The 72,089-nt window shown below is 40.2% G+C and overlaps 2 protein-coding genes across 2 annotated transcripts; both read right to left on the minus strand.

Moving 5' to 3' along the window:
- Window positions 1-19,962: 19,962 nt before the first annotated feature.
- Window positions 19,963-26,409, minus strand: LOC122756569 (glutamyl aminopeptidase-like). Its single transcript, XM_044006664.1, has 5 exons — window positions 26,294-26,409; window positions 24,475-24,658; window positions 24,225-24,421; window positions 23,851-24,165; window positions 19,963-20,203 (listed from the first exon to the last, which is right to left on the minus strand). The coding sequence occupies exons 1-5, from the start codon at window positions 26,407-26,409 to the stop codon at window positions 19,963-19,965; spliced, it is 1,053 nt and encodes a 350-aa protein (XP_043862599.1).
- A 33,705-nt stretch (window positions 26,410-60,114) lies between these two features.
- Window positions 60,115-60,420, minus strand: LOC122756570 (the record flags this gene model as incomplete). The annotated part of the gene is made up of 1 exon (XM_044006665.1): window positions 60,115-60,420. A coding segment is annotated over one exon (306 nt), but the record flags the coding sequence as incomplete, so codon positions are not given.
- Window positions 60,421-72,089: the final 11,669 nt, after the last annotated feature.

Consider the following 72,089-nt stretch of genomic DNA (forward strand, 5'->3'; position numbering starts at 1 on the left):
GCATGGATCAAGAATGGCCAGAGTAAGGTTAAATTTATCAGACGAAGAACGGAAGACATTAGGAAATTAAAAAATACTGAATGGAATCATGTGAAGTCAGAGGATAATCCAGCAGATTTAGCATCTAGGGGAATTGATTCAAAACAATTGACACACTGTGATCTTTGGTGGAAAGGTCCAAGATGGCTAGCTAACCCAAAAGAACTTTGGCCTCAGCAGCAATCTGTTGAAGAAACTGTACTGGTAAACACAATAATTAATGACGAAACAAATGATCCAATTGGTATAATGGATGAAGATGATAGAGAGCAATTAGAAGAAAATATGAAGAATTTGTTAGATAACCAGAACAACCTTGATAAACTAATTCAAAAACAAACATCTGTGGTTGATTCAACTTCTAATCTATTAAGGAGAACAACAGAAGATGTTAACTCAAATTTTAGAAGTATGCAAATAGGAATTGGAACATGACAGAAGTTCTTAAAGAAATTATTATGTTTATAAGGAATCAATAAAATTCTTTATGGTTACGAAAGCTACACCATTGATGAGAAGGCGAAAGAATCAAGCAGGTATTAGAAGCCTGTTGATTGATATTAATCACGGTAGCTAAATACAAATATTCTCAGGCCAATCAGCTTAAAAGAAATTCCCAAAATTCAGCAGAGTCTTTCGGAGAACCTAGTAATTCCAGGAAAACGGTCAGGTACGGAACTTAAGGAGGTATATACTGTTAACAGCCAGGGGTTTATTCATCGACGATAAATGTTAGCAGGCATCCATCCAAATTGTTCAGGCTTATTCCGGTGCCAATTCGAAATGAAAGTCGGATAATAATGTGCATACAACGTCCGAATATTTAATTTATAATTTGAGATATTTCCTATCACATAATGACGGAAGCCAGCTTAAATCAATGTCAGAAATGGCAACTAAATAAGAGAATATGCAAGAAGTTGGCCCTGAATCTTGCCAATGATAATGCATGTGAGATTCAGCCTCAAAAGCCAAATAAAGCGGCGAACTGGATCTTTAAAACAGTAGTCGACTCTAAAAGTTACTGGGTAGAGTTAGAAAAGAAAAGTAGTTGGTTGTTTAAGGTTCCTGTGAATTCAAAAGTCCGTCTGCAATGTACGCCGGACACCGAGCCGCGACCAGCACGCCGAGTACACCACGCAGTGCGTCCCCGGAACACGAGGGAATCCCAGGGAGCGTCGCGCGCCAATACTCCCTGGTCGACGCGAACGCGGGTTCCGTAGTGGTAGACAAGGTGATAATATGGGGCCTATCTTCGATGGCCCTCCGACCCACTCACATTCGTTGAACACGTAGAAGAGCGGCAGACACATACCGGATTGACCGGAAGAGCTTCTCGCACGCTTTGGGGTGTTACTGACTGGCCGATCCGCACCAGCGGATTAAAGGAAAGTCTAGACGAAGACCGCCGGGAATTTCTAGATTCTTTCTGTCACCCCGATACTACCAACGTCTGAAGACGAAATCCGGACGCACTATCAGAGGAAACACGAGTCATTCAAGGAATACCTAGTCGATCTCCGACTAAAGATGAGACGCGCGGGACTTTCAGAGGAACAAGAGCTAGAACGCATATATGAATATGCTGCGGAATATCAGATGTTACAAGACGACAGGATTCTGGACTTTGGCGAGCTGACTCAATTCGGGTAAATTTCGAAGTTGTGCTCAGCCGAGGAGGTCAAGCCATCGAGGCTACTCTACTGGCGAGCGGAGACAGAGAGTTCTTCGAGCAACCATATCCAACGAATCGGGAACTCACGGACATGCAACGTCCACCGCGGTACAGTCGCCACGACCTCGGACTACTACTACCGACGTCGCCAAGCCAGGAACCCCAGTCAGGCGGGCCATAGACGCACCATCCTTCTGCCGAACTGTGGACAGGCCGGCACTTCGCGCAGAGTGTCGAGATCCCAGGACATATTTTTGCTGAGCCCCGACGCAGGGAAACGGACAAGGGCCTCGAGTATCCGGAAATTACCCGAGGACCCCAACGAACGCCCAAGGAAACTGACGACCGCGATCCAACAGGATCACAACCGTATCTGCGCCCAGGTCACGGTCGAGGGACGACCCTTTACCGCTACCCTGGATACGGGGGCCTCGCATAGTTTCATCAGCGATCACATGGCGAAACGACTAGATAACGGGAACAATCTTCGAGCCATCCGATCCCGGGTCAAGCTGGCGGATGGGACAGGCCGAGAAGTAACGCGGAGTAACTGTCCAGCTGGGCGAAGCTCAGGTCAGCATCTCCGCTCTCATCATGACAGACATGACCGATCTCCTGCCTGGCATGGATTTCCTGTGTTACGGAGCCGGGACCCTCCAATGCGGCGGGCTTCATACTCCAGCACCACTATCCTATCCAGGGCCGAACAGACGGAAAGAGGACGCACAAGCGTACCCCGAACCCCACGGACAAGAAGCCGGGGCGCAGAATCTGGTCGCCGACGCGTTGTCACGCCAACGTGGCCATGGTACGCCAGGCACAGGTGCAGGACGACTCTGTAAGTGAATTAACAAGAAGCTGCGGAAAATCACCAGGAACCGACGAAGTATCCAGACTTTCGGGAAGAAAACGGACACTTGTACCGACGCACAGGTGCCATGACCCCCACGGCTGGACACCTGGGCGTACGGAAAACGTGTACGCGGCCAGGATTGTTCCGAGAGGTAGCGCTCTACGTACGACGGTGCCGCAACTGCCAAAGGTATAAGGTAAGCCAAGAGAAGCCAGCCGGGAGAATGTTTACCCGACAGGTAGACGAGCCCGCGTATTCCAGGCTTTCTGCAAGTCTATGGGAATGGAATTATAGCACACCGCGCCCTACACGCCTCGACAGAATCCCACGGAACGGGACAACCGAACGTGAAGACATGATAGCGCAGTATCTGGGGAAACGCCCCAGAACACGTGGGATCAGCTGTTACCAGAGATCCTCGCTCGCGGTCAACAGTAGTGTATCGGACACAACCGGGTTAGCCCGCCTTCCTTGTTTAAGGACGAGAGCCACGCTTGCCCAACGCGATCTACGCCGGGACGAGGTACAGCCCTGGTGCCCCCTGAGGAGAAGTGTCTGCAGCTCCACAACATTTTTCAAGTCTCCCGCGAATACGCCGAACAAGGTCGACACTATCATCTCAGGCGACGGGAATGCAGACCAGCACTGGGCTGAAGGATTCGCGCGAAGCTAGCCGCAAAATACGACGGACCATATCGGGTTATAAAATTCCTCTCGCCGAACATAGTCACACTGCAGGACGGCGGGGTCGCCGACGTCGCACCACGGGCATTCATCACTGAAGCCCAACCATCAGGACGCGACGAAACCCAACCGGTGGACAGGAAGAGGACGTCACAAGTGAGGACAAGGCTCCAGGCGCTGGATCCTGGTCGAAGGTACCAGAGTGCCAAGGAGGCCACTTGATGCTGGGCGCGCTCAGCAAACGTCCCACCCCCCCTCGGGGAAATGAACACTAACCTGGTTCCCCTTCAAGCCATGGACCGCCACATCGGACTCCTCCGACAATCATCGCGTCAGCAAGGAGCTCACGGAACCATGGGCGCCCGCGTCGCCACCGTTCGTCTCAACACTTGCCCTTTCATATAATATTTCTAGCCCACAGCGGCAGAGCCGAAACGACGCAACCAGCCGAACCACGATCGGCCGGCTAGCCACTCGTGTCGGCCGAAGGCGACAACGCTTGTGCGGGCAGAGCGATCGGCGGCAGAGACGAGCTACTGGACGAAACGCTGCTTGCCGATCGAGTAGTTGAATTTTGATCGCCGAGCTGAACTCAACATTTTTGGCGACACCAGTTTCCACGAGGAACAGGACGAAGGACACCTCAGATCGGCAGCCATCATGGTTAGGCTAGCCGGCCCGGAGGAGTAAAAAAGGGGGTGAGCCGGCTCTGGCCGACCCCCTGGTGGGGAAACCAGCGGGTGGTGTGTAGGGAAACTAGTCGCGAATGAATTCTAGGAGTTAAACTAAAATAAAGGACAGAGTGTGAATATAGGAGACCAAAATCGGACAATTTCAATCCTGCCTTTCCCCAACTCTCCTTTCCCCCCTCGAGCCCCGTTCGGGAGCGGCACCGCGCATCGCAGCCGTTTTCCGGACGAGACTTCCTTTTCCTCTTCGAGCCCCGTTCGGGAGCGGCCCGCGCATCGCAGTCGTTTTCCGTACGATAAAAACAAAACGAATTATAATCCAAAAACTCCCGAAACTAACAACAGCGCAGATGTGTAGTAACAGCACTGAACATAAAACATTAATCATCTCTAAAGTAGTTATTTATTGCAATGACCTTATATACATATATCGACACCATTCTACAAGAGTTAAAACCACAAAACCCTAACCCAACTCTAACTCTGATAGCAACAACATCACCTTAGTTGAAACTGGGTTGATTATTATAACATTTGAGTCACACAAACTCCGATGCAAAAAACGCCTCTGCTACGGTCATCCAGCAAGTTTAGAAACTTGCGCAAATTTTTCAGAAATAAAACACGCGAACGACGGAGAAACATGCACAAATAAAAAAACTGCTTAAGTTGCAGAAACAATCCAGAACCTAACTATCAGTACAGCCCAATTGACTGCAAATGCCCTACTTTCATTAAAAATAAGGAATTATAAGCCATTAAAACCATAGAAAAAGTGAACCATAAAACGACACGGTTTCAAACAAAGAGACACCTATGCCAAAACACTTAAGAACAGCACGACCCGAACATAACCGAACATTCACACAATAAACTCACAATCACAACCCAATCGCAACGTCAAAATAGCACACCACATCAATAGCACAAAACACTTCTTCTAAGACACCAACAACTGGACAGCCAAAACACTCTAATATCAAACCAACCTCTCCAACACCATCACCACCACGGCTACGACAAACTAGAAGACATGGACACTGACCCCACACCTACCAGAAAACGATCTACGTCATACTCATCACAACGCAAAGAAGACCTAAAAATAAAAATCTCCCCAAAAATAAGTCTAATAACCTATCTACAAGCCTCAAAGCATCAAAAATAAAGGCCAATGCTCTGAACAAAATCAAGAACACTAACAACAGCGACAGCGAATCCATATAGAACCTTAAGCTCTACGCAAAACTTAAACCTAAATCATTTTCTCACAAATATCTCAAACTATAATCCAATGGAATTTGAAAGGATATGACAACAACTACAGCCAACTCCCTTTTCTCATAAAAAAATTCGCTCCTCACATAATTTCGCTCCAAGAAACTCACATACAATACATTAATAACATTCCTACCCCAATAAACTACAAACTATTAACAAATATAGCCACCAACGGATTTAGGGGCGTAGCACTACTAGAGCACAAGTCAATTCAGTACACTGTCCTCAACATCATAAGTGATATAGAAGCAATAGCCATAAATATACAATTTAAACTAAAATTCAACATATTTTTCACCTACATTTCTCCGACCAAAAACATTACTAACCATTACTAACCTACAAAATAACGGGAAATTTTAATAACGGGAGATTTTAATGGATGGCACCCACCCCCAACAGAAAATAAACGCAACTTATTCTTTAAACAACAAATCCCCACACACTTTGCAACACACAATACTTCGACCTCACACTCTGCTCTCCAATCCTAGCCCCACACGCCAAATGGAAAATACTAAAAGACCTTCATGGTAGAACCATTTCCTTATTATCACGACCCTTTTCCCAACAACCAATATCACCCATATCCGTACTACTATTCCTTATAGCTTTCAATAAACTATCTAACATCATATCCCTACACAAAGAAATTAAATAAAATGCATACGCCGACTTTTTCCTTATAATACATTTCAATAAAAACACAAATATAAACTTCAGCTTAGACAACCTACGAGTATTAAACGATATAGAAAATTCGAAATGCCAAATGCAAACACCTCCACATATGTAAAGAGCACCACTGTACTTGCAAGATTAGCTGCAAAAACATCAAAACATCTTCTACACTAACACACAACAAATAACCTTAAACCTCATAATTTCATATTCACTGACGGCTCAAAAATTAACTGCACAATAACATTCGCCATTATAACGGAAACAAACATGAAATACTGCATACTGCCTCCATATTCATCCGTCCTCACCTTCGATACAATTGCCATTCTAGAAGCAATCGAAATTATTAAAAACCGAAGAGGCAAATTTATTATCTGTTCCGACTCCCTATCAGCAATAGACTTAATTCAAAATACAAATAATAACAACTTTTACCCGAACAGAATACGATCACTAATAACGCAACATGCTCCTAAAACTAAAATAATGTGGATTCCTGGCCATTCAGGTATTAAAGGAAATGAACTAGCTGATCAAGCTGCAAAAATAAGCCACTTATCCTCACCCCAAACATAAATAACACAGACATAAAAACATCTTAAACCTGAACTTGCGACAAAAAAGAATGAAAACATAATAAACTGCAGTCAATGGTACCAATCAATTAATACGAATCACACACCTGCAATTACCTTAAACAATCCCGACAAATTTGGACCATTGGGCTCGACCAAGTAAAAATAATACGAGTTCGACTAGGACACACAAACATAACCAACCAACACTACCTAAATCCAAATTCAATACCAATTTGCCCGTTTTGCCAAGGTGATATCTCAATAAGGCATATATTAAACTCATGCCCATCCCTCCTACAAACCTAGACCTTCTTAGCAAACCCAACCCAGATAACTTACAAAACTCTAGGATAAATGTACATAACAAACACAGCAATTATTTAGCCAATTAGCCATTAACTAAATTAAGATAAAAACACATTGTAAACCAACATAGCCATAGGCCCTGCAACCAGTGCTATACCATTTATGTTATTTTATTTTTGTTAACTACTCTATATATTATAATAAATAAATAAAATATTTGAAGGTCAGGATAGAAGGAATGTGAAACTGAAATCTAAGGGGAACAGACCCCGTGCAAGAAGCAAAGATCACAAAAATCCCGAACAAGCGCCACCGACTTATAGCATTTTTAATTATTTGAATATTTAAAAAGTTTACATATGTAACTATAAAGTAACCATTTCCTACATTGCACCCGCATGTAGACTGCTTGTTAAGCAGATCAGGATAATAGAGTTTATGCAGCAGTGATAAGTGTCCGATTGGGATAAATTGCTTTGTAGGTTTAGCAGTTTAGTTTTAATTAATATTTAAGAGAAAAAAATGATATAGGGCAAATAATATTCTGCAACCATTCTTCTTTCCCATTCGCGCTTTAAGGCTGTTTTTCTCTCTGTACATGAAGCGCTTCAATGCGGGATGCAACAGAGAGTATGTTAACATTAATATAAACACAGCTACCCAATATATATAACTTTAACCACCTACTACTTCTGGCGTTTCTTAGCTCTAATTTGTTCAACTATTAATGCGTTTCTTATAAAAGTTTGAGACCCAATTTTTGAAAAAATTTACAAATAAAAGAAAAACAGAAAAAACACATATATAAATTATGTTTTAGGTGTAGCCCTAGGTTATCCCGCGCCGCAGTCCAAGGGGAAAGGGGTTGAGTAGTTCAGCGGCGATGCAATCGGCTGCTCTGCTAGGGCTGTATGTGCTGGAGATCTTCTCCTCCGGGGATGACGTAATCGTCACGTAGTCGTCTCCTCAGCTAGGTAGGGGTGGTTCGCTGGCCTTTGCTCAGCGCCGTTCCTGATTGTGATCAGTTTACGATGAGAGAACTTTCTCCGTTATTACCTGCCCTAAGGCTAGATAACCAATTCAACAAATGCAGCTTTAGCTGGAGTAGGATTTATGAGCCACTGCTCTTTATTGTTATACAAATCAAACTGAAACTTATTCTATTTTACAAAAGCTATTCGCGGTCGGCAAGCCGACCGCTCGTCCAGCAAAGTGCTGACACTAGCAAAACAGCATATCTCCCCATACCGGGAAGACCAATGAGACCAGACACGGCCCCTACAGAGTTTATGCTGAATTTGCATATAAAATATAGGGTAACAGCCCCGAACTTATATCGACTTAAATCTACTCAATAACAGTGTTAACTACTCCCCCCTCAGGAATATGCCGTCCTCGGTCATCTGAAACTTGGCAACGACTTGTTGTATTTCAATCGCATCTCGTCTCCTCCTCAGCACCAGAGTGAGCAGGATAGAGCAGCTAATGAAGACGCTGATTCCCACGCCGACCGCAAACCAAATGTCTGTAGTTCCAGCCGATACCACCTCCTCCTTAAGGCCTTGGATAACCTCCAAGTTTTCGTTGTTGATCCTTTGGAGAAGCGGCTTAGCCTGGGATCGTGGCCGATGATGTTTAGCAATGGGGATGCAGCCATGCCCGGTACTTTCCTTATGGCTTCACGTCGGTTGGCATATTTGGTGCCGTTGATGAAAGCCACTCGCTCGAACATAATTAGATGTGAGCCGTTGGTATCTATTTCGGGGCCATCGTCGGTGCTGACTTTAGCTATGCACTCGTTGGTTATTATTACGCCGTCATCTACCAATGTGATTAGGCTAAGATGGCTGGGCTGCGTTTTGCATAATGCAGTGATCCCCGCATGCAGACCTCGAGCGCAGGTATCATGGGTAGCCAGCTTGCAGTACGAAGCGTTAGTTGCAAAATGGTGTGTTGGTGGGATACCGGGAAAATGGTGACCTTTTTACAAGTGGCTTTAATGATGGGGTATGTAATTATCACATGGATAACACTGTCGGACTGAAGGACTTTAATGTTAGATGCCTCTATTAGGCTTATTACGGGGATTTCTGTAGGGTGATCAATTAATACAGACTTCAAATCGTTATGGTTAAGAATGGCCGGGTTAATGATATTGGCTTTAGCCAGTGTGACGGTAAGCATTACATTTTGGATTTCGGTAAATAATATTCTGTTTCTTGCCAAGAGTACCTCGTACAAGTGAGGAGTGTCAACCATATTATCTTTTTTCCCTAGAATGATTTTATTAACTGCTTCTGTTAGTTCGTTAATTTTTTCCTGGGTCTGTGTATTAATGACCACCTGTCTATTGTTTGATTCTATTAATCGAGATTCGGACATTTTTAACATTTCAAAATCGGCGGCATCTGGGGTGCCCGCTATTACTTTCAGGGCTGTGCCTAGAAAGTTTAGGCTTCTGGCAATCCTATGATGTACTTTCAATACGGACAGTAAACTTCTGAGATGGTCGGTATCGACGTCTAGTAATTTTCGCATATGCGACTCTGGGAATAGCTCGGACAACCTACTAGTCTCTTCTATCATCATTTCGAATTCGCACAGGTTAGTAGAATGCCTAAGCCAGTTTCTCTTCTCCCACACCAGTGCAACACCATCTGTTATGGGGATGTAATTAGCATGAGAGTAATTGGTAATCCTAGCGTTAACTATAGTTAACGTAATTAATATGATTCCTGCGATCCTGTAAGAAAGCGGAAGGTTGAATCGAATGTGCATCTAATAAAAGGATAAGTACGCTTAAATACAAGGTGCATGAATAAAGGTATAAAAATTGTGGAAGATGTAAATTCGAGAGGGATTTTTATCTAAGGTTGTCCTAATGGACCACCCTCCCTCTAATGAGGACAGACGTTCCCATGTCTGCTTCTACACGCTCTTCTGTGTAGAGTGCGGTTAGCTTATTCCCTAGCCTTTTGTTGTTTTTAAGGTAAACCTTTTCACCTACCTCAAAAATTCGGTTTTGCCTAGTAGGGTTACACCTATCTAGGTTAGCCTGTTGCGCTTTTATGATACTGGTTTTTATTGCCAGTCTGTGAGCGTCGTTGGCAGAATGCAAGGCGTCCTTAGGCTGCAAATTTGTGACTGAGTGTAACGTTTTGTTATACTCTACCGTGGCTCTCATGATGAGCTCGACGGTGTCGTCAACTTTTTTGTCAATTTTAATGCACCTAGCTATTTCCGTTAGGGTGCTGTGGAATCGCTCCACTTGCCCGTTGGAGCTGCTATGTAAAGGGGGTGCATTAACAATGTCAATGTCATCCCTCTAATGAGGACAGACGTTCCCATGTCTGCTTCTACACGCTCTTCTGTGTAGAGTGCGGTTAGCTTATTCCCTAGCCTTTTGTTGTTTTTAAGGTAAACCTTTTCACCTACCTCAAAAATTCGGTTTTGCCTAGTAGGGTTACACCTATCTAGGTTAGCCTGTTGCGCTTTTATGATACTGGTTTTTATTGCCAGTCTCTGAGCGTCGTTGGCAGAATGCAAGGCGTCTTTAGGCTGCAAATTTGTGACTGAGTGTAACGTTTTGTTATACTCTACCGTGGCTCTCATGATGAGCTCGACGGTGTCGTCAACTTTTTGTCAATTTTAATGCACCTAGCTATTTCCGTTAGGGTGCTGTGGAATCGCTCCACTTGCCCGTTGGAGCTGCTATGTAAAGGGGGTGCATTAACGATGTCAATGTCATATTGGTTTTTCAATAACGAAGTTATGGTCTCCGAATTGAAAGATGCCTCGTTATCGCAGTATATTGTTTTGGTATTTGGGAAAAAATGTACCAATTGTAGTATGGGGCTGCGTACGTCGATAATGGCCCTAGAGGCTAATGGCTGTACTATGGCGAACTTTGAGAACCTATCCACACAGGTTAAAAATAATTTTTTATCCGTGGAATAGATGTCCATATGTAGCATTTCACCCGCATATGAGGGAATTGGGGTGACACCCAATTCTTGCTTCTTGGGGTGCCTGTTGTACTTAGCCTTGGTGCATGTTCTACAATTTATAACCACCTCATTGGCAAGTTTTGACATATTTGGAAAATAGTAGTCCTGAAGGACTTGCTTAACATTTTCCTGGGCAGCCCTGTGGGCGCGGTTGTGCTCGCATGTAATAATTTCCTTCTGCTCGTTAGCATCAGTAATGTCATTTACGAAGTTTTTGCAATGTCAAAACTTGGTTGCTGGGAATTCCGTAACCAAGGCATGCTGGATGCATGCTAGTGTGGGGAGGTTGCAGTAAATAGCGTTAACAACACTTACGTTTACAACCTCTTTAATCGATAGAAGCAGTGAGTCTTTTTTATCAAAGTTGATAATGTGTCGGTTTTTGTTACCGAAAACAATAAAATGTCGTCGTGAGGGCTGGGCTGCTTCTTTCAGGATTATTTGATTCCTGTAGCAGTTCAAGGGTTTATCGGTAGTTTCGATCGTGTAGGTCAGTGACAGTTCACTGTGCACTGTGGATGCGTCAGAGTGGGGTTCACTTTCCAAAGCATTAACTTTCTGACGGGACAAAGCGTCGGCCACAAAATTTTCCTTTCCAGGTTTATAGAACACTTTGGCGTTGTGTTCTTCGATGAATGCTTTCCATCGTTTTATTTTAGCGTTTGTATTCCGCTCGGACACGGTGAATGTGAGAGGCTGATGGTCCGTAAAAATTCGGATCTCTCTAGTGCCATATAGGTAATTTTGCAATTTCTCAATAGCCCATACAATTGGTAGTAGCTCCCTTTCGTTTGTTGCGTAATTAACCTCGCAGTATTTTAATGTGCGAGATATCATTGTTATTGGTCTGCCCTTTTGGGATAGTACCGCACCGATACCGTTTGCTGAGGCATCGGTAGTCAAATCGAAAGGGATTTTAAAGTCTGGGTATGTAAGTATAACATCTTCAGATGACAGAATGTCTCGAAGGCGCTCGAACGCTCTGCGTTGGGTATCGTTAAATTCAATAGCGACCTTTTTTGACATGTGTTTACTGACAGTGCCATTCTCTCCCTTGAGTATGGAGGTAAGTGGTCTAGCTATAGAAGCGAAGTCTTTGACGAAACTTCTGTAGTAGCTGGCCAACCCAAGAAAAGACCTGAGGCTGAACAAAGTTTTTGGTTCGGTGTACTCTTGTATGGTTTTAACCTTTTCCGGATCTGTTTTTGCTCCGTTTGCTGTGACGATAAAACCTAAAAATTCAACACTTTCTTTGAAGAATTTGGTTTTTTCTGAGGCCACTCTCATGTTGGCTTGACACAGGCATTTAAGAACTGTGGCAATGTGTATGACGTGGTCTGCCTCATTTTCGGAGAAGATTATCACATCGTCTACATAGACGTAACAGATTTTCCCGATTTGTTCGCGGAGCACGTCGTCATTCGCCCTTTGGAAGATGCTTCCTGCATTCTTTAGTCCAAAGGGTAGACGGCAAAATTCATACTTTCCTCCATTTATGGAGAAGGCAGTTTTTTCGCGGTTTTTTTCAGCCAGATAAATCTGGTGGTACCCCGATTTTAAGTCTAGGGTAGTAAAAAATTTTGCCTTTCCTAAGTTCGCTAGAATCATAGGAATACTTGGCATAGGGTACCGGTCGGCAATGGTTCGTTCATTCAGTTTCCTGAAATCGATCACCAGCCGTTTTTTTTTGTTGCCGTCGGCATCGGTCCCTTTTTTGTCAACAACCCATGTTGGGCTGTTGAATGGCGACCTAGAAGGCCGAATAATGCCATCCTTTAACAGCTGTTTGATTTCTGTGTTAACAAAATCCGCTGCTCCCATGGGATAAGGATATAGCTTGGAGTATACGGGTTCGTTAGTCTCCGTACGAATTGTAGCAATGATCGAGGTGTTAAATGGAAGCGCCTCGTTAGAGTGCGAAAACACTTGTTTCCTCTTAAGGATCATTTTTTTAAATTCAGTTTTCACTGAATCTGTGACTTCAATGTCATCAATGTTTGTGAAGTTCACAGTTTCACAGTTGTGGAACTGTAGCTTTTCAGATACGTTTCCGTACCTTATTGCGCCGTTGCGTAGGTCTAATACCGCTCCGGCCTGCGTTGGCAAGTCGAAACCTATTATGGCATCAAATGTACCAATGGTATCAAGCAAAAAGAATGGGGCCGTTAGGCGAAATATGTGCATTAGGCACTTTTTTTTCACTTTACTGGAGCCATGAATGGAACTCACAGTGAATGGGGAGTCGACAAGTGTTGTGTTTTTCAGCTCCTTTAGGGGCTTTACATAACATTTTGCCGCTCCAGTATCTATGAGTATTCTTAAAACTCTCCCCGCCAGCCTTCTTTCAATGAAAGGCAAGCGGGACCTTCCTCTAAAAAATTAATGAGGTCATTGGACTCCAATGGGTCACTGTCGTCTTCGATTGCATTAAGAGCGGCTGCAGCCGCGTTTTCATAATCCTCATCTTCCCCCGCGTTAGCGTCTTGTTCAATCTTGAAAACCCTCTGGGGCCTTTGACCAGACATTCTCTCAGAAGAGTTTTGTCTTTTAGGGGCATGTTTATCGCTTCCCTTTCTAAAGTTAGTGGAATGCCTAAACTTTGAAGACGATGGATCTATGTCCATTGGCTCTGGGGATTGAATCTGTTTGGGTAGATCGGATACCCAGTTCTCTTGTTTGCGCCATGAATCGGTATTTTGATTCTTGTTTGGCTTTTTGAAAAAATTAGGGTTTTTTTCTGGGCCGCGGTCGGCACCAAAATTTTTGGCTTGTTTTTCAGGCGCGCGGTGTTGGCTCTTGTGGAAGTCAGTATTTTGAGTTCTCTGCTCCAACGCCTTGGCGTATGTGGCCGCGAACATACTTCGTTCGATACTGGCCTCTGCTTCTCTTGCTAATGCCAGTGCTGCTGGCAGGTCTTTGGGCTGTGCTGGAAATACAACAGCCCTAAGGGATTTTTTTAGACCCGATATAAATACGTGTAGGGCATCAGCCCTTACCTCTGTATTAAGCAAGGTGGCTCTTTCATCGTCATATGTCATGACAATTTTGTTAGTGACGAGGGTCAATTTTCGTTCGACCTCATCGTAGTACTGCATTAGGGTTTGGTCACCCTGACGGACCGACTCAAGACCCTGTCGTAAAAGTCGCAAGGATGTCTTGTCTGCATAGGAGCAGTCTAGTCTAGCCAAAATGGCGTTAAAATTAAGCACTGTGTTATATGAAACTAGCAGCGCGCACGCTGGCCCTTTAATTTTGTTTCTAATTATAGTAACAGCTTGGAAGTGTCCGCTACTGTCTGGATAATCTTTGAACAATTCAAAAGCATCGGTGGCCGATTGCCTCCATGCCACGTATTCATCCTGTATACCAGTAAAATCTGGAATTGACTTCACAATGTGTAAAGGTGTATCACACGGTGTTGCTCCCGGTTTTACAGCTACCCTCTGGTAGGTTTCTACCTCCGGCGCTTCTACACGCAAATTTTTTAGCTGTTGATTAACGGCATTTAATTGCTCTGTAAATTCGGCTTTAAGCCTCTGTTCTTGATTATACAACGCGGCCTGAACTAACGCTTCAACTTGGGACGCGTTCATGGTGTATGTGTTTTTCTCTGCCTGTGCTAGTTGCAATCTGCGGGTCTCTCGGACAAGCTCTTCTTCACTATCACTTTCTAATTCGCGTTTATTTTCCCCATATGGGCCTGGAAAACTCATCAAGCCCTTAACTGGTTAACACTGAACACAAGTTGTAGAGAGGCCAAATATTCTAATTCGACAGAAATTAATTTGGATATGGTATATTTATATTAATAACCGGGTGCTTGGTGTCTGAAAATGTGCATTTAGAGACGGCTGATATAAATTTGCCTTTATTTGTGAGTCACATTTACAGTCACACTTTATTTGAATTTTATACGTTAAAACTTCGTAAATAAATTTTATTGAAAATATTTATTTTGAGACGGCGGATATTAATTTGCCTTTATCTTTAAATCATATTTAAAATCGCACTTTATCAAATAAAAAAATTGTTATATTAAAATTTTTGGTAAATAATTTGTAAGGATTTTTGTTTATTTTTTCCCTGTGTACTTGAAGCTGTATTAAATATGATCAGCCCACTTACATTTTTGGGGGTCGTGAATTCTTATTCAGTTGGGTGCCAATTATGTTTTAGGTGTAGCCCTAGGTTATCCCGCGCCGCAGTCCAAGGGGAAAGGGGTTGAGTAGTTCAGCGGCGATGCAATCGGCTGCTCTGCTAGGGCTGTATGTGCTGGAGATCTTCTCCTCCGGGGATGACGTAATCGTCAACGTAGTCGTCTCCTCAGCTAGGTAGGGGTGGTTCGCTGGCCTTTGCTCAGCGCCGTTCCTGATTCAGTTTACGATGGGAGAACTTTCTCCGTTATTACCTGCCCTTAAGGCTAGATAACCAATTCAACAAATGCAGCTTTAGCTGGAGTAGGATTTATGAGCCACTGCTCTTTATTGTTATACAAATCAAACTGAAAACTTATTCTATTTTACAAAAGCTATTCGCGGTCGGCAAGCCGACCGCTCGTCCAGCAAAGTGCTGACACTAGCAAAAACAGCATATCTCCCCATACCGGGAAGACCAATGAGAACCAGACACGGCCCCTACAGAGTTTATGCTGAATTTGCATATAAAATATAGGGTAACAGCCCCGAACTTATATCGACTTAAATCTACTCATTAACAGTGTTAACTAATATAAAACCCAGACCCTCCCTCACCCGAACTCAAGTCCGCCAAAATTGAAATGCCCTCCAAGTAGAAAAATAATTATTGTTTAAAAAAAAAAAAAGATTTTTAGAAATTATACAATTATACAGAAATTAAATCAACTTTACATTTAGGGCCCCACAATCAAAAATCGTTTATCTTTAGTTGAAAATAGTACGTTTAGTATTAAAACTTATTGTAATCCGTTCTTTAAAATCTATGAACCTGTTCCGATGCGTCGTCAGGGGTTTATGTTGTGTAAAGTGTTGCATATTAGTAGGGGTCACCATTTATGTCAACTGGTCTTTGGTGGGCATGGTAGGGTGAGCGTCGACAGCTGCTGTCGTAAGAAGTGCTATGTCCTTGTTTGTTCTTAGTTCGATAGTCCCATAGCCCCTTTTTTTTGTCGAGATCCATCATAGCCCGCGATTTAAATAAGTGATTAATACGTGCCGTACGAGTATCCGCGATTTTAATTATTCCCTCCGTTAATCTTCCGAAAAATGGTAGCTGGAACCATTTTATGTGATGCCCGATTTTGTCTTGGTGACAGATAGATCCGGCAAGGCCAGATCTAAAATAAAAAATTTTTTTCAAATCGTCACTAACAGATGTTCGAACCCAAGATCTCCACAAGTTCATTAAATAAAATAGGTGTTTAAAGCAAAAATTGCGATCTAAAAATCCAAATGTTTTATAAAATCATGCTGCTGGAAAAGTATTTGCCATTTGGTTCTTTCGCCACTACTGAATCCGAACACTTTTTGTTGTATTATTATTATTATATTAAATTGCACTATTGACTGCTGGAAGAAGTTTTAGTTTTAACGCCGCGTCATAATTAATTCATTTAATGCTGTAAAAATTTATTTTGTTGTTATACCCGTTACTCGTAGAGTAAAAGGGTATACTAGATTTGTTGAAAAGTATGTAACAGGCAGATGATAAAGGAATCTGCTGGCCTGAAGTGCAACAATAACAACAACAGTTTTTATCGCCTACAGAATAAAGGTTTGAAGACTGACAATTGTTACTTTGCCTCTTCTCTTCGCTGTTTGACCTCGCCGAAGCTTATTTTGATCGGCTTAAGGTGATTGCCAGTGAAGTTATTGTGGATAAAATTGGTTTACTCAATTTGATTGATTTAGATTTTCGCTTGCATCTGATTGACCAAATTAAAACTGCATATGGACGGCATCAAGATTCGCTAGAAGCTCTCGATTTTAATGAAATCGGCAGCCAACGCCGAGATGAATTTGATGAAATGGCTTTACATCTTGAGTTCTGTTTGAGTTTTCAACAGCGTAGAGATGAACAAGCTAACAGCCTAAATGGCGTCACAACAAATTTACAGTTTACGTCATGGCTAAACGTTCCTGTGTTCCAGAGCTTAAGTTGCCTTCGTTCGCTTTTTATAAAATTATGGACAAAGACCCCGAGTTATCCAACGTTGAAGAGCTACGGCCAACTATCCAGTGACTTTAGATTTACTTAATAAACGGTATTTTAATAGCCGTCTTGTTTTCCAAGGAAATACTTAGCATCAAGAACGTAGATTCGTCGTCGGTGCAAAAACTACGGAAGTTTTCGGAAAAGGCCAACTCACACACGCGCTTTGGATGCTGCTGCAAAGATTGGATGTTGGTACACAAACTGGCTGGGAGTACACTACGTCTATGGAAAAAATACCCTAAGCAAAGAAATTCTATGGATTTTTGGCATGTGCATTTGTCATTAGATTGCAAGTCCTCAAATTTAGGATAGTACTAACAAGAGCGAAAACTAGGGCAGCATTTTTCGTGCAGGTATTTCTTGCTGCATCATTGTGTTTTGTAAGAGGATAGTACAACGACTAAGCTTCGCGTTCTGTTTGAAGGATCGGCTGTTGGAAGATCGGATGGATCTCTTAATACGGCGCTCCTAGCAGGACCTGTCATACAACCTAAGCTATTCGTCATTTTAATGAATTTTCGTTCATATGCAAAATGTATCGGTGTGTCCGTATAATAGCTCTAGATAATTATTAGCAATGCATCTTATGGACTTTCCTAAGGAGGAATTAAGTGTGTTTAAGTTGGACACATTCAATTATAGAACCAAGACAACTTCCTTCTCGTTAGTGAGGACAATGCACCAGCTTGCTCAAGAAGAAGGCTTTACTTATCCCATTGGATCGGCTGCTTTGCCAGAGGGTTTTGTGAGGCGTTGAAGTTCCGCACAAATGCGGATGGTGATCGCATAAGGAGGCCCTACGTAAAGCCGTTGCCAGTTACGCAACAAGGCAAAGCGTAGTAACGGCAGTGCGAAGCCCGGAGAAAGAGAGTTTGGAGACTCTGGGTTGGAGAAAGAGAGTTTGGAGACTCTAGAGAGAGTGTGTAGAGAGAGTGTAGACTCCGGACTTACTGAAAAGAGAGTTTGGAGAGTCAGCAGGTTCAATGGCAAATAACGGTACAAATCGAACTTTGGACCGGGCCAACGGTAAAATCGTGGACTTTGGATCCGGAGACTGGAGACCAAAGGGATGAACCATTAGAAGCGGCCTATATAAACAGGCCGAACGCTGGAAGCGGGACAGACAGTCGAGAAGAACAAGTGTACGAGTCAACAACGTTAGAACAAAGTCAGCAGAGGATCTACAGCCGTGGTAGTCAACAAGAAGCAAGATCGCTACGACAAGACGTTCGGGACGAGAAGGTCTCCGCATTGAGACGCAGGTAGCTAAGGGGCAGTACGACGAAGCACGAGTAGCCCAGAAGCGCCCAACAGGCGAAGCCAAACTAAGGAGGGCACAGGATAAGCGGCAGGGATTGTGGTGTAGACCCGGAGAACTCTGTAGGAGACCGCGAACTTGAACCAGGCGATCGCCTAGGTGTGTCCGTGCGATCCAAACAGGCGTGATACCGGCGCCACCAGTCCGAACCAGACGTGGGGTTGACGTGTTGCTGTTCCACAGGCGTTTGCCTTGGGGATCACAGCCGTTAGCTGCCGTGAGTCTGCGTAAGACAACAACTCTCAGCCCAAGCGACGAGCGCCCAACAACGAAGGTCCGCGCCACTCAGGATGACAGGAACGGCGAGACAGCGGAACGAGGCCTGTGGACAATCCATCCAGCACAAAGGCCGGATAATCAGATTTCTTTGTAAGTCCAAACACAAATAAAGATCCAAGAACGAAACTGCAAGTGTTATTACCTGTAACCGGGTGATCACGTTATTCTATAAATTTGGTGGGACAAACGCACAAACTCTACTGAGCTAGCCGCACGTATTCCGTAGCGAGCAGACAAAACAAAACAGTTCGTTACAGTTTTTACGTAGATGATTTAATTTCAGTTGGCAACCCAATTTCTGTGGTTATAAACAAAATGCAACAGACTTCAAAGATTTTGTCCTTTCCCAGCAATTTTTGAATGGTAACCGTTTAACCTTCCCCAGATTAGGTCCCAAAGGGTAGAAATTCATGGATTCTGTAATCCCAACATGGAAGCGTACGTAGCTTCCGTTTACATTGTTTCTATGTCCGTGGAGGCCACTAGTCATCTACTGTGCTCGAATTCTATAGTAGCTCCCTTTAAAACATTAACGGTGCCGAAACTCGAGTTTTCAGGAGCTTTTGTTGACTGAACTTATGAATTCCGTAGGGCAGATTGCAAGCATCGTTTAAAAATATTTCTGCTAGAGTGAATCATCAGTGGCCTTGTCTTGGATCAGGGACGAACCTTTTAACTTTGATATTCGTCGCCTACCTGCTGATATTTTTTCCAGAGGTGCAACTCCTAATAAAGTAATGCAATCTAAGCTTTGGTTTTATGGTCCGCCATTCCTTTCACAAGTTTCAAAATACTGGCGGGCATCTTATGTTATTACACGACCACTAATTGAGCTCCGAAAGAGCGTGCTACTAAGTAATTCCATATCTGGATACTACAATCAATTTATTAATGCAAGCTTTCGGAGCTTCCATGAACGACAGTTGCACGAGCTGGTAAATTTACGTTTGCAGTTCTGGCCTATTGGTGGTTTAAAAATTGCCTCAAGAGTTGTGTGCAAATGCGTTAAATGCTTTAGGACTAAGCCGCAGCTTATTGAACATGTCATTGGCAGCCTTCCGAAGGAACTATTTGATTGATCTCGGGCTTTTACAGGTACTGGAGCTGCGTACTCTCGTCTGTCAAATTTCTTCAATCGTTAATTACGCAATCGTTTAAGAAAACGCAGACTATCTTGATTGTTTTGGCTCCCACACATTTTATTATTTGCGGACCTGCTGAGACGCTTGGGGGGCCCGACTTGTCTGCTCTGAACTAGAATCGTTTAAACAGATGATAGAAAGTAACACACCTCAGCAGATGTTTTGTGCTCGATGGCGTAAGGAATATCTAACCCTATTTCAACAGTGCTCCAAATGACGCTCAACAAGTCAACCTCTAGATGATTTGGTGCTGGTCAAGGACAAGAATCTTCTTCCAGTTGCATTGGCCACTGGCTCGAGTAGTCGGTCCTGCACTAGGAAAGGATGACGTACCTCGGGTGGCTGAGTTAAGGCCACAATTCTTCATCATTTGTAGAGCGGTCAGGAAGTTGTGTATGTGGCCAATAGATGATTCTGTTGAAAGTGAGTTTTCCAACGGTAAGAGCATGTCGACAGCAGCCATCTCCTTATGATTTCTTAACAGTAAAATCGATATTTAATACAAAACAAGAGAAAACGCTATAGTCGAGTTCCCCGACTATCTGATACCCGTTAGTCAAAGTGCGAAGGAGAGCGATAGAGTGGGCATGGCAAAAAGTTTGTTTGGCAAATCGATAGAAATTCACAAGGCTAATAATAAAATGAAAAATATCTAAATATTTCCCAAAAGTGTGGCGTGGCAGTTTTGGACGGTTTGTAGGCGTTAGATTGGGCGTGGCAACATAAATCGACAAACTTGATCTGCGTCTATATCCCTGGAGTCTGTATGCTTTATCTTAACTTTGTAGCTTTTGTAGTTCCTGAGATCTCAGCGTTCATACGGACGGAAAGACAGACGAACAGACGGACATGGCCAGATCGACTCGGCTATTGATCCTGATCAAGAATATATATACCTTATATGGTCGGAAACGCTTACTTCTGCCTATTACATACTTTTCAACGAATCTAGTTTACCCTTTTACTCTACGAGTAACGGGTATATTAATGTTATTTCTACGCCTATTATAATGTAATGTAATGTAAAAAGCTGGCAGCGCAAATACCTATCGAAAACAAAATCCTCCTAAACCGCCCAAAATCCGCACCAAAAAGTCACTTTTTGCGGATGCATTGCCAATTGGTGAAGCTCGTGTGGATTGGTCTCGTCCCAAATACGGCAATTTTGCTTGTAGACATAGCCATTCATCCAAAAATGCGCCTCGTCGCTGAAGATGAACGCGGAACGTTGCTTGACCTGAAGATCCACTTTCATAAAAGAATTTTATGATTTGCACGTGCTTCTCGACACTGTAACCTGCCATGGTGGTTTGGGTGGATGGAATGAGCATAACACACTGATATAACATTTGACATCTGTCACTCAAACCACAATGAATTTCAAGGTTCGAGCGTCCCTATTGTATAACCCTGTATTATCTTTCAATAGAAATGCATTACTAACATAATTTAAATAGCCACACAAAACCAAATCTAAAAATTTGGTCTACAAAAAAAAAAAAATCGAATTACCAAACTACTGGGAGTTGGAATTAATTCGTAGCGCTTTACGAAAGATGACGCTAGCCAACTATTCTTAGTCACACACACAAAAGTAAATACTCTGCTGAAAGCTACTGACATAGCGCATCTTTACCAGTATTTGACATTTCCTAAGAGTGTTCATAGCAATTGTTGTGCAGTATCAAACATGTCGATGTTTGGCCGTGGCAACCTGAATCGACAAACTTGCGCTGCTTCTATGTCTCTGGATTCTGTATGTTTAATCTCAACTTTCTAGCTTTTGTAGTTCCTGAGATCTCGACGTTCATACGGACGGACAGACGGACAGACGGACGGACAGACGGACGGACAGACGGACATGGCCAGATCGACTCGGCTATTGATCCTGATCAAGAATATATATACTTTATATGGTCGGAAACGCTTCCTTCTGCCTGTTACATACTTTTCAACGAATCTAGTATACCCTTTTACTCTACGAGTAACGGGTATAAAAATGAATACAAATACAGCATGTACAGCTGCAAGACAGACGATGAACTACAGAGTCAGTATTCAATTTACGAGCAGATGAAAGAACGCGAACCACTTCATAAACATACAGCCGACTCAGGGAAAAAAGCCGAATATGGAGGAAGAGCAGCGTATTATTTTAATTGCGTGTGCACAAATCATCTCAGGAAGGATTGTCAAGCTGCAACTAAAGTGCGGCGAAAGTGTTCACATGTCGAGAAATTGTCCAAAAGCTGTGCAAAGCGTAAGAGTGGTACGGGACAAGAACCGCCTAAAATCTGTTGTCATCAATAAAGTTGCGATCGATTGTCTGGTTGACTCAGGCGCTGATGTATCCATCATAAAAGCCCGCACATGGTACGAAATGTGGCACAGGCATAAAGTGCATAATGACCAATAAGAAAATTGGTAAGCAGGAGGGTTAACTGAACTGTATAGACAAAGGTGGTCAACCGTTACAGACTCTGCATCTGGATCACCTTGGCCCAATGGATTCTACGGCAAAACTTTATAAGTACATATTTGCATTGGTCGATGGATTTTCGAAGTTCGTGATGCTGTTCGCTACAAAATCTACAGGGTCCGATGAAGTTATCAAAAAGCTGTAGGAATGGTCTAAAGTTTTTGGATTTCCTTTTCGGATCGGGACGGATAGAGGAGCAGCTTATACCTCAGACGCTTTTGAGGAGTTCGTAAACCAGAATGCGATTCAGCACATATGGACGAAAACTGGAGTGGCCAGAGGAAACGGTCAGATAGAGCGAGTTAACCGAGTTATCCTGTCCATCATTAGTAAACTTTCTGCAGACGATACAACTAGATGGTATAAGTACGTTGCCGAAGTCCAAAAAGCAATCAACTCGCATGTTCATACGACTACACAAAAAGCACCATTCGAGATGATGTTTGGTACCAAGAGCTGACCAAATTACAGACAAGATAACTATGGTCCTAGAACAAGAACTAATGGAAGATTTTAAGAAAGGAGAAAAATGCGTCACGAAGCTCAAATGCAGATACAAAAAGCCCAAAATGTCTACAAACACAATTTTGACAAAAAGAGAAAGAAGGAGGTCACTTATAAGGAAGGGAATCTGGTTGCTATTAAGCGGTCGCAGTTTGTCGCTGGTAGGAAACTGGCTGATACTTGTCTTGGTCCTTACGAGGTGGTGAAAGTGAAACGCTGTGGTCGCTATGACGTCAAAAAGGCTGCCGAGTTTGAAGGTCGAAATTATACCTCCACAAGCGTAGATATCATTTGCAGCATTGGTTGGAGAGACAAGAGTTGGCAGCACTATAAGCCAGGAGTCGATCGAGAGCCAGCGGAAAATAAGAACGTGTAAAGAGGTTGCTACAAAAAAACCGAGCTGATCTAAAGTAGACAAGCCGTAGTCGAGAGCTGTAGAGCCGTAGTAGAAGCAGTAACCTAAAGCTGTAATCTAAAGCCGTAATCTAAAGCCGTAATATAAAGGCGTAATCTAAAGCTGTAATCTAAAGCTGTAATCTAAAGCCGTAATCTAAAGGCGTAATCTAAAGCTGTAATCTAAAGCTGTAATCTAAAGCCGTAATCTAAAGGCGTAATCTAAAGCTGTAATCTAAAGCCGTTATCCAGTGCTGTTGTCAAGCTGCTTTTATAAACATTCGCCGAGCTAAGAACTTCAACTATTCGTTGTATTACTACATAAAATTAATTATCAATAAACTATAAACATATATATATCTACATAGTTTCTCTAAAATGTATGAAACACCGTCCGTTTGGAACATGCAAAACGTTTGGATTTTATTTAAATAATTGCCTTGCCAATTTAAATTTTTGAAAATGTATATCGAATGCCGAAAAAAAAGTGAATCGGTTTCTTTCTACGAAACCAACAATTATTGAATAGTCTTGGGATGCAATTGTTTTTTTGTTGCCATCCACAGCATAATAAAATATAATATTTAATATACCCCTTCGTACTCTATCCTGAGGTGATTCGTGACTTATTAATTTTTAACTACACCATGAAATTGTGTAATATTTGTTTAGGATAAAATTAGGAAGGGCCGTTAAATAAAATAAACATTATATTATATACTTTGAGAAGAAAAAAGGATTACTCACTTCTGATAAATAGAATCCCAATTATTTGACAGAAAATCAAACAGTGTTGTGTATCCCATGGATCGAGAACTAACCATGCTGATAATTAAAATTTTGTCGTTATCCGAAAAAATAGAAACATTTTTCAGAATGGCCAATTCAAGTAGAAAAATAATTTTATCTTGTTGCGCTGGACATCCAGCTAGCATTTTTAATAAAAATGTGCGATCACTCTGAAGGCGGGACTTAGGAAACTCGCGCACACGATCGAGCCCAAACATCCATTCCTTCATAGAGCCCCACTTAAACATTGGACACATGAACTCGTTATGGTCCCTAAAATAAATAGTTCAAAATAAAAATGTTTTATTTATCATAAGTTCTAAATCACTTACAGATTTTCAAAGTTCGGATAAGAACTGTTGACCCACAAATTGAAGGCCCTTCTTGCTGCCTTAAAACACGGAAAATATCCAGCTTTACATAAAAACGCTGTAGTCAATTTTCGGATTTCAGTTATATTTATGTCATCGTTTACATTTGCAGTTTCCAAATAGTCATATAATGGAACTAAAAGTTCTATAATGTAGAACTGAAAATATGTTGTAAAGAATGTGGTTTTTAATTAAATTATTTTATGCTCACCTCAAACTTTCTACTTATTGACGATTTTTCGAGACGTTTACCAACTTGGTCAAGAAATGTGAAAACTGGATTCCAAACAATAAGATTACGTTCATACTTCAAAAATAATGTTACATTAAGAGCAGTGGCAAAATTTAGCTCACCAGCATAAGCTAAGTTCCAGGCGTCATGAAGTAGTTTTGCCCTTAAAATATATAGAGAAATGAATAAAACTTGTTATTATAAAAAGTTATTATGGTTATATTTTATTATGTGACTCGAACAATAAAATTATTATTAGAGTCACATAATAAAATATATCAATTCAAAACTCCTTTTGAAGACGTTAAGAACTATTGGCGTTCCCAAATACAATTTTATAGTATAAAATGTTGGTACAAAAACGTATTAATTATTTGCGTAAATTTTCTCAGCAAAACAGTGGCTTCTAACAGTTGTTTCTAATTATTATGTGTAATAATTCAATATACAAATTATGCTATTAGTACGATCCTATAGGTTGGTTAGCCAAATTGGGTGACTTCTGGGAGGTCCCACGCAGCAGTCCGTAAATGGCAGGGCAGGCCTGGCGATTATACGGGGGTTTTGGTTTCCCACGCAAATATCTTTGCAGGGGATTGCAAGTTGCAGATCACAATGTAGAATTAGGATGATTACGAAGGCTTCTGGCCTAGAGACTCAGATAGCGTGATAATAAAAAGATATACGGCGGGATGCCGGAGTTTCAATTTATGAGCTTGTGCTCTTTATTGAATCAGTGGTCAATGCAAAACTTAAACTTATCCAACTGTACTAGAGCTAATCGCAGCCGGCAAGCCGACCGCTCGTCCAGCAAAGTGCTGACAGTAGCAAAAACAGCATATTTCACCATACCGGTAACCAATGGGGATCAGGCACAACCCCTAAAGGCGTTTACGCTGAATTTGCATATAAAAACTGTAGGGTGGACTTAAGTTTACTGATGAACTCGCCCCTTCGAAATATGACTGTCCTTCGTTATCTGGAACTTGTCAACGACGTCGTATCTCTCGCACATTTCGCGAGAGTACCAAGACGAGTAGGATAGAGCAGCTAATGAGGACGCTGGATCCCACGTCGACCGGGAACCAGATGTCGGTAGTTCCAGCCGCTTTCACTTCCTCCTTAAGTCCTTGGATGACCTCCAAGCTTTCGTTATCAATCCTTTGAAGAAGTGGCATGCCTAGGCTTGGATTGTGGCCGATGATGTTTAGTATTGGGAATGCAGTCATGCCAGGTGTTTGCCTTATGGCTTCACGTTGGTTGGAGTATTTTTTGCCGTTTATGAAAGCCACTTGCTCGAACATAATCAGATGTAAGCCGTTGGTAGCTATTTCGGCGTCGTCGTCAGTGCTGACTTTAGCTGGGCACTCATTGATTATTATTACTCCGTCGTCTATCAATGTGATGGGGCTTAACTGTCTGGCCTGTGTTTTGCATAGTGCTCCCCGCAAGCAGGCCTCGAGCGCAAGAATCGTGGTTTGCCAGCTTACAGTTGTAAGGATGCTAATTACGGGCCAGGATCCTCCACAGAAATATTTAAAGAAATATTCTAAAGGAAAGAAGTCTCGTCCGAAAAGCGGCTGCGATGCGCGGGGCCGCTTCCGAACAGGGCTCGAGGGGGAAGGAAAGGAGAGTTGGGGAAGAAAGGATTGAATTGTCCGTTTTTCGGTGTCATATATTCACAGGACTTTATTTATATCTTAACTCCTAGAAATAATTGCGGTTAGTTTTCCCTACACACACACACATTTCACCCGCCAGGGGGGTCGGCCCGAGGCCCGGCTCACCCCACTTTTACTCGTCCGGGATGGTGGCCAGCCTTTCCATGATGGCCGCCAGTCTCAGGTGTCTCCGGTGGCTCGGCCGGTTGCGTCGCTTTGGCTCTGCCGCTGTGGGCTCTGCCGATAATGTCATGCGTTACGTCGGGTGGCTCTGCCGATAATGTCGTGCGTTGCGTCGCTTTGCCTCTGCCGCCAATTAACCCTAAATCCTAATCCTACCCATTAACCCTACTAATTAATCCTAAGCCCAATTCTACCAATTAATCCTAGCACTAATCCTACCAACTAATCCTATTGTCAATAGGGTGAGAGGCCCAAAAGGGGTCCTCACACAGTACGATGCGTAAATTGTTAGTACGCAATTGGTGACTGTAAGGACGTCGTTGTTGCATTTCGCTAATATGTTCTCCGTTAGTTGCAGAATGATGTGTTGGTGTGATACAGGGAAAATTGGGATTATCAAATGGATTATACTATCGGACTGGAAGACTCTAATATTAGATGCCTCTATTAGGCTTATAACGGGGATTTCTGTGGGGTGATCAATTAGTACAGACTTCAAATCATCGTGATTAAAAATGTCATGGTTATGATATTGGCCTGAGCCAGTGTGACGGTAAGCATTAAATTTTGAATTTCAGTTATTAACATTTTATTTTTAGCCTACAGTATCTCATACAAGTAAGGAATTTCAACCATAATATTTTGTTTTGCTTTAATGATTTTGTTAATTCAATAATTAACAATAATTATACCTGTTACTCGTAGAGTAAAAGGGTCAAATAATAATACTAAATTCGTTGAAAAATATGGTGTTTTTGATTATGTCTCTTGGAATGTGGGATATTATCAGAATTTCGTTAGTATCAGATTTAAGCCAGGCTGAAGTTTTTCGGCAGCTGGAGTTTACGCAACCGCAACGAAGATTTGCCCGTCTCGATGTCTCTTAACAACTGCTGCAGCTCGTCGTCCGCCTCTTGTAGGCGTGCGCACTCGTCCATGTCGATTTGTTCGATTCCAGCAATGCGGGATAGGGCGTCTGCCACAGTATTGGACGCACCACTACTATGCTCGATTTTCGTGCAGAATTCGGCGATAAACGACAACTGTCTCGCTTGTCGTGGTGATTCTTTCTCGTGATCCTGTCGAAACGCATAAATTAATGGCTTGTGGTCAGTGTAAATAGTGCAGTCGCGTCCCTCGATAATGAAACGATTGAACTAGACGGCTTGGAAAATCGCTAGTAGCTCCCGATCGTACGTACTGTAGCGCTTTTGTGTTTCCGTCATGCGCTTAGAGTTGAAACTTAGGGGCTGCAGTTGTTTGTCGTTAACCTGGTGAAGCGCTGCTCCGACCGCGTAATTGCTGGCGTCAGCATGGAGAGCAAGGGGTGCGTTGGCTATTGGGTGCGCCAACCGTGCTGCGCTGGCCAAGTTGGTTTTGCAGCGCAAAAATGCCATTTCGGCGTCCTCGGACCAAATTATCAACGACTGGTCATTCTTCTTGTTGCCCGGGATGAGCGCTGGGAGATTGCCTTGAACAACGGCTGCTTGCGGCAGCAGGAAACGGCGGTAATAGCTGATCATGGCAATGAATCGGTGCAACTCCCATATCTTGGTCAGCTTCGGGTACTCGTTGATCGCATTCACTCGTTCGACCGTTGGGGATATACCGGATGCCGTGATAGAGTGTCCCAGAAATGTTACGTCAGTCTTTCCGAACACACTCTTAGCCAGACGTCTGGACTGGATCGCGCCCACTTCACATGCTGCCTCTTGCGAAGTGGCGGTTAGTTTCCCGCTGGCCACTTGCAAGGCGATCTGCATTTCCTCGTTTTTTCACCGAACCGATTGTGGTAGAAACAAAAGCGATCGCCACTGGACTTTGATCGACTGCTGCTATTTCCACGAGAGCCGGGTCTGTTGCTTCTGGTTTGACTACGGCTCTGATGTTCTGGGCGCCCTCCGAGCTCGGCTATCATCGCTCTCAACTCCGTCAATTGCTGCTCCACAGATCCGTGCCGTGCTGACGCGCTATGGGTTGTAATCGGTTGTAATCTGGTTGTAACTCCCAGAACCTGTCAGCCATTATTGCGATATTGTCAAGATCGCTTTGCGCCATCGCCACTACAAGTCGCAAGCCCTCGGGCAACCGTCAAGCCACATGGCTTTCAGGGCGTCTTCGCCAATGCCGTCCCTGGCCAGTTCGCGCATGCTGCGCAGCAATACAGACGGCTTGCTGTCTCCAAGCTCCAGCGACCGAAGCAACTGTGTGAACTGGGACTGAGTTGGGCAGGTTGGGCGGCGGATTTCGCAGAATGTAGATGATGGTCTCCAAGTACTCTGCTGGCACTACGTTCAAAGTTTGATGGAACGTTTTTTCGTCCACCGTTATGCGGAGACTTGCGAATTCCGACTCCAGTAGGGTAAAAAATACATCCGGATATGTATGGTTGAGCTCTAAACGACACTCGGCCAATTGTAGTGTATCTACCCTTCGACTATGTAGAGTAAATACATTGTGACACTTTGTCATAATAAATAATTAATACAAACTACGCAAAAAGACCACCAAGCATTACACAAGCACTCCAGCTCTTGAAATACGATCTAACGCTTACGCTCCGATCGCGGAGCGTGAGAATGCTGACCATGCACTTAGCAGCCCAAGTGGTCAAGCCATACATAACATACATATGTATGCCTTCTGCATACACATACAATATAGAGTACATAGTCTTAAGCATACCATGTGCGGTTTAGCTGCACCCGATGACAGCATGCTACGAATTATTCAAATAAAATCACTCGAACGGAGCAGACGCTCTAAACTAAACTGAATTCTGAATAAAGTTATTATCAAGTTATAATATTGCGACCGTGACTCAGTCTCGAGTTCTGTTGTGATGTGCTGTGTTATAAATGGCATGTACAAAAACTATGAAAACTATGAACAAAATTAATACACAAAAACAAACGTTCTATTAAGAACTCTCTATAAACACACAATAACAGAAAGCGGCAATTGATGGCAGATGGGCCTGCCAACGCTGGAAGAAGCGCTCCAGAGGAACCCCGCCGATGGACCACGCCCACTCACAATAGCTGAGTATCGGGCACGAAATGAAAGGAAGGAGGTAAAACAACACAAACGCTCTGGAAGAAGAGTAAAACTGCTTCAGCAACGCCGACTGGTCCAGGAGATGACCAAGCTGGCAAAAGAGGAGACGGCCCGGCAACGCTACATAGAGCGTCTTGAAAAAATTGAAAACGAGCTTCGCCAAAGTGCGAAGAAACGCAAATGGGCTGCTTAAACGCAAATGCCCCAATTTGCTCTAATATTATAAATAAACCCAAGCCGGGCGGGAAACCGCTGCTTGGAAACTACTAAAAAAAAATGTTGATAGGCTTTTTATTAACAAATGTGGTTGGAGATTTTTTTTCCCCTTTATGGATTTGTAACATTGAATTGTGAGCCAACCACATTCCAACTCTAATATTTCCATGTCTCCGGCACTGAGTATATAGACTCAGATGCAAACAATTCTGCTAAAGACAACTTAAAGATCATGAGTTTAAAATAAATTTTTCGGAAGAAAATACATTATTTACCATACCATTTTACCAATACCAATTTAAATTAACGTTCCATTAAATATATATCGCAAATATTATTCACTTAGACATTATTATAGACATATATCAGTATAGCAATATTGGCGCAACCATTTTAGGGCGTTTCTACTCACGCATTTTTATATCTGTCAGATTTACTGCCTACTGTCGGCTTACCATAAACGCAGAAGAATTGCAAGAAAAAGCTCGCCTCGACGAATACGTTGAATGTCATTTTGAAAACGTCATAACCCCAGACGTTTAAGTAAAATTTATAAATTCTATAAGTTTAATTGAATGGGAATAAGCGATAATGCCATATCAATACTAGATTCCCCAAAAACCATAACTACCGAACCATCTACTATGCTAGACCATAATTCCAATGTAGCGGACTCCACCGCAAATGTAATTAATATAGTTGAGATATCACAGCCTGAACCTAAAACAATTAAAGTACTCCTCATAATAGTAGTAGTACTGCTAGGTGTGGGTATGATAACAAAATTATATAAATTGCACAATAGGTGGCTCAAGAAAAGATTAGGTCTGGATAAGGTCTAATTGGAATGTTGAATATCCAAACTAAAAACATTAGAGCATGGAATGGCATAAAATATACACATCAATTAAAAATATAAAAATTAAATTCGATAAGTCTATATGACTTATCACAGAATAGGCCTATACAGGCAGAAACAATTCAAAGACATGCATCAACATTAGTCGACTGCTTTAATGAAGCACGAAAGCTAGTATACGAACATAGGGAAACAATTAATTCAGAACACTGGTCTAAGTTATCAAGACTATTAATCAAATTTCGATTAAACTTGATAGCAGTTAAAAGGAAACTTAGTTTGGAAATATCAATTCCAACAATACTAAATACCCCTTTAACGATTGATGCAGACGAACCATCTGAATCAATAGAACCAGAAGAAATTGATTTAGAGGTCACCGAGTCGGAAGAAGAAGAAGAAGGAAAAGAAGAAAAATACACCGACATCGAAGATAAAGACCTATTAAACCTAACAATTCCAGCTATATTAAAATTAGTTAAAACCCCTCATCAAGAAGAAGCAGAAAACTTTAAAATAAACAAGAGAGAACGCTATAATCGAGTTTCCCCTATCTGATACCCGTTACTCAGCTGGTGGAAGTGCAAAGGAGAGTCTTCAACACGGACAGTTTTTGGCGGTTTGTGGGCGTTAGAGTGGGCGTGGCAGAAAGTTTTTTGGCAAATCGATAGAAATTTACAACACTAATACAAAAATGAAAAAATATCAAAACATTTTGCAAAAGTGTGGGCGTGGCAGCTTTGGGCGGTTTGTGGGCGTTAGAGTGGGCGTGGCCAAAAGGTTTTTTTGCAAATCGATAGAAACTTACAAGACAAATAAAAAAATGAAAAAATATTAAAACATTTTTCAAAAGTGTGGGCGTGGCAGTTTTGGGCGGTTTGTGGGCGTTAGAGTGGGCGTGGCAACCTGAATCGACAAACTTGCGCTGCTTCTATGTCTCTGGAGTCTGTATGTTTAATCTCAACTTTCTAGCTTTTGTAGTTCCTGAGATCTCGACGTTCATACGGACGGACAGACGGACGGACAGACGGACATGGCCAGATCGACTCGGCTATTGATCCTGATCAAGAATATATATACTTTATATGGTCGGAAACGCTTCCTTCTGCCTGTTACATACTTTTCAACGAATCTAGTATACCCTTTTACTCTACGAGTAACGGGTATAAAATACAATGGCACAGACCAATATTGATTTTTTAAATACAGCATCAAAGCTTATACCTGACTTTGACGGTAAAGCTGAAAACTTAACAAGTTTTTTAGATGCCCTAAATATAGTAAATTTAATCAAAGGAGAACAAGAGTCTCTAGCCGTTTCGGTTATAAAACCAAAATTAAAAGAAACAGCAGCGTAACACAGGTAATTTCGAGTCTTAGAGGAAATGTAAAGGGCGAGTATGTTGAAGTGATAACAGCAAAGCTGATGAAGCTTTAACAAAAGAATAAAACTGCCAACCAATATACAAAAGAGGTTTAGCATATGACAAAAGCTCTTGAAAGTGCATATATAAATGATGGACTTTCACTTGATCTAGCCAATAAATATAGCACACAGCACGCTATCAAGGCCATGACCACAAACGGTTCCATAGAGAAAGTAAAGCTTATAATGCAAGCTGGTACTTTCGTTGGGAGTTGTACCGACGTAACTGGGAAGAGCGACGCAGTATTGTTCTGACGTCAAAATAGAGGCTACCGTAATGGTAACTCAAATAGTGGCAGAAACAATAATGGAAATTATATTAATTACAACAGGAGCAGAAACAGTAACCGAAGATACCGAGGAGGCGGTTAACCGCGGTAATAACTGTTGTGTTTCCAATTAATACTACGACACGAGGGTTGAGGGTAATTATGCGAGTGACTTTATTTGGATATGTTCGGCTCCTTTTATACATGTCTCTGTTATGTTAGTATTTGTGTATAAATGTAAAAAGATGATGCAACGTGAATATATATGTTGCTTAATAAAGGCTGTTTTCAGGGAATTCTTGTAGGAATAGATGACGCAATATTTTTTAGAAAATTTCATATTGTTAGTAGTTTTACGCCTTCTGAAATCTGTTGGCTGGAATCTGTTGACTTCTTGGCGAGGTCGGGTACTGCTTCGGATGGGGATACCCGATCGGCGTGGCTGTCGCTTTTGAAGGACTTCTTGCTGTGATGCTGCTGGTACTTCGTCGGAGACTGGTATGGACTGAAGAGGTTGTGATAAAATAACCGACGGTTCTTCTTCATGTCTGGAGTTTACGACTATGCTTTGCGGTTTTTTATTTTCGGACATCCACTAAAACATACTTTTGAGTTCTTTGGAGCTGTCTTCAACTTCTTCTGAGTCGGATCTCGGTTTGATCTGGTTAATGTGGCGCTTGATGAAACCTGTGGATGTTTGAAGAATAAATAACATATGTCCGATGGGCCTATCGATGACAGCTTTTATCCACTTTTCTCCCCTGGCATAATTCTTTGCGAATACTTTTTGGTTTGTAGAATACTTGGAGAGTTTATTCTGCTGCTTTTCAGTTTGTTTCTCAAAAAGTTGACTTAAGATGGTACGAACTGGGCGACCGTGTAGGAGTTCTGCAGGTGTTTTACCTTCTGGGTTAGGCGTAAAGCGATATGAGCTTAGGTATTTTGTAACGGCTGTTTTCACTGGATACCCATCTCTTATGTTTTTAGTAACTGAGGTTTTAAAAGTTTGAACAAAACGCTCTGCGTGGAATGGAATGGGGCTGTTGTTAGGTGATTAATTCCGTGCAAAAGGCAAAAATCCTTCAATGATTCTGCGGTAAGTTGCGGTCCGTTATCGCTAACTAACGTTTTTGGGTAACCCTCGATCGCTAATATGGCTGTAAGTGCAGATATTGTATTTGCAGTTGTAGTCGATGACATCTGTGTTATAAACGGGAACTGGGAATAAAAATCAACGCATATTAGCCACATTGAGTCAAATATTGGACCGGCAAAATCGATGTGTATTCTTTCCCACGCTTATGTAGCCTTGGGCCAGCTTTGGAATTCTTTAGCTGGGGCTGGGTTACCTATCTTGCAAACGCTGCAGCTCTTGGTTAGTTGTGCGATATCTTCGTCGAAACCTGGCCACCAGACGTTTTGACGAGCTAGTTGCTTCATGCGAACTATTCCCCAGTGACCGTCATGGAAGAGTTTCAAAATTTTATTTCGAAGCCTACGAGGAATAATAATTCTGTTGACGTCCGAGTGGAGACATAGCAGATTGTTGTTAATCGTCAAGGCAAATCTGCGACTTAAATATGGCAGAATTTCGGGATCATGCTGCTGCTCTGGCCAACCCGTTGATACAAAATGATAAACTTTTTTAAAAACATTATCGCTTTTTATATTTTTAATGATGATGTCGGCATTTATTGGACAGGATACATCGACGATGTTATAGCATGCTTCCTCCCTATAAAATTTGTCATCTGAGCTAAAAGGAAGACGTGAGAGTGCGTCTACATTTCCATGAGCTGTTGTTGAGCGATATTTAATTTCAAAATTGTAAGCCATCAATATTATAGCCCATCGCTGTAGTCTGATGGAAGTCATAGTTGATAAATGCTTACTCGGATTAAATATTGTGACCAATGGCTTGTGATCAGTTATTCATATAAATTTCCTGCCGTATAAATACTGATGAAATTTCTTTACCCCAAATATAATTGAAAGAGCTCCCTTTTCAATTTGGATGTATCGAACTTGGTGAACATCTAAGGTTTTTGATGCAAATGCTATGGGTCTTTCTTTGCCATCTGGATGTATGTGTGAAAGGACTACACCAATGCCGAATGAGGAGGCATCAGTGGCTAGAACGAGCGGAAGATCTTCGTTGAAATGTGCGAGCTCTGTAGCATCAAGGATATAACGTTTCAAGGCTTTGAATGCCTGATGTTGGTCTGGCTCGAACTTAAATGGCGTGTTCTTCCTATGAAGTTGATTTAGGGGTGAGGCTATCTGAGAGTAATTTGGGATGAAATTGCAGTAGTAGTTAACTTTTCCCATAAACGCATCTAACTGCTGTAGATTAGAGGGCGGCTTTAATTCCTTAACGGCTTCTAGTCCTGACGAATCCGGAAGAATGCCCTTGACACTGACTCTTCTCCCAAGATACTCTTTTTCGTCCCTTAGAAAGAAACATTTCTCTTTCTTACATTTTATTCCATTCTCCTGTGAGACTGATAAAATTTTCTCAAGAATATCCAGATGTTTATCCACTGTTGGAGCCGAAATAATTATATCATCTATATAATTTCCACAACCTTCTATTCCACTAAGAAGTTGCTCAATACGACGCTGAAAAATAGCTGGAGCGCTAGCTATTCCGTAAGGTAAACGTTGGTACTGGAAAAGACCCAACGGCGTGTTGACAACCATAATTTGTTTCGCTGCCTCGTCTAGCTCCATTTGTAAGTAGGCATCTTTTAGGTCTATTTTAGAGAAATGCGTGCCGTGACAAATTTTATGTAAAAGAGACTCACGTGTTGGCAATGGATATTGCTCAATGTCCAATTGCGAATTGACACCTTGTTTAAAATCGCCACAAATTCGTAGTGCTCCACCCGGCTTGGGTGCTAGTACTATAGGCGATGCCCAGTTGCTGAATTTTATAGGTTTCCAAATACCTGCTTCGTTGAGACGCTGCGCTTCCTCCTGGAACTTATCCATTTGGGCTTTTGTAGAATTTTGGAACGGAATTTGGTTTTAGATATATGCTTGCTTTAAAGTTTTTTATTGTTCCAATAGCCGGCTCAAATACTTCCTTATACTTATTGCAAAGTTCAGTCATTTGAGTACCCTGTTGCTCACTCACATTTGCGATTTGTTGAATTTCGAAATTAAATGTTTTGAACAAATCTAAGCCGAATAGATTGTTTGAGTTTTCTACGTTTGCGACAATGATCACTACATTTGCAAATTTGTTTCCACACTTTGCTACAGTGTGCAGTTCACCCAACAGAGGGATTTCATTTGGCCAAATGCATGCAAAATTCGGTCACACCTTTTAAGTTTCGGACGGTTAAGCAGTTCATATGTTTTGAATTTATAACTGACACTGTTGCACCAGAATCCATTTGAAAAGAAATGCTCGTATTAAAAAGTTCCACATCAATCACCTTTTTGTTTCCTTCAAATTTCACAAGGCTCGACACGTTGTAAATTGGTTGAACTAATTCTGTGGCTTTGCTTTGGTTTTGCCTTTATAACTGTTTTTGTTGTTGCCTCATATGTTTTGGCAATAGAGAGAACGTCCTCGAGTGACGGCTGTAGTTTCTGCAAAGCGGCTGTGCGAATTGCGTCGAATGGAGTATGCAAATTGACACTCACGACCGATTCCACGTAAATCGGCGACCCATTCCTTATGTGTTTGCGAGTCCCGCATTTGACGTTTGAAAAATTTATATCGAGCAGCAACTATATGGCATTTCTGTTTAAAGTGCTCTGTTAATTTATCCGTTATTTGCGTATATGTCTGCTGGTCCAAATTTTCGCTACCGAACAGATTTTTAACAAGTTCAAACGCGTATGTGCCTACCCACGATAAAAAATACGTTTTTTTCTTATCCGCGGATTGCACTGAGTACGCGGCGAAGTGCTGAGTTAATTGTTGGAGATATGTTTCCCAACTTTGTAGGTCCTTGTTCAAATTTAGAAACGGCGGACAAACTGATTGTTCTCCCGATCTGTCTTCGTTGCTTACGCCAACTCTTTGTGTGATGAAAGATTCCATCCGTGTTTGTTGTGACCGCATTAACTGTTCCGTGAATTGTTGCTGTTGAGCCAACAATGCTTCAAAATTGATTTGATTGTTTGTCATTGTGTGATTGTTGTGATGGTAATTATGCGAGTGACTTTATTTGGCTATGTTCGGCTCCTTTTGTACATGTCTCTGTTATGTTAGTATTTGTGTATACATGTAAAAAGATGATGCAATGTGAATATATATGTTGCGTAATAAAGGCGGTTTTCAGGGAATTCTTGTAGGAATAGATGATGCAATATTTTTAGAAATTACAATACATATCAATAACAATTCCAATCGTGGAAGAAATAATAACAACGGAAATAGCAAGGTTCCTCGGAAAACCAACAGGCACCTTTAGATACACAAAACTAGTTTGTTTGATCCATCTCAATCTAAACATATATGCAAATTTTTCAAATGCTAACACAAACAAAAAATTGACATTCCTAATAGACACTGGAGCAGACATTTCACTTTTAAAAGAAAATGTTATAGAATCCACGAACGTTGATAATAATCAACAGATAAATATTCAAGGCATAGCCCAAGGAGTCAAACACTCCTAGAAAATTACAACGTCATTAAGTCCGATAACATAGAAAAAACGGAAAATGTATTGCAAAAGCTAAAACAAAATTTTCCGCCTCTTTTAAAAAGCACACTTGAAAAATTATGCATACAATATAGTGATATATTCGGACTTGAAACCGAATCAATTACAACAAATAATTTTTATAAACAAAAATTGAGATTGAAAGACAATGAACCGGTTTATATAAAAAACTACAGAAACCCTCACAGTCACATAGAAGGAGAGTCTTCTGCGAAGGAGAGTCTTCAACACTGACAGTTTCTGCCGGTTTGTGGGCGTTAGAGTGGGCGTGGCAAAAAGTTTTTGACAAATCGATAGAAATTTACAAGACTATGTCCCTGGAGTCTGTATGCCTAATCTCAACTTTCTAGCTTTTGTAGTTCCTGAGATCTCGACGTTCATACGGACAGACAGACGGACAAATGGACGGACAGACAGGCATGGCCAAATCGACTCTGTTGTTGATCCTGATCAAAAATATATATACTTTATATGGTCGGAAACGCTTCCTTCTGCCTGTTACATACTTTTCAACGAATCTAGTATACCCTTTTACTCTACGAGTAACGGGTATAAAAAAAACCTGGTATGCTAAAACCAGGTCCCAACACAATGTAGATACAGGCATGCTCCGGTAATCGAATTCGTAAGATTTTTACGATTTCGATTTTATTTCGTGTTCCTTGTAAATAATGCTATATAATTTATTTACTTAAATGGTCAAAGTGCAGTAAAAAAGTAATTGCGTTAATGTCATAAGTTACTTATACTAATTCTAACTCTAATCCGCAGGAGATTGAATAAATTAAGAATTAATTAGAATAATTTAGATCCTCCAGTAAGTACAATGAATATCCTATTTGTTTTTTATACCTGTTACTCGAAGAGTAAATAGGTGTACTAGATTTGATTTGTTGTAACAGGCAGAAGGAAGCGTTTCCGACCATATAAAGAATATATATTCTTGACCAGGATCAATAGCCGAGTCGATCTGGACATGTCCGTCTCTCCGTATGAACGTGGAATGTTTTGATATTTTCTATTAGACTTGTAAATTTCTATATATTTTCAGAATAGCTTTTCGCCCACTCTTCGCCCACAATCCACCCAAAACTGTCACGCCCACACTTTTTTTTTTTTTTTTTTTTTTATTATTACTTTGCTTTTATTTATGGAATCTTCTTGTATAAGAACTAACAATAAGTTTTAAAATCTTAACTATAACAAGTATTTTTTCCTGAACAGTTGTATTATTTTTCCAACTGTTCTATGATTAAACGGTTCTAAAAATTTCTTCGCTGGGTTGGTAGGTCTTTTCGCCGGAGACGGGAACGGCTGCTGAGCTGAGTTAAACCTCTCGCTAGGTGGTTGGAGTGCGAGTAAAGCTTGCTATGCTATTTTTCCTTAAGTTCCGTAATTGCATTGATAACTGGTGGGATATTTAAGTCTCTTTGGATGTTTTAATTCCGAACGTACCACGGTGCCCCAGTGATGGTTTTTAGAATCTTTAATTGTGCTCGCTGTATGATGTCAACATTGCTGTTGCTGGCATTGCCCCATAACTGTGAGCCATAGGTTTACATAGGTTTCAATACAGAATTGTACAGAAAGACTTTGTGATCTAGGCTGAGCGGAGAACCAGAGTTGATGACCCAGTGTAAGTTGATGGCTTTAAGTTTCAGTTGATTTTTTTGGCTTCAATGTGCCTGCGCCATGTGAGTCTTCTGTGATGCTTGGGATAGGTCTAAAAATACTGCTGTACAGTATTCGCGATTTCCGAATGCAGTTCTTATTTCCGGTGTTATACTTTTCACCTGTTCAATGGTTCCGTGGCTTTCCCGAAATCCAAATTGATGGGCTGGGATTATGTTGTTGGTTCTCAGATTAAGTCGGATCAGCAGGCATTTTTCGAATAGTTTCGAAATACAGGAGAGTAGACTTATTGGTCTGTAAGATAAAGGAACTGTGTGGTTCTTACCAGGCTTTGAAATCATTATGATAATCGATCTCTTCCATCGTTGTGGAAAGTAATCACGTTTGGTGATGACATTAAAGAACTGGGTTATGTAGCGAACTGCAGAGTGTGGCAGCTCGATGATCATTTCCGGTGTTATAAGGTCACAGACGGAGGATTTTTTCGGGCTGAGATTGTATTTGATTATTTTAATGACTTCTTTTGGACGAAATACAGTTGGGTTGTGTTAATGATGGCAGTTTACGGGTGAGAATACATTTTGTAGGTGTGAGGCAAATGTGGTGGCTCTGTCTGCATCACAACGGGCCCAGCCGCCTGCGGAATTCCTTATCGGCAAAACGTTTGCAGTCGGTGGGCGAAGAGTTGAGTGGGCTCTCCACTGTGACTTATGTTTCGTGTCTGTTGGTGTGAGTTGCTCTATGTATCGGCGCTGATCGTCTTCCTCTTCTTGTTTCAGAGCGTTGGCCAGTTTTTGTTTGGCTACTTTTAGCTTTTGTTTTGCAATTGGAGATCTAAAAGATTGCCATTCTCTGCGTAAGCGTCGTTTTACGTAGACGAGTTGCTCGATTTGTGCGTTGGTCTTTTTTGTAGTAGTCTTTATTGTAGTATTTTTAATTTTGGGTGTTGCAGTAAGTGCTGCTGCAGTAAGGATGGATTGCAATGCACACGTGCAGCTCTCTATATCAGATTCAGTATTGAGTCTTGGGCTTAGCTCAATGTGTGAACTTATATATTTTTATACCTGAGCCAGTTTGTTTTGTGAGAAGTCAATCTGTATGGTGGTTTCACGTTTTCTGCGTATCGGCGGAGGTGAATTGGTACAGGCGAGTGATCAGATGACAAATCCGGCAGACATTCAGCTTTAACCAAACTGCGGGGAATATTTTTCGTAACTGCGAAGTATGTTGGACTCCCAAGTCAAGTTCAAGTGGTCAAGTTTATTAGTGGCTTTTGTTATAGTCTTATAAAGCTGTTTTCCTTTTGTGTTCCCAAGTCGCGATCCCCAGTGAGTATGTTTAGCGTTGTAGTCGATTCCTGCAATGAAGTGTGGCCCTAGTGCTTGGAAGAAATCCAGGAATTGAGCTGAACATGATTTTCCGCAAATTCTTTGTAAAAGTGGTGCTTCATACGGTTCCTTATGAGTATGGCGGTGCCGCCGTGTGCTTTTCCGTCGGGATGATTTGTACAATAGAAATGGTCTTTTATTTGAAAACTGTATTTGCTGGTGAGATGAGTTTCCGAAAGAAACATTACGTCGATATGCTTCTCATGTAGGAATTGAGCTAGCTCCAGTTTGCGCAGGTTATCTTGTTAGTGCTGGGTATAGACCAGGGAGCGAAACTTGTTGCTTTCGAAAAAAGTTCTTCAGAATTTGTTTCTGATGGTCTCAGCGTAGCTGTTCCTTGGTGTGCCAGCGCCGTTTTCATTCTTTTGTGAAAACGGCTTTTCAGCTCTTTGTAGATTGGACAGCCTCTAGTTTGCTGTGTGATTACCCCCACTGTTGAGGCACTAATTGATTTGGGCCTAGGGAGAGCAATAATAAACAACCATTTGTAGCAGTCACTTTATTTTTATTTAATTTATTTAAGTAAAGCGAGCAGCTTTAAAAAACTTTGTTTTTTCTCCTTCGCCAGTGTTTCCTCAAGTGTCGTACAAGTGCCCTATCCAATAACCGCAGATCATGGGTAACACTTTTACCAAAGGTTTTCAGGGTTACGCCTTGTTCTCCTAGTTGGCGGTTGAATTTAAATTATGGCGGTAACACCCACAGCTATTGCATTTTTTCTCGTTTGCATTTTCTTTATTAGTTTGGCAGTGTGTGGAGTCATGAAGACCTCCAGAGGCTACGCACACCGGGCGAAGTGTGCAATACGACCTCGTGTGGCCATACTCTTGGCAGTTTGTACATTGTACAGGAGCGTTACGTTTATGCGGCTCATCTACTGTGATCCTACGGTGCAGAAGAAGCTGGAGTTTGTAAATTGGATGAACCTCGTTTTTTTAGGAGGCTTGTTTTCTGCTTCAAGCTCAATCTTGAAGAGTGATTGGGGCTGCCTGTTCCTTTTGATATTGAACACGCTTTTGGCGAAAAATCCCTTTTCCTTTAGCGCCTCACTTATCTCTTCGGGCTTAACATCAGACTCAATGCCCTTCAGTACTACTTGCAGGCTGCTTTTAAGCTGGTAGGTGTAAAAGCCTATTTTTTGTGCGGTAAGGCTTTTTGTGACTTTTCTGTAGTTGTCCTCCGTTTTCGTTTAAAGTTTGATTTCATTGATAGTACCTCTTACGAGGGGAATTATATGAAAGCTATCTTTTCCAATAAGGCCAATCAAAGCATTTACAAAACCGCTTGTGCTCTTCTCGCGGATATATATTGGCGGAGGCTTTGTTTTCTTCGGTTCGATATCAACGGATCCCAGCGGCCCGTCCTCAGCGGTATCTGGCAGCAAGGCAAATCTGTTTGTATTTGCGGAGGCTTTGTTTTCTTCGGTTCGATATCAACGGATCCCAGCGGCCCGTCCTCAGCGGTATCTGGCAGCAAGGCAAATCTGTTTGTATTTGCGGGGGCTGCATTGTTGATCAGGGTAGAGTTATCGCGTGTATTTTTCGGCTTGTCTTTCAAATCTGAATTTTCCAGGCTGAGCTTTCGCTTTATTGTAATGTAGCGGTCCATTCCAGTCTGCCAGGTCAACCCAGCTTTTTTGTTTACGCTTTTGTTTTGTTTTGCTGGTAGTGCAGCAGTACCGTTTGTTGTTTGCGGTTTTACTTTCGCTGACTCAGTCAGAGCGTGAGCGGGTGCAGCGGACGACGAAATAGAGCGGGCTGTCGGTGAAGCTCCAGCTGTTGTTGTTGGAGGTAGCGGGGCTTGTGGCGGAGCTAAAAGAGCGGGAGAGCAAGAGCGCGCACTTTCTTGATTTGTTGGTAGAAGAAGGTTTCTTGGGCTATGGGTTATTGACCGCTCGATGTCTGCGTTGGGGTTATCGGTTGCGTTGAATTGAGAGCCGGCGTTCGTCCTCCTCACGCTGACGCTGAGCGCGAGTGTAGTTCTGACTCATAGTTTTGTTATTTAAGATAACGAATCACTATATCTATTTAAGCGATCTTGCATTGCGTAGAGCGTCTCTTTCGCTTTCGGATTATTTATTTAGTTTATTTTATTAGTCGTTCACTTCAATCAAAACAACCGATTTTGTGCGGAGCTCGATAAAAACACGTCTTCACACGTCGTCGATCTAGCACGAACCAAACATATTCAAACATAAAACATATTCTGATTTGGAATAAAATATGTAGAGCCTAATATAATTACAACTTGGAACCTTCCCAAGACTATCCTAACCAAAATTGTATCAATAGTAAAACTATAATAGAAGGCATTAACATAATAAAAGCATTTATTGTTCTGTTCAATTAGAAGAGATATTAATTTCCAACACAATGTTAGACTCAGATAAAAGAAATAATAGAACAACACATATAATAACATTTACAACAGTAATCATAATTGTTCTAATTGCATTATTGTACCTTATCGATAAATATAACACTATATCCCAAAAGTTAATTGTAAAATTCAAAAACAAACCCTAAATAACGAAAATATTATACGTCCTGAAACAAACAATATTGTACCCCCCGATACCCCTGTATTGTACCCAAATCTAAACGCCTGAGGACAGGCTTTTGTCTTAAGGATAACATATCCATTCTACACCCACAACTCCCCAACCACACTCACTACTGTAACAACTCACACACACACATTAATGTCTATGTACAAAATGTAATCAAAGATCGAGAGCCCTTCGATTAAGCTTAGCTGTTATTTACGCTGAGTACTGAGTACGCTATCAAGTGCGATAGCTTTGCTAAGCCCACTTCAACTTCGAAGTCCATTATCCAACCTAGTGATAATTCAAAGGCTCTAGTTCTTCCTTTATTGGAATTATTAAAAAACCTTTAATAATACATAAATAACCAAACGTGTTCTTTTTTTATTAAACTCTCGGTCTGAATTCGTATATATATGTATATATTAAAATATTTATATTTTATTGAGTTGAACTAATGTCCCATCAGTTAACTAAGAACAAGGCTAAGAATAAAAAAACGCGGAGAAATAGTTTTTACGTCTTTATTTCTTCGATCTCAGCCTAAGCCCTTCTGTTTACATTATTTCGGGAGCGAAATCGCCCGCTTGGCATATTGATCATATACAATAATTGAAGATTTTGAGTGCCGCTTAGGGAGAGCGACATCGCTTGCTCAGGATGTGGATTATATTTTCGAACACTACTAGACATGTGAATATGTCACTTCCCTTCTCTTTTAAATGGTTTCCTATGCTATGCAGGTAACTGGTTTTGTGTCGGTTCTATTTCTTGTTGTGATTCTTGATTATTTTTTTCTTGTGGTTCTTAATTTGGTTTCTATTATTTATATATAGGGAGGTTACTGGATTTAGTGTACAAATTTATAATAGGTCAAGAAAATGATAACAATAATTACAATTATAATTGTTATATAAAATGTGGAATTATTTTATGAAATTATTTAAAACGTCATCATTTTCTTTCATTTTTCTCCTAGTTCCCTTAATCGTAAATACAATGGTGTTAAATTCGGAACATAAAGAATTATCGCTTAATATATCGTTTCTAAACTAAACTTTACATTGTTTTATTCTAATAATTTTGCTTCCATTTATTTTTATATCCCCAATTAGTTCTTGACAATTTTGTGAGATTGTAGTTTCAGTTAGACTCCATGTAAGTATTATATTTGGTTCAACTTATTGGATAACGTCCCTTGAGGGGGAGTTGGTATAAAATTACAAATTTGATTCTTATGCTTAATTATATTTTTAATGCATTCATTTTCTTGATTATAATTTATTCTCATCTTCAAAATATGTTTGTTTATCTAAATAGTCTAATTGATACCCATTATGGTCAGGAGTCCAAGTCTTCTATGTATTTAATAATTTGCAATTATTTTGCGTGTGCCGCATAGGTTGGTTGCTAGGCATCTGTAGTGTATAGGTAGGTCTAAATGGTTGCATTTTTTTTTTTTTTAATTAGGTTGGAAGGATTAAGAATATTGTGAATAACTTGGTCGATAGTGAGTTTGTGTATTTGTATTGAATCTGTGTGTTTTGGATTCAGATTAGGATTTCAGTTTTTATTACGTATTTCCGGAATTTTATTTGATTCAAAATAAATATGTTCTTTATAAATTCTCTCACCTTGTGCAATAGTCATGATGATATTACAGATGAAATAGTAAATAATTGTGTTGGAAGCTTTTTAATCAGTATTTTAATTTTTTAATTGCTTGAAGATAAATAAGAAATTTTGGTTGGTTACCTTCCAGGTGTAATTTCGAAATCAAGATTTGACGTCGTCTTTTCGCCTCTTCTCAGAATGCTCTCACCTTTATAAGGTGTCTTCCTGAAGTTCTCCAGTAGCTTGTATTTCGGTGTTTGTTGTTTGAATTCTGTGATTAGTCTCGCTTTGAGGGTAGGCCAATCTTCGACGTTCGGAAGTCCCAAAGATCTTGTTACGTGTCCGACCAAGTTCCTTTCGATGGCTCAAAGTAGAATTATCTGTTGTCGCACATCGTTAGTTTGGTAGAGTGAAAGTCTTTTAGCTGCCGACAGGCTTCGGCAAGGTAGTTATCGTTCAGGCAATAATTGGCTGTGCCATTAACATTGTATATTTTTAATTTTTATGGTTTTAGTAAATATCTTTTTAAAGTGTTGTTTTATTTTAATTTCACTTAATTAGGTATACAAGTTTGTTTTATTTATTCTTCGTGGAAAATCTTGGTTTTAATTGCTAGTTGCCGTTAGACTTAATGTTTTATTTTAGTTTTCTAGTTTTACTTCCCCACTTTTTGAGTTAGACGGCCGTATTATAATTATAATCCAAGTCAAACGAGTTTTCTTGTATTTGTGTTGGGAATTATTCAAGATAACTAATTTATAAAATATTATTTGTTTAATTTAAACCGCTTTCACTTTTTGTTTTGGACAGCCGAATTGGAATTATAAACCAAGTTGAAGGGTGTTCGCGTTGGGAAATTTGTATGAGAACTGGATTATAATATTTAATTTATTTTCCACTTCGAAAAAAAGAATTCGAATACTTCTTGTATCTTACCGACTCTGCGCCAGTGAAATGTTTATGTTATATTGAGTGGAACTAATGTCCAGCAGATGACTAAGGACAACGCTACGAATAAAAACAAGAAAGAACGCTTTAGTCGAGTTCCCCGACTATCTGATACCAGTTATGTCATTGGAGTCTGCATGCATTAACAGGTATATAGGTTTGGAGAAATGCTCTTTACGTCTTTATTTCTTTGATCCCACCTCAAGACTACATTTGAGTCGCACAAAACTTTCTTGTACTGCCCTTTTGTGTATAATCCGGCCACTTCGTGCAAATTAAATTTATTGAAGTATAATTATTTAAAAAAAAATAATTTTTTATTTAATATAATTTTATTGAAGTGAAACTTTTAAACTTAATTCTCAATTACAAGACACTTTTCTTATTTTCAACCTTTCTTTACATCGTCCCGAATCAGACTGACCGCTTAAGAATGATTCTTTTCCTCCAAACCTCGGCCAGGAGCTTTTCTTAAAACTTCTTTAACTTTGATTTGTGTTTAGATTAAAAGCTTGGTGATGAAATTGCTTCACCGCATTGTGAAATTCAAATTTGTTGACCAATGCAGATTGCAGATTGAAGCGCAATAAGTTCTTGGTCACCAAGAGGAAGCTGTGTTTACGTTACGTTAGTTTGTTTATCTAAGTGGCCAAGCTGTGGACCGGCAACGGCTTGGTTCTCATGACTTGGAGGGAAGATTTGGATTGGTTTATATAAACATTAACAGGCCGGCGAAGTGCGACTTTTGAGAACAAAGGAAAGTCAATCGTCAGATTGGATTTCGAAAAATTATTTATAATTTGGGCAAGGGCCCCTGAATCATGGGTTTGATAACTCTTCCCCTTCTAAAATGGAGCGTCCCGATTCATTTCGAGTTTCATTTAGGTGATCCCTTAATTCTGTTAAAAATTCTTCTTGATTAAAAGATTCTTCTATATCTGGCCGATGTTTTTTGGTTACAAATTTATATAATGTGAATATATTTAAAAATAATTAAAAAAATTAAATATATAATGATTAAAATTAATAAAATATAAAGGAAAGTGATATCTTGGTATTATTAACTTTAATGAATGGATTTAAAATTTTAATATTATCTAAAGAGAGTTCAGAATTATTTGACAAAATGTAATCGGAAATTTCTTAATTTGTGAAATTGTTTGCAGCTTTATATTCAATAATTTTGTTTTCAATATTTGTATATGAAATGTTATTAATGGTGGTTGTACCGCTAAATGTTATAAGGAAATTTCCGTTTAACTGGGAGTTGTTAACAATATTGTTACCATTTATAAAAATGGCACCTTCTTGAATGATATCTATTTTTAAATTTTTTTAATATTAATTTTGTGAAACAGGTTTTTACTTTACTAATGATACAGTAGTTGTTAAAAAGTTCGATCTTAAATGTAGACATTTCATAATATGTATTATCGCATTTTGCGACTTGATTGCTTATTGCTAGTTTTCCATCTGATTTGGAAATGGCTCTGGCATAGTATATGTCACATCTGTTAGAGATTATAGGGTATTTTATATAAATAATAAGTAGGTCTTTATGAATTCCAATTTTGAACACAGAAATATTCATTAAATCGGTGATGATAACCGGTCTTTGTCCGTGACTTAATATTTCTTTTATGTCTTCCGTGTTTAACATTTTTGTATTGAAGACATCAATTTTTGCCAATGTAATAGTATCGATTAAATTTAGCAGGTCAAATTTTAACAGTCTTAAACGATGTTTTCTTAATGGCAGATCTTGATCGATAAACACATGTTTAAAGTCATCAGAAAGAGATTCTATTTCTTTGAACATTTTGGAGTTGATAATAGATTGTTTATTATTATTAACTATTAAGTCATTGATTTTATCTTGAATATTCATGAAGTCATCATGATCCGGAGTTCCAGCTATCAATTTCCACATGGTGTCTAATTCATTAATTCCCCTTTTGATGGTGTTAACTGAGATAAAAGTAGTTCGATAACTTCTAAGTCGTATTTGATTTCCCATCGTGATATTCTATTAGGGTCTCTTTTTATGTTTTGAGATTCTACATTTATTATTTCTTTATAAAAGCTTAAATTGGTTACGTGAAATAATTCGTTATAGGATTCGTAAGTAAGAACATCCTTTTTGACCTTGAACAGAAAAAACTCATGGTTTGAATAATCAATGATTTCGCATCTTGAGAAAGTGATAAGGTATGGAATGATCAGTAATAAAGTCATTTTACTGGAAATTGTAAAAAAATTAAAACCAATATTTTAATAAAATGGTATCTTGTTGGTAAATATATTTAAAACTTAATGTTATCTTTATCAATAATCCTATTCCTGTTGTTAATTATAATTTTATTCGGTTTTACCTCTTTAACTACTTGTTTTTTATATCTTGGTTTGAGTTTATTTTGTTCCCCGTGTTTTTTGTCGTAAACAATGTGACCGACATGGTAATTTTTGATATTTCTATTTTCATTGTGAACTTCTAACATTTTAGTTTGAGCAAGCTTTAATGCTTGTGGCTTATTTTCATGTTCAACTCTATTGTACTGTCTAAAGATGTGTTTACACATGATAAGTAGACAAACTATAAATATGTTCTATTTATGGGCTGCAATAAACATGGCACGGGACAACATAAGTGGAAACTACAGATATGTACGATTGCAGTGGTCTATTGTCGAAGTGTCAAGAGATATGTTCACGCGGGAGGTGATTAGCGCGGTCATAGGCCACAAACATAGATTTAAGATAAATCTCATCTGCATTGATCAACGCAGACTGCAGCGTCTTACAAGCGCTGCATTATATAATTAGATGATAAGAACCTATGTACAAATGAATAAAAGGCGATGCCCTCGCAGTAGCGAGTCAGTTAGATTCAAACACCCGAATTGAACTCATTAAGTGTACCCATAAGTTTATAGTGTGAACATTTTGGTCCTTCGAGAAATTCTGTTGTTTTCCCCCACGAGTGGTAAGAAACACAGAAGAAAAAACCAGCGCTTCAAAGTAAAAAGAGCAAGGTCCTTCGAAAAATTCTGTTGGTTTCCCCCACCAGTGGTAAGAAACACAGAAGAAAAAACAAGCACTTCAAAGTAAAAAGAGCAAGGTTATTCGAGTGATTCTGTTGTTTCCCCCACCAGTGGTAAGAAACACAGAATAAAAGACCACGCCTTAAAGTCCTAGGACTATAAGGTGAAACATTGTGTTCTTGCTTTTCCTTGGCTGATCAATCAGCTGTGAGTCGAGGCACAGCTAGGTCAACTGGGCGACCAATAAAAAAATCCTCCAACGGATCACGCCATAGAATACAAGCAGAAAGCAAAAGTCACAGTTATTGTTTTCCCAAGATGTTGTCGGAAAGATCTGTGAAATTGATGCAAGACCAAGGAGTGCTTCAGAATAAAATACTGCAAGCCATCAAGGACAAGGCATCTATACCAGCAATAGAAGCATTGGTAGACCAATTTACTACTAACAACAATGCGCTGGTAAAATTGGGAGTTGGCGATCATCAATATTTTAATGATAAAATATTTATTAAAACTATGGATGCTGTCAAGGCCTACAAGGAGTCGCAATTAAAGGTATTTAGTGTGCGATCTGTGACAGTTCAGCGACGACTGACTCTTCATTTATTCAGCAAGTGTGTGTATACTGTTTACATTCGCGACTCTTATAATTAGGTTCTTACATTGTAATATTGCAATGGGACTTATACTACTATGCTTATACACAATTACTACTACTACTACTACAGCTCGGCCATCCTGATAATTAGGATCTCCTGGTCCTCGCCGCTCTACTTCTTGTAATCATTACATTTTCGTTACTTATTTCAGTGTTTGTTACATTTGGTTTGGTTTTCTTATTTACATTTACCTTAGACATTTGTTTTCTTTATCATTTTTCTTTTCTATATTTTTATTATTTGATACCGAATTCTTTTCTTGAAGCCATGGTTTAATATTATGAGCCACCCATATTCCATCGTATGGTTTTTGTGTCAACTGAAAACCTTCCACATCTTTGATACAATACCTATCATTGTCTAGTACTTTGGCGATTTCATAGGGGCCTTTATATTTGGTTGTTAATTTCCTAGGCGCTCCAACTGTTGAATCAAAATTCTTGACCACAACGTAGTCTCCTAATTTGTATTTATTTGCTTCTAGTCGTTTAGCGTCAGCATATTTCTTGTTATAGTTCTGTACTTTTTCCTGCGAAACTTCTGCATTTTGTCTAATTTTCTCTAAATTAATTTCTTTTCTTTTTAGCATTGACTCCAATACATTTTCTTTTAAACAATCTAGCATTTTTCCTTTTTGATTCACTCCAAACAGCAGTATACTTGGGTGCTCATTTATGCTTCTGTGCTTTGTATTATTCATTGCATACTCTACATCTTCCAAAACTTTGTGCCACTGTGCGTTCTTTCTACATCTACGAGCTTACTAATCATGGGTCCTAGGTCTCTATTTATTCTCTCAACTTGTCCATTTGCTTGTGGTGAGCCTGTTGCAATTTTGACGTGCTTAATGTTTCTTGATTCCAAAAATTCTTCGAACATATCTGATGTAAAACATGTCCCTCTGTCTGAAACAACGGTCGTTGGTCTGCTATACGCTCTAAAATAATCACCTAAAGCTTCCATTGCTTCCTTTGAGTTTGTTGATTTCGCTGGATACAATCTCACAAACTTTGTGCATCCATCAACAATTACTAATACATGTTTTTTCGTAGAATTCTTTTGATTTACCGGACCATAGTGATCTATATGTATGACTTCGAATGGTGTGTTTCCCTTTGGTACAATATTAACAGTTCCTTCTTGCTTACCATTTTTTCCTTGAAAAGCTATACATTTTAGACAGTTCTTAACATGTTCATCCGCTTTACTTCTAACATTTGGAAACCAATAACTTTTACCGACCATTTCCGTAACTTTGTCTTTCCCTACATGGCCTAACTCATTGTGGTATTTATACAATACGTGTTCTTCCATAGCTTCCGGGACATAGAACAGTAACTTATCTTTTACTCTTTTGTAAATCACACCATTTCGCATTTCATATAATTCGCTTTCTTCTTTACTTAGCATTTCTTTAATCTTTCTCAACTTCTCGTCTCTGTTTTGGCATATAACTAAATTGTCCTCGAACGTATTTTCCTCTATTACCAAAATCGTATTACATCTACTAAGAGCATCAACGTGTTTCATTCTAGTTCCTGATCTATGCTCTAGTTTATACAGATAATTCTGTAATTCCAAGGCCCATCTTGCTATTCTTGGGTTCAAGTCTTTTTTATTCAACGTCATTGTGAGGGAATTACAGTCTGTCACTATTTTGAATTCAATTCCTTGTAGGTACACTCTAAACCTTTTTAATGCATATATTACTGCCAGTGTTTCCAGTTCAAAACTATGATACCTTTATTCTGTATCCGTTGTCCTTTTTGAGAAGTAAAAAACTGGATGTAATTTACCATCTGCTTTCCTTTGCAAGAGAATTGATCCGAAACCTATCGAACTTGCATCGCAGTGCAATTCTGTTTCATCCTCAGGACTGTACAATGCTAAAATAGGCGTTTTTAACAGCTTTGTCTAAAGATGTGTTTAGACATGATAAGTAGACAAACTATAAATATGTTCTATTTATGGGCTGCAATAAACATGGCATGGGACAACATAAGTGGCAACTACAGATAAGTACGATTGCAGGGGTCTATTGCCGAAGTGTTAAGAGGTATGATCACGCGGGAGGTGATTAGCGCGGTCATAGGTCACAAATATAGATTTAAGATAAACCTCAGCTGCATTGACCAACGCAGACTGCAGCGTCTTACAAGCGCTGCATTATATAATTAGATGATAAGAACCTATGTAAGAATGAATAAAAGGCGATGCCCTCGCAGTAGCGAGTCAGTTAGATTCAAACACCCGAATTGAACTCATTAAGTGTACGCATTAGTTTATAGTGTGTACATTTTGGTCCTTCGAGAAATTCTGTTGTTTTCCCCCACCAGTGGTAAGAAACACAGAAGAAAAAACCAGCGCCTTAAAGTAAAAAGAGCAAGGTTATTCGAGTGATTCTGTTGTTTCCCCACCAGTGGTAAGAAACACAGAATAAAAGACCACGCCTTAAATTACTAGGACTATAAGGTGAAACATTGTGTTCTTGCTTTTCTTTGGCTGATCAATCAGCTGTGAGTCGAGGCACAGCTAGGTCAACTGGGCGACCAATCAAAAAATCCTCCAACGGATCACGCCAAAGAATACAAGCAGAAAGTACAGGTCACAGTGATTGTTTTCCCAACATGTTGTCGGAAAGATCTGTGAAATTGATGCAAGACCAAGGAGTGCTGCAGAACAAAATACTGCAAGCCATCAAGGACAAGGCATCTATACCAGCAATAGGAGCATTGGTAGACCAATTTACTACTAACAACAATGCGCTGGTAAAATTGGGAGTTGGCGATCATCAATATTTTAATGACAAAATATTTATTAAAACTATGGATGCTGTCAAGGCCTACAAGGAGTCGCAATTAAAGGTAGAAACACTTGAAGAGGTAAATATACCAAGTGGATCAAAATTATCTGATTCCGCATCAGCTCGGAGCTCCAGTCCAGTTGATAATCTGGTTCAACTGGTGGACAGAAGAGCGGACAGGGTGAGGCAACAGATAAGCCTAATATACGAAACCCTGGATAGTTCAAGTGAGATTGAACTAGTCAAGCAGCTGGCAATGATGAAAAGTCATTGGTCCAACGTCACGGACACACTGAAACTGCTTGAAAACAAGTATGACAGAACTGCCTTTGATCAAGATGAGGTAGACATTCTGCAATCTGATGTTGCCGCACTAGAGATGGTACTTCAGAGGAAGTTGGAACAGTTCAAAAGTTCCAACTACGATGTGCCAGAACTCCCAAAAGTGGACCTTCCAACGTTCAATGGAAATGCGAAGGAATGGCCAACATTTTACGAGTTGTTCTCTGAACTAATAGACAGCAGGAAGGATCTCAGCAACACAAGGAAGCTGGGATATTTAAGAGCCTGCTTAAAAGGAGAAGCTCAAATGGTGGTTAGCCATTTGATAACGGGATCAGCGGCTAGCTATGCAGCAGCGTGGGAGCTTATCTGCAAACGCTATGAGAATAGCAGAAAAATATTCTCCCAACACTTCAACAAATTAATGGAACTGGAGTGCTTGCTGCCCCACGATGAGAAAAATTTAGGGAAGTTTTTGGATACTGCGACCGAGAGCATATTCATCATAAAGCAAAAAGGAAAAATAGGAAGCTCTGCTGACGTAATTTTAGCTGAAATTCTGCTGCGGAAATTTTCGCCAGAAGCCTTGCAGCTGTATGAACAGCATGTAAAAAAGGCAAGAGCTATACAGTCCTTACAAGATGTACTAGAGTTTATTGAGCAACAATACAACTCAGTAAATGCCATTACCAAAAATACCGCTCAGCTTGCTACAAGAAAAGTGCAAAATAGATCGTGTGCCTTTTGCTCTAAGGATGGCCACGATATGATAAAGTGTCTCAAATTCAGAGCACAATCAATCGAAAAAAGAAAAGAATTCGTTCAAAAGAACAGCATGTGCTTTAGATGCTTTGGAAAGCATAATGCTATCGATTGCAGAAAGGAAATTACATGCAATCGATGCTCCAAAAGACACAACAGCCTTCTTCATGAAGAGACAAAACGCAGTATCAACAGCAATAGCCTTAAGCAAGGGCAAGACACACTATTGGCTACAGCTGTTGTTTTAGTGAAAAACAAAGCTGGAGGTTACAACGAGTTGAGGGCGCTTATTGACGGTGGATCCCAGAAGACGCTGATTTCAGAGGAAGCAGCACAAATATTAAGGATTCCCAGAGTAAGAAGTACTATAGAGGTCGAAGGTATCTCCCAGACTACTCAATTATCAAAAAATAGTGTCCACCTGACGATCAAACCAAAAATTCCAAGCAGCTTCAAAGCATCAACGGAAGCATTGGTTTTACCAACACTCCATAGAGCCCTTCCCAGCAAAAAGTTTGATATTGATATCAACAAAGAGTGGAAGGGCTACAGGCTAGCAGATCCACGATTCAACGAGCCAAGCAGAATTGACATGGTGATAGGTGTGGATCTATTTCCCCTGATTATGATGGAAAAAATAAAAACCGTGAATGGAATCTTGGGACAAAAAACCAAATTTGGATGGATTGTGTCTGGAAATATAACTCGAGCAGCAAAGTACAAAATTATAAGTGCCACTACCACAATAAATCTAAAGGACCTGGATCGCTTTTGGGAATTGGAAGATGAAGCCGATGAGACGATTACAGACAATGCAGAATGCGAAAGAAAATTCCGAGAAACAACTGTCATCAACGAGGAAGGCAGATTTGTGGTGTCAATTCCATTCCGCCAAGAGGCAAAGCTGGGGGACTCTCGCAAACAGGCAATGGCAAGGCTCATGCAAATGGAAAAGAAGTTTCAAAGAAACCCAAAGAACTGGGCTGCATACAACGAATTCATGAAAGAATACCTTAAGATGGGACATATGGAATCTGTAAAGACAACGGGTCAAGGTAAATACTATTTACCCCATCAAGCAATCATCAGGCCTGGAAGCTTAACTACGAAGCTACGAGTAGTTTTTGACGCATCCGCAAAAACGACAAATGGACTAAGCCTAAATGACGTTATTATAGCTGGTCCTAAGATTCAAAAGGATATATTCGATATTCTAATTAAATGGCGCAAGTGGCAATATGTTATGGTAGCTGACATTGAAAAAATGTATCGCCAAATAAAGGTTGCTGAGAAAGACCAAGAATACCAATATATCCTATGGAAAGATGATCCAAAACTGCCGATCAGTGAGTTTAAGTTAACAACCGTAACGTATGGCACCTCGGCAGCACCTTTCTTAGCAGTCCGATGTCTACGAGAGCTGGCAGATCGGTTTTGCCAAGAGGATAGCGTCTTAGCAGAAACAATAAGAGACGACTTTTATATGGATGACCTCATAACTGGTGGAGACACAGTCAACGAGTGCTATGAACGTCAAAGGAAATTGAGACAAGTGATGGAGAAGGCCGGCATGCATCTGCGAAAATGGGTTGCAAATGACGAACGTATTTTAGCCGACATTCAGGACGACGGAGCTACGGAGAAAATCTGCATTGAGGAGAATGAATCGATCAAAACCTTAGGACTTCAATGGGATCCGAAGAAGGATACATTTACGTTTTCGGCAGAAAACCCAATGCTAACACGCATAACAAAGCGGTTAGTGTTATCACAGTTGTCCAGAATTTTCGACCCACTAGGATGGCTGGCACCGGTAACAATTCAAGGCAAATGTTTTATTCAGGAACTGTGGAAGTTACCGATGACTTGGGACGTTGAATTGGAATCCAACTTAGCAAACTGGTGGATGGAATATGCTAAAGGTCTATCAAATTTAGAAGAAATTAGCATTTCACGCTGGACTGGATGCTCCAAAGGTATTATGGAGCTACATGGATTCTGCGATGCATCAGAGAAAGCATATGCAGCGGCTGTGTATACAAAAGTAGGCGGCAGAGTTACCTTGCTAGCAGCAAAAAGCAAAGTAAATCCTATAAAAAACAGGAAAACAATTCCAAAGTTGGAATTATGTGCTGCGCATTTACTAGCAAAGTTATTAGCGAAAGTGCAGGCTATATGGAGCAACAAGATTACAACGCATGCATGGAGTGATTCGCAAATTACTATTGCCTGGATACAGAACAAGCGCAGCAAAGATAAGTTCGTCAGAACTAGAGTGGAAGATATCAATAAACTAATTCCCAATGTCAAATGGAATTACGTTAAATCGGAAGAAAATCCAGCAGACGTGGCTTCAAGAGGGATATCACCGCAAGCTCTTAAAATCTGTGAAATTTGGTGGAGAGGGCCTAATTGGCTATCTATAGATGCACAACACTGGCCCACTCAAAAGGAATCAGAAATGGTTGTGGTATCCACATTGATAAAATCCGAATATCTGCAAAACCATCTTTTATCAAAGTATTCATCGATCGACAAACTTCTTAGAGTAATGGCGTATGTATTACGCTTCATAACAAAGCTGAGAGGAAAATCGCAACAGCCGTCACATCTTACGGTGGAGGAATTAAAGCTAGCGAAGATTGCTGTGGTAAAGATACAACAACAGCTAGATTTTGGACACGAAGTCAGACTACTCAAAAACAAAAGACCTTTAGAACCAAAGAGTAAGTTGCAGGCGCTAAATCCGTTTTTGGATAGTGATGGCGTACTTCGAGTTGGTGGACGACTACAAAACGCAATGATACCGTATAATGTAAAACATCCAATTATACTAGATAAGTCACATTTGACGTGGTTAATTGTAAAGGATTCTCACAAAGAAACTCTGCATGGCGGAATTAACATTATGAGAACTTATATTCAGAGGGAGTTCTGGATATTTGGCATACAAAATTCCTTAAAGAAATATTTAAGGGAATGTATTGTATGCATACGATACAAGCAAGAGATGTCCAGTCAACTGATGGGAAATCTACCAGTTTATCGAGTAACGGCTGATTACTCGTTTCAAAATACTGGAATAGACTACGCCGGACCGTTCCAGATTCGCTGCTCAAAGGGAAGAGGTCAAAAAACGTATAAAGGATACATTTGTGTATTTGTTTGTATGGCAACAAAAGCAATACATTTGGAAGCTGTTAGCGACCTTTCGTCAGACAAATTCCTGGAGGCTCTTCGACGGTTCTTTGCAAGACGAGGCAAGAGTGAGAACATATACTCAGATAATGGAACAAACTTCGTAGGAGCTTCAAGAATATTGGACAAAGAATTTGTAGCTGCCATTAAAAACAATAATGAGTTAGCACCTACACTAGAAAAAGAAGGCATCAAGTGGCACTTTATCCCCCCGGGAAGCCCCCACATGGGAGGTTTATGGGAAGCCGGTGTAAAATCAGTGAAGTATCACCTTAAACGAGTTATTGGTGAAAACAGCTTTACATATGAAGAATTTGCATCACTGCTATGTCAAATCGAAGCAGTACTAAACTCGCGCCCATTAGTCACTGTAAGGAGCGAAAACGATGGTGAGGAAATATTAACGCCGGGTCATTTTCTGGTGGGAAGACCTCTAATTGGAGCTCCTGAACATTTTGACGAAAGTAAGACAATCAGCTCTTTGGATAGATGGAAGCTTATTCAACGCATCAGAGGTGATTTTTGGAAGAAATGGAAAGAGGAGTATCTGGTGTCATTGCAGCAGCGAACCAAATGGCGCCAGGTAAAGCCAAATCTGAAGGAGGGACAGTTGGTTCTTATAAAACATGAGAACACTCACCCTGCAAGATGGCCAATGGGAAGAATCATTAGTACGACTAAAGGACAAGATGATAAAGTCCGGGTAGTCACGGTTAAAACAAGCGATGGGGAAGTAAAAAGATCGCTAAACAAGATCTGTCAACTTCCTGTTAGCGAAGCAAAACCAGCTGGAGCTGCAACGCCATCTAGAACGGAGTCAATGCAGCTACGCAAGGACAAGAAGCAGCGAGTTCCAAAAGGCAAAAGGAATGGCACTGGAAGCATAGCTACTGTGCTATGCTATTTATTGATGTTGCAAGCTACAACTGCGACAAAAAATTCGGAAGAAATTCCCAAAGAACTTGGAAAAATTTACGACATCGACGCAAAAGCTGCAGTTATGGTAAACAAAATTGGTAAAATTGAAGTCGCTACATCCAGTTGGCAATTACTGTTTTATTATGACATGCAAGCCTATTTTGATGTCATAAAACAATCAGAGGACTTCCTGGAAAAATCCCGCCTGGTTTGCGAAAAAATGGGAGACTTCAAGGACTACTGCGATTTCTTCGGCACGACAATAAGGACAAAAATTGACAACATAAAGAAAAAGACAAAATACTACGGCACCGTACCAACCGAAAGAAAAGGTTTATACTGTTCTTTGATATCGGAAATGCAAATAGAATACAGGAAAATATGCAAACGATCATAAAAAACGAAAAACATCTAATGGAATATGTTGACAATCAGACCTCGGTCATCAATGCTACGGAAGAATTAGTAAGAACAACTACGATAGAAGCAAACCGGAATTTGGGAAAACTGACCCAACAAGTCAATATTATTGCAGAAACCATGAAGGAGCACTTTATGGTATATAAGGAGTCAATTAAATTCCTTATGTTATCAAATCAAGTGCGAAACTGGATTGAAGAGGCAGAAAGCCTACAAGCAACAGCGATCTCAATGGTAACGGACATTAGTGAAGGAAGAATTCATCCTACACTAATTGCGCCTAACAAAATGCTGGAGGAGCTCGAAAAAGTTAAGCAAAAATTAGGACGAAAACAAATGCTACCGGGTGGAAATTCAGTTATACAATTACCACTGATCTATAAACTGATGAAGGCACAAGCTATGTTGAAGGATAATGTCCTATTCATTGAAGCAAAATTGCCGATATACAACAATCAGGAAACGGATCTCTTTGGAGTAATCCCAATACCACTGTGGACAAACGGAACAAAGCTTATTCCGAAATTGAATTCGAAATATTTTGCGTTCAATACAGACATAAACGAATATCACCTAATGTCTGAAATGGAAATTAACCAATGCAGACAAGAGGATTCGACAGCATGGCTTTGCGAAAATAATTGGGCATGGAAAAACGCGGATGATAACTCTTGCGAAATATCTCCATTGAAACCAAGCAAGGCACACTCATGCGAAATGATGGAATTCCAAGGCAATTCGTTCATCAAAGAGATAAGTGGATCCAACCGTTGGCTATTTAGACTGTTTCGGAATACAACAGCTAATATAAGATGCAACGAACAGCATCAAGTTATAAGACTGCCCAATCAAGGCATTATACAACTACCTGCAGGATGCACAGCAATATTAGGGATACAACAATAATTACTCCTCAAAAAGTAATTTCGACAGCGTCTGAAATGTCTATCTTTCCCAGTTTACGAATTATAGATGACAAGGAGACATGGAACGTGGTCCCGCTGAAGCACTTGATTGTCAACAACACTAATGAACTACAAAATCTTCAAATGCGCATCAATACTCTGAAAAATAACAAAGTACACATTGATGACTTGATTTTTCACACGGCAAGCGGACACTCGGCTCTAGCGTTGACAGCGATTATCATAATTATAATGGTCATTTATATCCGGAGGCAACGCATAAATGAGAGACAACTACTGGCCGTACATTTTTCCCCCCCGGAGAATGTCTAAAGATGTGTTTAGACATGATAAGTAGACAAACTATAAATATGTTCTATTTATGGGCTGCAATAAACATGGCATGGGACAACATAAGTGGCAACTACAGATAAGTACGATTGCAGGGGTCTATTGCCGAAGTGTTAAGAGGTATGATCACGCGGGAGGTGATTAGCGCGGTCATAGGTCACAAATATAGATTTAAGATAAACCTCAGCTGCATTGACCAACGCAGACTGCAGCGTCTTACAAGCGCTGCATTATATAATTAGATGATAAGAACCTATGTAAGAATGAATAAAAGGCGATGCCCTCGCAGTAGCGAGTCAGTTAGATTCAAACACCCGAATTGAACTCATTAAGTGTACGCATTAGTTTATAGTGTGTACAAGCTTGCTTTTTAATTCATCAAATGCTTCTAATTGCGCTAGGCCAAACTCGAACTTTTTGTCTTTCTTTGTCAAATCATGGAGTGGCTTTGCTATTGTTGAAAAATTCTGTATAAATCTTCTAAAATACTAGCACATCCCCAAAAAACTTTGGACATCAAGAACTTTTTGAACTTTTCAATTGCTTTCACACCAATCGCTCAAATACTTCTTTTAATATAGCTTGGTGATCTTCTATATTCTTTGTCGCTATCATTATGTCATCGAGATAAACTATCACTTTCTTATCCCTAATCATGTCGTCAAATACTTTGTTGATGAACCTTTGAAAAACAGACGGAGCATTTGTCAGCCCAAAAGGCATTCTTGTGAACTCATACTGTCCTAGTGGCGTGGTAAATGATGTATACTTTATCATGTTTATTATAAACATGGAAGTATCCATTTTTCAGGTCTAACTTCGAGAACACAACTTTGTTTGCTAGGGTATCTAATAAATCATCAATTAATGGCATCGGGTATCTAACTTTCGCCGTGATCTTATTTAGTTTCCTATAATCTATGCACATCCGAATGCCACCCAATTTCTTTTTTACTAGTACAATTGGCGAGCAATACTCAGACTCACTTTGTCGTATAATACCATCTTTTAAATAATCATCAAGGATTCCTTGTAATTTTTCTTTCTCTACATATGCCAGGCGTCTTGGCGAAAAACTAAACGGCTTGTCTTCCTCTAACCTTAGCTTCATTTCACATTTTATATTCGTTCACTCGGTCTTTTTGGTTTAATATAATATTCTTCAATAACATTTATAATTCGCGTCTTTGTTTAAAATTTAATTGTGAACCTATCTCATATACATTTTCATTATCATTGTAATCAATTAATAATAGTTGTTTTTCAAAATTATTTGTTCGCCTGCGTTTGTCTCATAATGACTTTTAGATTCTTTATTTGTATTTTGATTTTCTTCAACTATCGAATCTTTTTTATTTCAGATATTTTTTCGTGTTCATTATCAATTACAATTTTGGCCTTTACTCTTGCTAAAAATCACTTCCCAATAACATAGCATATCCCATAGATTCATCATCCACGACATAACATAGGAGTATCTTTATTTGAAATTTAACTGAACATTTTACGCTCCATGTATTTGTAATTTACTTAAATTTAATCCAACGTAACTTAAAGAAGTAGTCTTTTCCATTTTAATTTGACTTGGTATAAAACGTTTTTTAATAATACTTATCGGGCTGCCAGAATCTATGAGACATTCTATAAACATAGGGTTCAGCATATTATTCTTTGTACAAAATGTTAATTCAATATAACTTACATAATCGTTGTCCCCGCCCTTCGACTTCTTGTATTGGTTGCACTCCTTAGCAACATGTCCTTGCAAGCCACATGCGTAACAAGCCCCATCTTGTCTCTTAGGCTGCGGCACTCTTTGGCCAGGTGGCCCCGACTGTGGCAATTGTAGCACTCTGCATTACCTCGTGGCTTCTGAAAATCTCCTGCTCTACGGTCTTCCGGTAACTTGGGCTTAGGAACGTAGCCCAACTCAACGTTTCGGAATGCCTCCAGAAGCTCCAATCCGGTCTTGAACGAACGCGACTTAGCCAGATTGCGTAGATTGACATCGTGTATGCCGTCAATGACATATTCCAAAAATTCATCTTCTGCCAGTGCTAAGTTATCCGCCAGCTGCCACTTCTCGTTGTAGTACTTGGAGAATCCTCACCTTTGATCCAGACGCAGTTCTGTAGCTTCTGCCGCATACTCAACTTGATTCTTTGGACATTACGAACATTTTCTCCAGGTGGCTTAACATTTTATCCGCTGTGTCCATAGTAGCGCTCGTGCTTGAATACAGCCATATTTCAGCATCGCCCTTAACTTTGTAGTGAATCAGCGCACGCATCATCTCGTCGCCGACCTTGAAATTTTTCTGGACATTCAAAAGTTGAGATATCCAAACAATGAAATTGTTCCGCCATCGTATACCTTAACGATCTCCTTTAAAATTTCGAAAGAATGCTTGAGTCTGTTTCGTTACTTCGTTGTTGTTTATTTTTTAACTGGTCGATCTCATTTTGCAGCTTCAATATTTTCAACTCATTTTCCATTCTTTGAATATCGCTGTCTTGGATAGTTACATTGTTCCGCATCATTTGGTTTCCAAAACATTGTTGTGGCTCCTTGTTGCCAGCCATTTGCATCTCGGGATCATTGTTGCTGGCCATCGGGATCGCTAAACATTTGTTGGACTCATTGTTCTGGCGCTCACCATCTGCCTCTCAGAACATTGCTCGATCTCATTTTCGTTGTTAACATTTATTTCGCAAGATCCCGTTACTTTTCTCGAACCTTCTGTTTCTTGCATTCCTTTGTATGTAGTGCAACCGTTGCCGTCATCGTGTCGCCGTCGTTGTCGCTACTTCTTGCTATCTCGTTTTCGCTACTTTGTTCTTCGCGTTGCCGTTGTTTCATCCCTGTCTATTTACCGGTTTGTTCTGTGGCGTTGATTTTTTTCATTGCTGTTTTATTTTTTCAAGCGCGCACCACTCAAATTTAATATTTTCAAGTCTTTTAATCAATTCGATTTTGTGCCACTACTTTTAAGTTTGTTTTGTACGCACAGAGCTTTTAGTTCTTTTAATGTGTAATTGCCAGGATTACAATTCATTAATGCCGATTTTTATTTTTCTTTGAAATTATCACTTCGGTAGGTCCGACCACTTCTGAGCTTTAGTGTGCGATCTGTGACAGTTCAGCGACGACTGACTCTTCATTTATTCAGCAAGTGTGTGTATACTGTTTACATTCGCGACTCTTATATTAGGTTCTTACATTCTAATATTGCAATGGGACTTATACTACTATGCTTATACACAAATTACTACTACTACTACACATTGCAAGATTATGTAAGAATAATGTCAAATAGTCGAGTTCCCCGACTATCTGATACCCGTTACTCAGCTAGTGGAAGTGAAGAGTCTTCAACAATGACAGTTTTTGGCGGTTTTTGGGCGTTAGAGTGTGCGTGGTAAAAAGTTTTTGGCAAAACGAAAGAAATTTACAATACCAATACAAAAATGAAAAAATATCAAAACATTTTTCAAAAGTGTGGGCGTGGCAGTTTTGGGCGGTTTGTGGGCGTTAGAGTGGGCGTGGCAACATGAATCGACAAACATGCGATGCGTCTATGTTTTTGGATTTCTCAACTTTCTAGCTTTTCATAGTTCCTGAGATCTCGACGTTCATACGGACGAACAAACGGACATGGCCAGAGCGAATTGACTATTGATCCTGCTCAAGAATATATATACTATATATGGTCGGAAACGCTTCTTTCTGCCTGTTACATACTTTTCAACGAATTACTAGATTTCCCTTTTATTCTACGAGTAACGGGTATAAAAATTTAACTTACTTTTAAAATACATTTTAATCAATAATAAATTCTTTTAAATAATATCGGAATAACGGCCACTAAAACAATCTTAAGATCTAGGAGTATTCAGTTCTATATTAGAAATAAACTATTAAAAATTATAAGTCTTATCTGACCAACAGAGGTGATCAACTTAAAAAGTAATGAGACTTATTATAGACATATTAAATTTTAGAAAGGGCTTCTGTTTACTCACTTATTATAAAGAACAATATCCGGTCTCCATATATGATCTGAAGGAACATGCAGCATATGAACTCCACCATATTCTTTTGGTTCCCATCGCAGTTTGTAATCATACCATGACTGTCAAAAAGAAAATTAAACTGCATGTCTATTATTTCTTAGTCTGGACAAAAAAGGCAGAAAAGAGAAATTACTTTTGATTAAAATAAAAAAATAAAATAATATATATTTTCTTAAAGGGTACGAGACGTGTTGAATCATATAACTGTTAAAAGAAAGCGTATACTATAAAGTATATATTTTTGATCAGAACCGCGCTGGCATTGTGGAATGCTCATGTGGAATGCATTGTCAGGTAGACATCAAGAAAGGCAGTTCAGAAGCTGTTCTTTTTTTTGTTTGTTTATTAATCATTTTTGCCGATCAGATTTGAACGAGGTATCGTAATCATTATATAAAAAGACAGTAACACTTCAAACTCCGAAGAGATAAGTCGTGCAACTATAGTTTAAAGGGTCGCTTCGCGCAAGCCCGAAACTCTTATCAGAAAAATTTTGCACAAACAAGAGAGAAACATGCACAAACGAAAAAAAATGCTTAAGCTGCAGAAACAACCCAGAAATCAATCATCAGAAAAGCCCACTTGACCGCAAATGCCCCACTTTTCATCAACATCACATACCACTTCATCGAAGACAACAACAACTGGACCAGCCAAAACAACAATTATCACTGATACGACAAACTAGAAAACATGGATACTCATCACAACACACAGAGGAACTAAAAATAAAAATGTTGTCAAAAGATAAGTCTAATAAGCTATCTACTAACCTCAAAGCATCCAAAATAAAGTCCAAAGCTCTAAACAAAAAGAAACACACTAACAATAGCGATAGCGAATCCATATAGAATCTAAAGCCTTACGCAGAACTTAAACTAAACCGTCAACACCACCCTCAAACTAAGTTATAAGCTTTTATTTCCTCCCAAATGTCTCTTACTGTAATTTAATGGAACTTAAAAGGATATGTAAACAACTACAGCCAACTCCTTATTCTCATTAAGAAATACTCCCCACACATAATTTGCCTCCAAGAAACCCACATACAATACATTAATATCATCCCAACTCCAATAAACTATAAGCTATTAACCAATATAGCCACCAATAGATTTGGGGCGTGGCACTACTAGTTCATAAGTCAATCCAATACACTAACCTCAATATCACAAACGATCTAGAAGCAATAGCCATAAACATACAATTTAAAATAAAATTAAACATATTTTCCACATACATCTCCCCGACCAAAAACATTTCTGACCAGACACTCCAAAACACATTTAACATTCAGCAAACACAATCTCTAATTACGGGAGATTTCAATGGATGGCACCCCTCTTGGCGCTCCCCAACAACAAATACACGAGGGAAAACAACCCAAAGATTCATCGACAATACACACCTTATTCTACTAAACGACAAATCTCCCACACACTGTTCAACACACAATACTTACTCACATATCGACCTCACACTCTGCTCTCCAATCCTAGCCCCTCACGCAAATAGGAAAATACTAAACGATCTTCATGGCAGCAACCATTTTCCTATAATCACGACCCTATCCCCAACGACTAATACACAAAAATTCAACAGACCCTTTTTTAAACTGAAAGAAGCCAACTGGACCAGTACAGCGCACATACACAACAAATAAACGAGAAATACCTACCTCCCAAAACGTAAACAAAGTAAGCCGCCCAAATCAATAGAATTATTTTATATAGCGCAAACCTCTCAATCCCACAAACCTCACAAACGCTCATCAAAACAGGGTCCATGGTGGAACAAGCACCTCGACCAACTACAAAAGCAAAAACAACTTGCTTGGAATAAATTAAACCGTACAATTACCCTAGAAACATTATTGACTATAGACGCAAAAACGCAAAAAACGCAAAATTTAAGTACGACTTAAAAAAAAGAAAAAAAGAAGCTTCCAGCTCTTTCACCTCAACCATCCAGCCCACTACCTCCTCATACAAAATATGGACCAATATAAGACGTTTCTGCGGACTTAACCAATAAAACAATTCATGCCATATCCAGCCCAGAAAGGCAACGAAACGACACTAGCTAGCACGAAATTGCTAACATATTCGCACAACACTTTTCTGAACTCTCCGGCGACTGGAACTTTTCAGAGGAGTTCCGAAACAATAAATACAGAAACAACCTACACAACTATACCCCTCTCCAATATCCCAAACCATTGAAAAAACAACATATCTCGAACTCATCTCAGCGCTACAAACATTAAAAGATCAGCTCCAGGACTCAATAGAATCTCATATTAAATGAAAAAAATAGCTCCCCCACAACAAAACACAGAATAACAAAACTGTTTAATGAAATATTAATAGCCACATACCACAAGCCTACAAAACAATCCCAATCCTCAAACCTAACACCGACAAAACTAAAACTACGTCTTACCGACCCATTTCTCTCAACTGTTGTATAGCAAAAGCTCTAGATAAAATTATAGCTAAAAGACTCTGGTGGTTGGTGACACATAACAACCTACTTAACGAAAACCAATTTGGATTTAAAAAAGGCAAATCGACTTCGGACTGTCTACTCTATGTAGACTATCTCATAACGAAGTCAAAAATGCACCCTCCCTCGTCACTCTTGACTTTTCAAGAGCCTTCGATCGAGTAGGTGTGCACTCCATAATCCACCAGCTGCAGGAATGGAAAACAGGCCCAAAATTAAAACTACATAAAAACTTTATGATTAACAGGAAAATAATTGTCCGTGTCGGTCCGCATACATCAAGCCCACTATAAAATTTAACGCATACGCCGACGACTTTCTTATAATAAATTTCAATAAAAATACAAACATCAGCCTAGACAACCTATTAAATGATATTGGGAATTGGGGCTCCTACTCAGGGGCATCGATATCCCTATCAAAATGCCAACACCTCCACATATGTAAACAAGAGAGAACGCTATAGTCGAGTTCCCCGACTATCTGATACCCGTTACTCAGATAGTGGAAGTCGAAGGAGAGTCTTCAACACTGACAGTTTTTGGCAGTTTGTGGGCGTTAGAGTGGGCGTGGCAAAAAGTTTTTTTTGGCAAATCGATAGAAAAACCAATACAAAAATGAAAAAATATCAAAACATTTTTCAAAGTGTGGGCGTGGCAGTTTTGGGCGGTTTGTGGGCGTTAGAGTGGCGTGGCAACATGAATCGACAAACTTGCGCTGCGTCTATGTCTCTGGAGTCTGTATGCCTAATCTTAACTTTCTAGCTTTTGTAGTTCCTGAGATCTCGACGTTCATACGGACGGACAGACAGACAGACGGACAGACGGACAGACAGACGGACATGGCCAGATCGACTCGACTATTGATCCTGATCAAGAATATATATACTTTATATGGTCGGAAACTCTTCCTTCTGCCTGTTACATACTTTTCAACGAATCTAGTATACCCTTTTACTCTACGAATAACGGGGTATAAACATTACTTTACTTGCAAGATAAGCTGTAACAACATCCAAATTCCTACCGTTACTTCCCTAAAAATTCTAGGTATAACCATAAACAAAATATAAATGGAACACACGCATAAATTCATCTTACCGAACTCTACAATAAGCTAAATATAATAAAATGTCTATCCAGTCTCAAATTTAATTGCAACACGTATACACTACTTAATGTAGCAAAGGCAACGGTCATCGCCAAATTAGAATTGGCCTGTTTCTATACGGCCACGCTCCAAAAGCATTCTAAACAAATAAAACACCATTCTTCTCCGCAATCCGCATAGCCTCGGAGCCTATCGCTCTACCCCAATAAATCATTTACTCCACGAATCAATATTCCCTCTTTAGAAATGAAACGAGACCTTCAAATAGCCAGGCTATCCCAAAACCTAATCTTTTCGAAAACACGCCAATTCACAAATTGTTAAGCACAAAAAATCTAAAAGGAAACACCATCAATAATAGACCAAACAATCAAATAATACGACTTCGACTAGGACACACAAACATAACCACCAACACTACCTAAATCCAAATCCAAATCCAAAATCCAATAATAGTTTGCCTTTTTTGCCAAGGGATCTTTCAATAAGCCACATAATGAACTCATGTCCATCCCTCATACAACCAAGCAAGCATATTAGCAACGCTAACCCCTAGACCTTCTTAGCAAGCCAGCCCAGAAAACATACAAAAAATCATACGCTTCCTAAAAAACAGAATTATACCACCAAATTAAAAAAAAAAAAAATACAGATGTACAACAAACAAACACAGTAATCATTTAACCAATTAGCCATTAATAGATTAAAAAATAATAAATAAATAAAAATTTTAAAACCAACATAGCCATAGGCCTGCAGCCAGTGCTATATTAATTAAGTTAGTTTAGTTTTGCAAACTGCTTAACCATTAATATAATAATAATTATAAAAAGAATAAAATTACTTAAAATATGTATTTAAAAGTAGTGAAGAAGTATTATTGGAAGTATCCCAACCAAACCAACCTATTTTAAAAGACCATATGAAGTATATATTTCTTGATCAGGATTAATAGCCGAGTCGATTGGCCATGTCCTTCCGTTGAACTAGGGAACTATATAACCTTGAAATGTGATTCAGCATGCAGACTCCAGATACATAGACGCTGTGCAAGTTTGTTGACCATTTTGCTACGCCCATTTTAACGCACACAAACCACCCAAAGCTGCCACGCCCCACACTTTTAAAAAATGTTTATTAATTTTTGTATTAGTTTTTAAGTTTTAATCGATTTGCCAAAAATTATTGCACGCCCACCTTAACGCTCACAAACCTCCAAAGTTGCTACGCCCACACTTTTGAAAAATGTGTTGAAGTCTCTCCTTCACACTTCCACTAGCTGAGTAACGGGTATATATAGTCGGGGAACTCGACTATAGCGTTCTCACTGGTTTACTTAACCCACTATTATCAACAAGCAAAGCTCAGCTTTGAAATCAGTGACACACAGAGGGATGAACAATTGTCGTAATAAACCTCTTCAGAAAGTAATAATAATTTAAGAAAAAATGCCAATTAAAGGAAATGAATAATAATTAAGCAAATAAAAAAATCCCATACCAATAAAACCCTCCGATGCTCCGAAAACAGTTTTCTCCGTTGATAAAAAAAATTTATATGATACAAAAAACTGAACGCTATACACTTTAAAGACAAAAATAAAAATAAAATAATACAAGTTTACATATGTCAAGTTACGGGGTTTGGACTTGCACCCGCTCTCCGCTCCCTCTTATGCTCTCTCGCTCTTCACCACAGAGTCTCCAAGGAGTCTCCGCTGCGCTTGGGAGAGCCTAGCTAATTAGAATAAGCTTCAGTGTAAAAACTATTACGATCGATAAACATAAGCCCGGTCGCGCCCGCGCACTAAGAAAAGTCAAGTGTTCGCCATTTCGAGTGTTTTCTATTTTAGCCGATTTGGAAAATTCCAGGACAGCACCCCCTACAACCCATCACTTTTTGATCCATTCGAGCCAGATCACCTGGATTTTCAAGTTTGTCCACCAGCGAACAAATTACAAGATAAGTACGAAATTTCCATTCCTTTTAATTGCCGGTCTGCAGCAAAAGGTTCGAAAATCCAATTTCGTTCAATTTGCTGTAAGATTTATTGTCAAATCTAACGGATTTCTCCGACAAAAGGCAATTAAAGAAAAGTACTTATTCATTCTCAGGGCGCCGCCATGTTACCCACCGTTCTCCTTTCACCCTCATTCGTGAAAATTTCTAAGTCCAAATTTCCGAATATATTTAAATATTCATCCAGTCCGAAAAGTGCAAAATTCCAAATGTGAAAAAGTGAAAATAATTTGTGCCAAGTTCAGTGAAAATTTTAAAGTCCAAAGCTCGGCCAAAAGTGGCAAAAATTCTGTTTTCGTTTTACTGTGTCCAACGCAAGCCAAATTCTTTTCGCAACACATTTTTGCTTTAACTCCGCAGTCCACTTAATACAATTTGCTTTGCTATCGAAGAATACAATAACGAAACAAACAACACATACCCTCTGGCCATTCCAAATAAAATATTAATTAAACATTTACCCGCCAGTTCCATATATTACATTAACATATATTACATCAACATATATTACCATATACTACATCCATATACATTGCATATATTATATCTACATATAGCACATATACATTACATATATTATATCCACATATATCACATATACATTACATATATTACATCCACATATATTACCGACATACATTGCGCATATTATCTGCATTCCTTTTAAACATATACCACAGTGTAAATTGTTTCCCGTCGGCAAATCCAAGCCACAAATAAAATTTATTCCAAGTGCCGACGCGGAAAAGGCGTTTTGTTTTCCATCAATTTTTTCCGTAAATTTCCAAATTAATTTCCGAGCAATATTATTAAGTGCAGTCTAAGGAATCCGTCTACATTTTCAAAAGTGTGACCGGGCTCCAAAACCGCTTCCCTTCCATTTCGCATTTCTTCGATTATGCCAAACCCAGGTCTATTTTTTCACCACAAGGGCCCAAGAGTCCAAGAATCCCAAGCATTTCGGTGAAAACGCCTGCACAGATTTCCGACGACTGTGCTACTCCATCCAAAGCCACAGTACAGCGCACAGCTAAAAATATGGCTGCTTCCGATCTAGCGCTAGCCAAATTCATTTCGGTTTCTGACCGCTTAAGCGAATTTGAGGCTCAGATCAACACACCGGAATCCGCAGCTCCAACCGTCACGATGCTTAGCGTCCGTCGCGACCAAGTCCGAACCCTATGGGACAAGGTTGAAAAGGAATTCGACCTCTGCTCAGAGTGCCTTGTGTCAGCAGGCGAAGCGGCAGCAGGCAACATGCCTATTCTCAGGGCTAAATACAGTTATTGCTATTCAGTCTATGAAAGGTGTGTTGCCCAGCTCGTTGATAAAATCGAGCAGGGCACGTCTCAGTCCATCTCAGCCGCGAACGTTGCGCCCCAGGCCTACATTTCCTCTGGCTGTCGGTTGCCTCCATGCGATACAGAAGTTTTCGCTGGCCGACTTTCCGGGATCTTTTCACAGCCATTTATATCAATAACCGCTGACTCCGGTTGAAAAGTTATTCCATTTGAATGCCAAAACAAGTGGCGACGCGCATGCCATCGTTTCGATTTCGCCTCTCACCAACGAGGGTTTCCGCTCCGCGTGGGAAAACCTAATAGAGCGTTTCGAAAATAAACGATTGTTGGTAAACAGTCAATTGAAAATACTGTTTAATGTGCAGTCGATACCACAGGAATCTGGGGCGGTCTTGAAGGTACTGCAAAGTACTGTTCAAGGTTGCTTGACTGCCTTAGAACTGTCAGGCATCACACTGAGAACTGGGACTGCCTGCTGGTATATCTGTGTTCATCCAAGCTACCGAAGATAACTCTCTCCTTATGGGAGCAGTCGCTCCATAAGAAAGCCGACATCCCGACATGGGCAGAGCTGAACACCTTCCTCACAGAACGTCATCGAATCCTAGAGGCCATCGATGATGTGAGACCGTCCGTACCAAGTCAGTCGCACTCCAAAGCGATAAACTCAAGTGGGCCCTCTAGAAAACTAAATTCCTATGAGACGAAAGTGGCTCCAAAATCGAAAAGTTGCGACTTGTGCAACAAGGAAAACCATCCTGTCCGTGTATGTCCGCGTTTTCTCCAAATGTCGGTTGACGACCGGCCAGCCTACATTAAACGAAAGCAGTTATGCTTAAACTGCTTTGCAAAGGGACATCAGCTTCGTGAGTGCAGAAGCACGCACAATTGTTTTACTTGCCGTGGCCGGCATCACACGTTGTTGCACCGAAACAACCTCTTTTCCAGCAATTCAAGCCTTCAAATCCTGCAAGGCCAATTTCTGCTAATCAGGCCAATTTCGTTCCAAGTGAGCAAGCCGGTGTTCACAATTATTTCGCGACGGGCTCAAGAGCTATCCTTCTTGGCACTGCCGTAATCAATATTTCCCATCTTGGCACTAACTTTAAGGCACGCGCCCTGATCGACTCCGGATCAGAGGCTACATTCATAACCGAGCGACTGTTCAACCTCAGCCCAAGTCTCAGGCTTAAACCAAACAGTAGCCGCTCAGTCCAAGAAGAAATCTGCCTTCCTACCCAATTCCGCAAAATTTCCTTCGGATCTTCCCGATTTTCCACTGGAGGATCAAAAATTCTATGAGAGCGCACAAATAGATGTCCTTATCGGAGCCGACATTCTGCCTTCGGTGCTTCTGAGTGGAGCAAAAACCAACATCTGTGGCTCTCTCTTGGGGCAAGAGACCATTTTCGGCTGGGTACTAACTGGGCCAGTGTCAGCCTCAGCACAAAGCAAAATTTCCTCCTTTTCGACGCACATCTCCCACGCGTACGATAATTCACTGGACAAACTACTCACAACATTTTGGGAGGTGGATAATATACCAACAAAGTTGGTAAAAGAATCCGATTCCATGTGCGAGAAGAATTTCTTTCAAACGACCACGGGAAACGAGTGCGTCAAATATGTCGTTACTCTGCCTTTTCGAGACCCAGAACATATCGGTTCCGGGCTAGGGCATTCTAGGACTTTCGCGTTGGCTCAGTTTTTAAGAAATGAGCAGCGTCTAAAAAGAGATGAAGCCTTAAAAGCGAGATACGATTCGATGATCCAGGAATATCTCGACTTAAAGCACATGCGACAAGTTCTTCCTACCCATGATTGCAGCGCCTATTATATGCCACATCACGCCGTCTTAAAACCGGAGAGCGTAACTACTAAACTCCGTGTACTATTCAATGCCTCCAGCACTTCATCGAATGGTACCAGTTTTAATGATATTCTTCATGCTGGCCCTGTCTTACAGTCCGACTTGACCATTCAAATTCTGAAGTGGCGCTATATCCGATACGTGTTCAGCGCCGATATCGAAAAAATGTATCGGCAGATCTGGGTATATCCGAAACACACTCCATTCCAGCGAATACTTTTCCGTAACAATAGAGGGGAAATCAGAGATTTGAATTGAAAACAGTAACTTTTGGAGTCAATTGCGCGCCTTTCCTGGCCATCCGAGTACTGCAGCAGCTTGCAGCTGACGTAGAACTCAGCCATCCAAAAGCTAGCAATATCATTCGAAATTTCATGTATGTGGATGATGTTCTAGCCGGAGCGGACTCCACGGAAGAGGCTCAGCTCATAGTGCAAGAGCTCCGAGACGCTCTGAAGTTTTAGCGGCCATTCAGAGCAACCATTATTTAAATACTGATTTTCTCGAGATCGATGCAGAAAGCACTGCCAAAACCCTCGGTATTCGCTGGAAGGCAACCTCCGACGAATTCTTCTTCGTCCCGCCAGAGTTGGCTATTGAAAAGTCCTTTACAAAACGCCAAGTCCTGTCCCAAATTGCCAAATTGTTCGACCCTGCAGGCTGGTTAGCGCCGTTTATCGTTCGAGCTAAAATTTTCATGCAGGAGATTTGGCTGCAGGAGCTTGGGTGGGACGAAAACATTCCAAATGAGCTTTTTCAGCGATGGATTAATTTTCTTCGAAGTTATTCGGTTTTCGGTTTTTTGCTTGTCTATTTCATCTTTTACTGCTCCAGTGATAGTTCACAAGATCTTGGATTCAAGGAGGCAAGTGTGTTTTAAGGTTTTGCCTAAGTCCA

Source organism: Drosophila santomea, unplaced genomic scaffold (genome assembly GCF_016746245.2).
Source record: "Drosophila santomea strain STO CAGO 1482 unplaced genomic scaffold, Prin_Dsan_1.1 Segkk13_quiver_pilon_scaf, whole genome shotgun sequence".
Lineage (NCBI taxonomy): Eukaryota > Metazoa > Arthropoda > Insecta > Diptera > Drosophilidae > Drosophila > Drosophila santomea.

Coding starts and splice junctions, on each gene's coding strand:
- LOC122756569 (XM_044006664.1), bottom strand. CDS start 26,409: ATGACATTATCGGCAGAGCCCACAGCGGCAGAGCCAAAGCGACGCAAC. Junction 24,659..26,293: donor CTGGCCACCATCCCGGACGA/GTAAAAGTGGGG, acceptor ATATATTTTAAG/GGCAAAACTACTTCATGACG. Junction 24,422..24,474: donor CAATAAGTAGAAAGTTTGAG/GTGAGCATAAAA, acceptor ACATATTTTCAG/TTCTACATTATAGAACTTTT.